The sequence below is a fragment of the Pipistrellus hanaki genome (assembly GCF_964339955.1).
Source record: "Pipistrellus hanaki genome assembly, chromosome: 2".
NCBI lineage: Eukaryota > Metazoa > Chordata > Mammalia > Chiroptera > Vespertilionidae > Pipistrellus > Pipistrellus hanaki.
In genome coordinates this window covers 50,939,076-51,010,766 of record NC_140504.1, presented here as the reverse complement: position 1 = coordinate 51,010,766, position 71,691 = coordinate 50,939,076, and the positions used below count along the sequence as shown (strand labels likewise).

Below are 71,691 nucleotides of genomic sequence, written 5' to 3'. Positions count from 1 at the left end.
AATTACTTAGCTGCCGACCCAATATTTGCTCCTGCCCTGTGTTAGGCCTGTGATCTCAGGATGTCTTTTTAAGGTCAGAGAGGTCCCTGCACTTAGAAACAAACAAACAAACAAAAACTCACACGCAAAAATCTGGAGATTTATCAAGTCAACTGGGTAGGAGGCCCAAATCTACCATGGTGTTCCCCCAAACCAATCATCAGTTCTCAGAAACCAGCAGGGTGTCCACGAATTCAACTCAGTTCAGACACTATCCACCTGGAGCTAGCATCAGATTCCACGGGTTAAGGATTCAGGTCTGCAAGACTGCCCGGCTCCCCACCTCCACCCGCTTCAGCCACCAGCTTCCCACTGTGCTCTGACCTACTGGCCACAGACTGGAGGTTCCAACGACCCCCTCCAACTCAGAATGCTAATCACAACTCGAGGTTGTCATCTGTACTCCTGACCAACTGGCCACAAATCAGAGGTTTCTACCACCCCTCCTAGGGTTCAATGAATTTGCTAGAAGTGCTCACAGAATTTAGAGAAACATTACTTACTAGATCACTGTGTTAAGCCCAGACTTCGTGATCCCCAAGGACCACCAGGGAGCCGAGTCCGATGCAATAAACAAAAGAGCCTTTTCCATGCTAGCATGGGCTCTGTCCCACTCACGCTGGCAGCATGGCAGAAGAGAGAGTGAATTTCGCCCAGTTCAGGGGTTTTACTTCGGTCGGTGGTGATGTCACTGCCTCAGCTGACCCTGATTGGTTGGGTGAGGGCTAGAGTTCAATTACAGAATGGAGGATAACTCCGCCCTGCCCTCTCAACTGGTTTAATGAAGGATTTAGCCCAGGAATAGCCAGACAGGAGAGATGCAAAGGGAAGGTAGGTGGGAAGGGGCAGACACATGTCCTCTAGGTATGCTACACTTCCTCAATCTTTACTGTCCACCCCCCCACTCCTACCCCTCCACCCCCACCCCCATGCTGTCCAAACCCTAGCCTAGTGGGTTCTTATGGGAGCTTCAGTTACCTAGTGATGATTGATCAAATCACTGGTCATTGGCGAGTTGATTTAGGGGTGGAACTGAAAGTTGATTGGTTCCATTGGCCCCTTAAGTGAGTGCTTTCCAAAAGTCACCTCATTAACATAACAAAAGACACGTGTGTCTTTGTTTTTCACTCTCAACACTTAAGAGTTTCAGAAACTGTGAAGCAGGAATTGTGAACAAGGCTAAATAGACTTACCTCGTTTTTTTTTCTTCACGTTAGTATATTACACTTCACAGACATTGCTTTTTTTTTTTTTTTTTTTTTTTTTACAAATTGAAAGCAAGAGCCTTCACCAGCAAAAAGGTTACATCTTGCTTTAATGCAGTGGTTTGGAACCGAACCCACAACATCTTCGAGGTACGCCTGTTCTCAACCTGGCCTCACAGGAGAATCCAGAGGCCTTAGGTATGTGTAATGCCCAAGTGTCATAAACCCCAAAGACTACCAGGGAGCTGAATCGGATGCAATTGCAGAAAGCCTGTATTTATTTCAGACTAGTCCGAGCTCAGTCCCACTTACACCAGCGAGGGCATGGCGAGAAAGAGAAAGAATTTAACATATCAATGGGTTTTATAGGGAGGGTGGTGCCACTACCTTGGCTGACCTGATTGGTTGGGTTAGGGCTAGGGTCCAGTTACCGGGAGCTGGCCCCGCCCCACCCTGCCCTCTCACCCCGCCCTGCCCTCTCATTCCCCCCTTGTCTTGAGACTTAACAGAATCAATCATGGAACCATTTGCACTTCTGAAGGGTGCATAAAGTTCCTCCTTCCCGGTGCCCTGATCTGACATTTTGGGGGAGTCCACGAGATGTGCCCAGTGGAGACACAAGACTACACAGCAGGGTCAGGAGTGTCCAGGGCAGAAGTGAGTCATGTGTCTCCCCCCCCCCACCCCACCCCCGCCCCAGGATCAGTGTATGGGGTGTGGGGACTCCTGCAGCTGGAGTGGCCGCAAACAAAATTTCCAGTATCAGGCAGGTTGAGTACGCCATAACTTGAGCTTGAGGGCGTTGTCTTGGTCTAGGTCGATGCTCCATCGGTTGGATCGTAGAAGAATCAGCTGGCTGAACATGGGTGTGGTGGACCCAGATCACAAGGCTGTCCATTTTGAGGGTAGTGGCGTAGTCAGCATCCCACGATGTATGGTCCTTCCCAATGTGGTTCAAGCATCTCCTGGCGGTGTCTTTTGACAAAGACCCAGTCTCCCGGCTGGTACTGGTGGGGCGTCGGGATCGGTCCAGCCTCGTAGATGGCCTGTAGGCATGGCCAAATGTCCTCACACTCCCTCTGGAGCCTTCTTAAAGAAAAAGATATTTCTTGGTTGTCAAATTCAGTTAGCAGTTCTGCCTTAAGATTGGGAATGATAGGCGGAGGCCTACCAAACATAATTTCATAGGGAGTGAAGCTTAGTGTATAGAGTGAATTCCTCACCCGGTAAAGAGCATAGGGAAGGAGAGCCACCCAGTCCCCGCCAGTCTCCATGGTTAGTTTAGAAAGGGTCTCTTTTAATGTTCTATTCATTCTTTCTACCTGTCCTGAGCTCTGGGGCCTATACACACAATGTAATTTCCAATTTGCCCCTATAGCCTTGGCTACTGCCTGTGAGATGAAAGCCGGGCCGTTGTCCGATCCTATCACAGCTGGGAAAACCTGGGTAGAATGTCCTCCAGTAGCTTCTTAGCAACCATCTGGGCTGTTTTATGCTTAATTGGGTATGCTTCTACCCATCCAGAAAAGGTGTCTACAAAAACTAGAAGATATTTATAGCCATACTTTCCAGGCCTTACCTCAGTGAAGTCAATCTCCCAGTGCACCCCGGGCTTTGTTCCTCTGAGCCGGGTTCCTTTTCCACTTGACCCGGCCCTTGAATTTGTAAGCTGGCAAGTTTTACAGGCTGATACAATTTGATCTATTCTGGAGTCCAGTTGGTGAATTTTGATCTTAGCATGCCAGACCAAATCCTTTAGTTTCCGGGACCTTAGGTGAGTCGATTGGTGTATGTGTTTCAACATCGGGATCCCAAACTGGTCTGGTAGCAGGAGCTTCCTGTCTGGAGCATACCACCAGCCTCTGACTTCCTTGTTTGTGGGGTGGCTTTTGATTTGCTCTAATTCTTCCTGGGAGTATCTGGGCTGATCCGGCAGAACTGGGTTCCCTGGGTCTGGCAATTGCAGGGCCAGTGCAGGGACTACAGTGAGGGTTACTTCTTTGGCCACCTGATCAGCCTTCTGGTTGCCCCTGGCTACAGGATTGTTGGCTTTCTGATGTCCTGGGCAGTGGATGATGGCTAAGTTGGCTGGGAGCCATAAGGCAGCTAGCAAGTCGAGTATTTCTTGTTTATTTTTTATAGTCTTTCCTTCTGCAGTCAACAGCCCTCTCTCCTGATAGATTGCCCCATGGATGTGAGCTGTGGCAAATGCATATCGGCTATCTGTAAAGACATTGAGTCATTTCCCAGCCCCTAGTGTCAATGCCTTTGTCAGAGCAATGAGTTCTTCCCACTGGGCTGACGTTCCAGATGGCAGAGCCTCTGCCCATAAGGTGTCAGTCTCAGTTACTACTGCCATGCCCGCGTACCTGTGCCCGTTTCTCATGAAGCTGCTTCCATCGGTGAACCATGTGGCCTCTGCATCTGAGAGGGGCTGGTCTGTCAGGTCCTTCCGGAGTCCATGCACCTGTTCCAAGATCTCGGCGCAGTCATGTAGCGGGGCATCTAGGTCGGGGTCAGGCAGGAGAGTTGCGGGGTTGAGGGCTGCACTGGGGCGGAACTGCACTCTGGGAGGATTTAGGAGGAGGCACTGGTAGTGAGTCATGTGTGCATTACTCATCCATCTATCAGGTAGATGTTTTAGAACTCCCTCAGCCGCATGGGGGGTTGTAATCCAGATATCTTGCCCTAGAGTTAGCTTGTCAGCATCCTTCACTAGGAGTGCTGTTGCCGCAATAATCCTCAAACACAGTGGCCAGCCGGCAGCCACTGGGTCTAGTTTCTTAGACAAGTAAGCTACTGGATGGCTCCAGGGGCCCAAGGCTTGAGTTAAAACCCCCTTCGCTACCCCTTTGTGCTCATCTACAAAGAGGTGAAAGGGCTTTGTAATGTCTGGCAGCCCCAGAGCCGGGGCATGTAGGAGGGCCTTTTTCAACTGATTAAAGGCAGCCTCCTCTTTCTCTGTCCATTCAAATGTCTTTTCCTCTCTGGTAGCTTCGTACAGGGGCCTGGCAATCTCAGCAAAACCCAGAATCCAGAGACGGTAGTAGCCGGCCGACCCTAAGAATTCTCTCACTTCTCTTCGAGAGGTGGGTGTGGGGATCTTTAGGACAGTTTTTTTTTTCTGGCATCTGATAATCGCCGCTGTCCGCCCTCCAAGATGTACCCCAGATAACTTACCCTCCCTCTGTATATCTGTGCCTTCTTCATGGATGCCCGATACCCCAAGGCCCCCAGGGTGACCAGCAAATCCTGGGTTCCTTGTTCACAGTCCTTGGCCGTGTCGGCAGCAATCAGGATGTCATCTACGTACTGTAGGAGGGTGAGGCCAGGGTGCTCCCTTCTGTACTCACCCAGGTCTTCATGCAGTGCCTCATTAAAGATGGTGGGCGAATTCTTGAACCCCTGAGGCAGTCGTGTCCATGTGAGTTGTCCTCTGTAGCCCTCCTCTGGATCATGCCATTCGAAGGCAAACAAGGGTTGGCTTCTGGGTGCTAGCGGCAGACTGAAGAAGGCGTCCTTAAAATCTAATACAGTATACCAGATTCTGGTGGGCACCAGGGAGCTCAAGAGAGTGTATGGATTGGGGACAGTTGCGTGTATGTCCATGACTCTTTTATTTACTTCCCGGAGGTCTTGCACCGGTCGGTAGTCATTTGTGTGAGGCTTCTTGACCGGCAGTAGGGGGGTGTTCCAGGCAGATTGGCAGGAAACCAGCACCCTAGACTCCGCAGTCTCTGGATGTGTAGCTGAATTCCCTCCCGGGCATCCTGAGACATGGGGTACTGTTTAATCATTACCGGACCTTCTCCTGGCTTTAGCTCCACTGGGACTGGGGTCCTGTGAGCAGCTAGTCCTACCCCTCCTGTCTCTTCCCAGGCTGTGGGGAATTCTCGTAGCAATCTATCCATGTTATCCCCCCTTGGGAGCACCTCCTGGTGGAGGCGGTACTCATTCTCTGGCCTCAGAGTCAGAACGTGGATGGGGTGGCCCTCACCATCGGTGACCTGAGGCCCCCCCTTGTCTGAAAGTTATCTGAGCTCCAATCTTGGTCAGTAAGTCCCGTCCTAACCATGGATAGGAGCATTCTGGTATTACCATGAAGGAGTGGGTTACCCTGCCCATCCCTAAATCCACTGTTCTTCGGGTAGTCCATGAATACTGATTCATACCAGTTGCCCCTTGCACCCAGGACTTTTTGCTACTAGTTAGTTTTCCTTGTGGAGTGCAGAGGACCGAATGCTGTGGTCCGGTGTCAACAAGGAAGTCAACAGGGGTCCCCTCCATTCTAAGAGTTACCCTGGGCTCGGGGAGGGGGTCCGAACCCTGAATCCCCTAATCACTTAGTTCATCAAGCCTCAAGACCTTTACTCGGTCTGTCTTGCTCCCCTTCCCACTGCCTCTCTTAGGACATTCTTGAGCCCAATGCCCTATCTTCTTGCAGTATGCACATTGATCCTTCTGCAGTTTCCACTTCCCTTCCCCAGAGGTCTCCTTACCCTTTTTTCGGTCGTTTGCAAGATGTCAGTGGCAGAGGTCCCGTTTCTCAGGGGAGTCCGTAGTGGTGGCCCACAGGATACTAGCCAGGTCTTGAGTCTGCCTGCGAGCCTGTTTATCTTCATGGGGCTCCCGGTTATTGTACACCGTTTTAGCCACCACCAACAAGTCCTGCAGACTCTTCTCTCCAGTCTATCTATTCTTTGCAATTTTCTCCTAATATCTGCAGCAGACTGGTTTACAAAGGCTACAATAACAGCTGCCTTACTCTCAGGAGCCTCTGAATTCATGGGGGTATAGGTGCAGAATGCCTCCATGATCCTCTCTAAAAAGGCTGCTGGAGATTCATCTTTCTCCTGCTGTACGCTCCCTACCTTAGCCAGATTAGTCGGCTTTCTGGCAGCCGCTCGGAGACCCCCCATTAGTGCCTGGCGGTAGATCCGGAGTCTCTCCTTATCTTCTGCTGTGTTGAAATCCCATTCAGGCCTAGTCAGAGGAAAGGAGGTATCTATCTGAGCCTGGTTGGTGGTAGGATTCCCATCCACGCCTGGAACCAGCTTCCGGGCCTCATTAAGGATCCTCTCCCTCTCCTCGGTGGTGAACAGGACCTGCAAGAGCTGCTGGCAGTCGTCCCAGGTTGGCTGATGGGTAAAAATGATAGAATCCAACAGATTAATAAGTCCTGCTGGCTTCTCAGAAAACTCAGGATTTTGAGCTTTCCAATGATAACGGTCGCTAGTGGAGAAAGGCCAGTAGTGATGGGGCTGATCACCCATCTCATCTGGGGGACCAGTGGCTCACAGGGGTAAAATCTTAACAGTGGAGTCGGCAGCGAAGGCAGATTGTTCCCTCTGGGCTCTTTGTCTGGTATACGGCAGGCTTCCCGCTCTCCTCGTGGCGTCTGCTTCCCTTAATGGGGGAAGGTCAGGTCCCTCCTCTGGCACCCTAGGGAACTGATACGGGGGAGGAAAAATTAATTCTTCTTCAGTTCCCCCCCCCCTGCAAGACAGAGTAGGGGGGAGCTGATGGCAGGGTGATTTTCTTCTCTGTCCTCTTCGTTCCCTGTGAGGCAAAAATAGGTTCTGCCTCCGAGGGGCGTGGAGCCACGAAGGGCTTAAGCCAAAAGGGTGGGTTCTCCACAAGTTCCTGCCACATTATAATGTATGGGAGCTGATCGGGGTAACCTGTCTTGGGTTGAGAGACGACACTCCGAACCCAGTGAATGGTAGGGAGATCGAATGTTCCCGGTGGTGGCCATCCGACATTGAAAGCTGGCCACTCACTTGAACAAGTCTGCCATTCATTCTTCCAGACCTCCATACTAAAATCGTTAGCTCTTTCCTCTACTTCCTGAAAATGATTAATCACAATGCTCAAAGGAGTAATCTGAGTCTGTCCCATAACATCCATACAGTGAGTCCATAAAATAACACATAAAATTACAACAGCCACCAGGAGAAGAACTCCCCACATCAACATTTTCAGTATTATAACAATTTAATACATTCAGATTTAAGTTTTTGTAGCAAATTTACAAACAAGAGCAAACTGAAACCTTTCCCTTACTTATACAAACAAACAAACAAACAAACAAAGAACACAGAAACAGATGGGGGGCCCCAAGAACAGCTTTCCAACTCCGTGGAAGCTGCGCCTAAAACTAAACGACGGCCTCAGGCCGACTACCTCGTCCTGAGAGGGAATTCTATGTCTCTCCTAAAGGAGGATCAAAACGTCTTTTGATCTCTTCGGTCCGAGGCCTTCAATAGCGTGTCCACTAGACCTTTCAGGCACTTCCCACAGGGATCCCTTCACACACTTCTACGGCAGCCAGACAGGCTCTCCGGATTCAGTGTCCCTCAGTCTTGGAGATCCCGGATGAGCCCCCATATGTAATGCCCAAGTGTCATAAACCCCAAAGACTGCCAGGGAGACGAATTGGATGCAATTGCAGAAAGCCTGTATTTATTTCGGACTAGTCCGAGCCCAGTCCCACTTACACCAGCGAGGGCATGGCAAGAAAGAGAAAGAATTTAACATATCAATGGGTTTTATAGGGAGGCTGGTGCCACTACCTTGGCTGACCTGATTGGTTGGGTTAGGGCTAGGGTCCAGTTACCCTGCCCTCTCACCCCACCCTGCCCTCTCACCCCGTCCTGCCCTCTCAGTATAGCCTGGTTATATACTCCGGCTCCATATTCCCATGGTTTCCTCAGCTCTGTCTTCCTCTTCGTCAACTCAGCAAAACGGGAGCAGTTCGAGGCTTCACCTTCTCTAGCCCATTCTCCAAACGTGTTTCTCTTCCTCCAAACCTCCTGCCCCAGTCTGGTCTTCATTCTAATTACATCCATTTATGTCATGTAATTCCCTCTTCAGTCAGTCACTCTAGCAAGGGGGAATGGGATTCTGCTGATTGGCTCAGGCTAACAAAAGCCCGCCCCTAGGAGCTGAGGCCCCAATCATTCCCACTGGAAGGGCTTGGCTGTTTCCTAATTGGAGGGGAGTGGGATGTGCACCAGGAAGCAGCTGAAAGCATCTACTATCAGTTTAAAAACACCTTGGGTCATCCCACAGCCCCTGAGGAGGACAGCAGGTGTCAGGCTGGCGTGCCATGTGTCATGGTTGCTAGTGAAAGTGAGACTGACTGCTGCTTGTGCAGCACCAAAAGCTCCCAACACAAGAGTCACAAAGAAGGATGCCATCTAACAAAGACACTTTATTTGTTACCTTTCACATGAACAGTCAACCACAAACAATAGTAACAACAAATAAAAATAACTTGCAAGGGGACCAGACATCAGACATACACAAAGACGCTGCTGACATTAAAGAAAGGCCATGCTAGGGGTGGCTTCTCAGGTCTGTGGCAGCCACAGCTAGGCCTCTGTCACCAGGGAAGGCGGAGGCCTCAGTGAAGGGCCTCTGGAACCCGCATCACAAGGCTGGATATCCGGATCCAGAGCACAAGCTCTCCCACCATCAGCCAGTCAGGATGCCTGCAATGTCAATGTGTCTTCAAGCTCTTTCCCCTGGGGTTTTTGCCTTCACACCTCCCCCTGGGCTCTGGGCCTTGAATAGTGACTAGAGGAAGTGCCCATTTGCTCACTGACAGGGGGAAGCTGAGGACGAAGGCAACCTGGGCACCTTGCCCTCACTCATCTCCCAGTCCAGCTTCCTTCTGCCGCTGTCCCTCCTGCTCCTGTTCATGACTTTTCTCCCTGCCGCTCTCACCTACTGGCATTTCAAAAACTCTACAATGCACCCCTTGATGGACACTGCTAGACCAAGCCTTCCAATTCACAAAAAGGTCCTGTGTTCCATCGCTCCTCCAGACATCTGAGACACATCTGTTTTCTGTCTTCTTGGTGTGAGGCCATGTCACAGGCACTGGCAATTCAAGAGCAATACAATCCCTACAGCTGAGAGATAGAAGAACCTTACAGGTGCTGTCTTCCAACGGCACCCCCACAGCTGCTGTGTGAGCATCTCCCAGAATTGGGTCACTCATCCACAGGCTATCAACTCAAGAGCAACATTCCCCCAGGAGTAAACAATCTTGGGAACTTTCCTCTAGATTGGAAATGGTTATTGTTGTCCACCAGGAAAAAAAATAAATATACCAAACAACAAAACGCTAACCATTGTACTGATGAAAGAAAATCAACTGTCTTACAAGTGCTAATAGCATCTGAGTGTCTTTAATTTCATAGGGACTTAGATAGCAAACAAGCTGTCGTCATTGCCAACTTCCCAACTTCCACTCAGAGGCTGGAGGTCAGGTGGGAGAACAATACCAGGCCAGGTCTTCACTGCTCCTCACGGCTCCACCAGTCTCTTAGTCAAAGAAAAGCTCAGACACTGAGTTATGGGCCCTGGATGGTTCCAACTGTTTTACCTTCCTAGACAAAAAGAGAGAAAGAAAAACTCTTAGAAAGGTAGTGTCCCAACAGAAACATGAGGAAATTTAGATGCATAAATTATTAACATTATTCTGATGAACATTCTTTGAATACTATTTTTAAACGAGAACCTGTCACTGTGTGAGATCTTTGTCCTGTGAGCTAGGATGGGTTTTGCCCATTTCATAGGTGAGAAAACTAATGAACTTGTCTGAGATCACAGAACCAGTAATGGGAAGGGCGAGGCTTTGAACCCAGGTCTGGCTGACTCTTAATCCCACACTTATTCTACCACGAAAGGACTCTCTTTAGAGGTTATACTTAAAGTGAGGGCTCCACTGATAAGGAGGAGAGGAGGTCTCTAATGAGTTTGATGTTTTGTGTTCACCTTAGGTAGGGCCAACAGGCACTCCCCAAGGACATCTGTTTGTGGCTATTGCTGGCTAGCCCGCATCTGACCCAACATGGTTCCTATGGTTCAAGTCATCACATTAATCACTTGGATTTCCTTGGTAAGGAAAGGTGATGCACAACATAAATCACAGGATTTCAAAATAAAAATGTATGTTTCCCCAGCATGCTGAGATCCTCAAAGGGCAGTGTGCTCCCCTGGGCAGCCGCAGAGGTGAAATGTCCCCACAGAGATCTCGGAGCCTATGCCTGCCCATCTCAGCCCCTCCACCCCCTCTGGATCCTCCTCCTTTATCCTCTATTTATCTACTCCTCTGGGTATGCCTCACCCTAACCCTTTCTTCTTTCCCTTGCTCCCCTTGCCATTCCTTTTTAGCAAAAAGCAAAGTATAATTTTTTTCCTTGCCTTCATTTTTCTGACTCTTCTCTGCCCTCCCCTCCCCTACTCCCGTGTCCTCCTCCTTCACCATCTCTCCTCTGTCCATCTCAGTCCCTTGGTCACTCTCTCCATGAGAATCGCCTCTTACAGGCTTCCTTCTTTCAGCATTTGCTTTGGATCAATTACACTGAGCAACACCAGCTACAAATCGAATGAGTACAAGCCATTCATTCTCCTTGACAGACCTTCCCTGGGAAATACAGGACCACCAGCCAAAAGCGCCTTTTCTCTTTAGAAAGTGATCAGCTCAGTTGGATGAGCTGGTCCCATGCCCTGAAAGTGGTCAGGTTGCCTTGAAGTCAGGTGGGGGCAGGAAGGGGGGGAGGTCACATGGTCTGATTGGAAAGGAGCCACAGAACCATGTTTACCTCCAACAGTCCTCCTCAGGCCTGGCCTGTGTCCTGGGTCCTTAAACAGCCTGGGAATTGTAACACCCCCACAAAACCATAGGGGTCATAACCACAGAAGCTTGCAATTTCAAGGGACCTTAAGGGAATCTAAATTAAGATGATTATTATTATTATTATTATTATTTTGTTGTTGAGGAAATAGTTGGTGAAGGAATTAAGGGATGTAGCTAAAGTCACAAAGTTGGTCAGTGTTAGGGACCAAATGGCTGCCATTTACAACAGCAGAGAGCTTCTTCTGCTCTTTTTCTTTTGATAAAAAAATAAATAAATAAAAGGCCCTTGAGGCAGCCAGCGCTTGGTGAACATACACCAGCCAAATCCCTACTCTGCTCTGGGGCCTTACACTCAGGGAGGCCAAACCAAGCCCAGGGACTCACCTAGTAGTCGGGGCGGGGCATGCTTCTGGGTAAGTAGGGATCCTGCCAGTAGGAATTCTGCGAGGGGCTGTCCTCCTTGAGGGTGGTTTGGACTTTAGGGAAGATGCTCCCTTCTGCTCCGAGATTTGTGAAGCCTGTTGTCCTCATCCTCAGAAAGTTGTTCTCAATCAGGTTCTGTTCTTCAACATCCTTATTCTTCTTCGATCTGTAACTAATAACAGGAATTAGGATCTGACAATAGCAGAAAGTTCCTGAAAGCAAATGTTAATGCCAATACTCTTTTTTTTTAATGTTTTAAAATTTGCAAATATTTTAAAATTTACATGTGAATTACCAAAAAAAAGAAATTATATTGCAGTTCTTATACATCACCGCCCAGATTCCCCACTTGTTAACATTTCTGAACCATTTAGGCATAAGTCGCAGACCTGATGTCCTATTACCTATAATATTTCAGTGTAGAGTCAGTAGGAAGTCTGAGGACTGTCTCCTCATAAGCTTCGCGTGACCATCAAAACCAGAGGGCTAACACGGATCAGACATTACCATCTAATTCCACCACGCCATGTAGATTTTGCTAAAGTTAGTATTCTTAAGTGTCCTTTTGAATTATTTATGGAAATAACAATAGAAGTCAAAGAGGAAAGATGGTTTGTGATACATTTTTCCGTTCAAGCAAAGTCTATGTCTATAGAAGCACCTCAGTGAAGGGAACACGTTCAAGGTATACAGGTCTCACTACCTTTCCGTATTGGCCTCTCGGGGATAAGCATTTCAAGCCAAGCGAAGCGCTTGCAGGTGAAGGAGGCATCTGCCCCAATTCACCCTGATCGTGACCCTATTCTTCCTTCTGTCCCTCGGGCCACAGACCTGTCCCTGCAGTGCCCTGGACCAGTGGTCGGCAAACCTCGGCTTGTGAGCCACTGTTTGCCGCTCTGTTGACTAATGAGTTTGCCGACCACTGTCATATACTACCCTTTACCTCTTTGCACACAATATGCCACAATTGCCTAATCCTCACAGCTTCCAACTACACGGTAACATTGAGAATAGTCTCAGTGGTCGGCAAACTCATTAGTCAACAGAGCGACAAACCGTGACTCTTGAGCAGCGGTTTGCCCACCATTGCCCTACACTAGGGGTGTCGAACTCAATCAGAGAAGGGGCCAAAATCTAAAATCCAGCCTAAATCACGGGCCGAATGGTTTACTGAACAGTCATAAACTGACAATGTCATAAACTGACAGCGGAGTGCAGTGATGACAGCGCGGTGCGGGCCACATTGCAAGGCCTGGCGGGCTGGATTTGGCCCGCGGGCCTTGTGTTTGACACATGTGCCCTAGACGATAGAAGTAGGATTTGGGGAGAGCTGCATCCATGACGCCCACAGGGCCCTCCCAGGGTGACAGTCACTCTTCCTCCAACACTGAGAATGTCCTAAGGGTAGACCCACTCACTCTGGACCCTAAAGGCCAGCCCAGCCCACGATAGAGCTCCTGCCCTCTGACAACTCCTGTCTCAGGGGCCTGAGGAGAGGCTGCCTTCCCTTCAAAATGGCCAAGAAGTACCCCCTGTGGTGTGTTCCCAAGAACCAGGAATCTGAGGCTGAGTGAAGAGCACACAGGAAGAAGGGGGCATGGCTGTCCCGGGCCACAAGGTTCCACAGCAGCCCCAGCGGGCCCTGGAGGCCCAGCACAGAGAGCTGGTCTTCTCTTAAGAAAGGAGGAGACAGCTGTGGGCCGTGATGGGAATGTTCCGGCTCTCTGCCTGGAAAAGGGACGGATCCAGTCCCAGTTCCCAGCTTTTTGTCCTTATAATGGTCTCTGGGGGAGAGGTAATATCAAAGTGAAATTTTTAAAAAGGGAAAAAACAAAATATTCTAGGAACCTATGAATCTACGTATCCTCACACGTTAGAGTGCAAAAATACTTTGCCAAAATGTAAGTTATGAGCTAAATGTTCTTTTTAAAAAGTAGATTGTTTCCTGTTTAAGTGGCTCACCACTTGGCACATTTAGAATGGACTGGATGGCCCTCGCTGGTTTGGCTCAGTGGCTAGAGTGTCAGCTCTCAGACTGAAGGGTCTCAAGTTTGATTCCAGTCAAGGGCATGTACGTTGGTTGCAGGTTCCCTGGCTCTGGTTGCGGTGAAGCAGAAGACAACCAGTCGATGTGTCTCTCTCATAACATGTTTCTCTCTGTCTCTCCCTCTCCCTTTTGCTCTCTCTAAAAAAATCAATGAAAGAAAAATATCCTTAGGTGAGGATTAACCAAAAGCACAAAAACCAAACAAACAAGAATGGAATGGTTAATAGCATTCTCTCTCCCTGTTAAAGAAGGGTATTTAGGGTATCTAATTACTTGTAGAATAAATGAATGGACCATACTTAAGTTCTTAAGAAGAGCACATAAGACCTCTAGCTGAGAAAAAACTTTTCTACCCAAAACCTATGGGCTTCAGTTGAGGCTATTTTCCATTCTCTGCAGCAAAGCCCTGGCTGGGGACTGACTTCATAGAAATGACATTTGACAACATCAATGGAGTTAAATACTGTTCACAAAGAGTTTTTACGACACAAGAAAATGGCTGTTATGCCACATTACAGTGTTAAGCAAAAATAACTTCAACAAGTACTTTTTTAAACACAAAGGACACAAAATTATATAATAATAAGAGTATAATATGCTAATTAGACCGGACTGCGGAAAGACCTTCCAGATGTCCTTTTGGACAAACTTCTAGATGAAGCCAGGGCTGCGAGGGCTGAGCCCCTTGCATGAATTTTATACATCGGGCCTCTAGTATGTATATAACATCCTTTAAAAACTCAGAAGGGTATATGCCAAAATGCTAGTTGCCTCAGAGTGGTGGGATTTGCGGGTGGTTTTATTCTGCTCCTTTAGACCAGTCTCTGTTTTCCAGACTTCCTGCAATGATCATGTAGAGCTTATGTAATCAGAAGGTAAGAAAAAACATCCCATGGTTTTAGAGAAGCCTCGCTCATGTCCGTCCCTGCTCTTGCCTGGGAAAGGCTGTGTGTGTTTTGCAAACCAGAGTGTGATGCCAGTGGCGCTGTGCCCCAGGACAGGGACACTTCCATTCCATACCTCAGGATGATAAGTGCAATCGCCATGCCAAGGATGAGGATGCCAGCAATGGTGCCCACGATAGTGAGAATCAGCTGAAGTTCTGGAAGGGAAAAGAGAAGATTAGAGCAGTATCCTACAAGCAAGCCCCCACTGTCTGTCTCCTGCACAGGTGCATGTGCTCTGAGGGCTCACCCAAGCAGGCTGTCAGCTTGGACCCCTCTGGGATCAGTTTGGATGGGTCCCTCACCTCTCCCCCCACCTCCAAACCCAAACCATATCTGCAGAATTCAATCAGAAGAGGCAGTTTTGCCAGATAAAAGACCAGAAACGCAAAGGTGGCCATGGAGGCCAAAGGCTTTGTGGGGTCCTCAACCGAGGACCACACTGAGCTCTGCTGCCTTTGGCTGCCCACCACACCTGATCTGGACGATAAGCGGGGGACCCAGTAGGTTGGAATTAAGTTGTCACTCATAGAGGAGATAGGCAATGGCCTGGGAGAACCAGTGAGGGGAGAGACTGCAGGTTCATTACCACTCCTCCCTCTCCAGCTCCGTTGTCTAGCTGAGCACTTGCAATACGGCTATGTGGTGGCCGGTAAGTGTAGCATGCACAGCGGATTTTAAACACACTTGAAAATACTGTGAACTATCCCGTGAATAATTTTTATGTTTGACTACATGTTGAAGTGATAACATCTTTGGTATATGGAGTGAAATAAAATGTCATTAAGATCCATTTCTCTTTACTTTTAAAAATTTGCTCAGAATTTTACAATTTGAAATTAAATAGGATGCTCACGTTATGTTTCTATTAGATAGTGCTGCCCTGGACCCTTTCTCTCTTTGCAATGTGACTGTCATGTACGCCTCTGCCTGGGTTCATGGGGCCATAGACCATTACACCTCCGAGGTCACCCAGCCTGACCTTCTCACTGCATAGCTGTGGACACCAAAAGCTCAGCAGGAAGAAATGACTTAATATATCCAGTTCTGCCAGCAAATATGTAGAAACTGAGAGCAGTGCTCATCACTAACTTTGGATCTCATCTTGGATCCTTTTGTAAAAATTTAAATATAAAGTAATTTAAAATATACTAGTGAAGTTAGTATTGTCCCAACCTGGTGGGTGGGAGGGGTGGTAGGAAATGAAACCATTGAATTTGCAACAACAGATCCCAAACTACTAAGCAGCTCTGGAAACTAGCTCAGCATTGAAATGTCTGGCGTCTAGTTCTCCTCTCCCACAACCACAAGTGTGTGTGGAACACACTGGTCTTTTGTCCTTTCTGGTAGCAGAAAACGCATCATCGTTAAGCGACTGTGGAAAATGGAGAGGACTGTAGGGTGCTTGTGGCTGACTGTGAACTGGTCCAGAGGTGCCTGCCTACCTCTGGGGCCCAGCTCTGTGGTTTCCCACAGCAGAGGGGCTGCTGCCTGGGACCTGCGGGGGGATGGGCTGGCACCACCCTGAGGACATGCTGTAGGCAGGTCCCTCCCTCTCTGTGGTGGAGCCAGAGGCTGTGGGGGGCCAGGCTGAGTTCTGACTGGGATTAATGTGTGTTTTTCAGGTGCTTAGCAACAAAACAAGACTTTTCTACTCACTGTCTTCACAGTTGACTCCACTGTAGCCAAATGGACACCTAAGATACAACACATGACAGGAGACCATGGTAAAGAGCGTGTGGGAGCATGTCAGAGTTCCCTTCCCGCCCCACATCTTACTTTCCACCGTTCTCTCGTCTTCCCCTCCCTTGTTCTTTCTCCTCTTTCTCCTTCCTGACACTCCCATTCTCCCAATGAGCATCCTCCATGGAGCTCTAGAAGGTTTTTGGGGGAGGTCACATAATCTCAGGTGGTCTCATTTTCTACTGAACGAATACTCCATCCCTGGATCTCCGGGATTATTCAGCAATCCCGGGGGAGCGGAATCCCAGAGGCATGGAGCAGAGTGGGACCCCCTAGGGCTGGGAGAACATGGGTCTCTGCACGTATTTGCTGCCCCTTGAGCTGATGAAAAGGATGGATATCCTCTGAGCTTCACTTTCCTCATCTGCAAATGGGGGACTGGCATGTTCCTGATGGTGCTGTTGTATGAGAAGTTCCCAGCACATGGCTCATCAGTCAACAGAGTAGCATCTACTGACTAACATAAGGATTCCAGCTCCCTGACCCTAAGCCATGTTGCAAGCCCTGTCCTTATCCCCTACCCCATACATCAGCTCCAGCCATGGCAGGATAGAAAGGGGATGGTTTCTCTTACGCTTGGCAGCTCCCCTGGGCATCCTTCTGGTAGCCGGAGAGGCACAGGCATTCAGGGCTCTCACCACTCCGCACCAGGCACTGCATGTTGTGCTCTGCGTTGCAGTTATCGGGACACTTTGGACCCAAAGCTTCAAAACAGAGTGAATTCCAGGTCACCTTCAGAACCAACTTCTTTAACCCCAAAGTGATATGTCAAGCAATGCAATTTTTTTCACATTTCATTTTCTAGGCAAAATGAGGTGTACTAGATGGGTACTAGACTTATAGGGTGCTCCTGGGCTGTGCACAGGGTGTGCCCTGAGAAGCTGCCCGCAGGCCACCGCACCAGCACTCGGCCAAGCCCCCACTTCAGACTTGTGTCTGGAGCCAAATGTCACAGCCCTCGCACTTGAGCTGCATCTGGACACGTAAGCAGGAGAGTCTGTGTTTTGCAGATGGGACAGGAGAGCGGGCAGGGCTGTGCAGAACATTTAGAAGCACAGGGGACACTTACGAAGACACAAAGCGGTCTGTGGGTTGGGCCTTGATAGCCCATCTTTGCACTTGCACTGTAAGATGTCCCTGCAGTCGTCTTGGTCATTCGCCTTCTTACAGCCGTAGAAACCACATCGATCTTGTGCTGAGGGGCACAGGTAATTCCAAAATAAGTGTTGTTATAACTATCTTTTAATAGTTTTGGGATCTAACAAATGAAAATCTGGGACTCCCCAATCCTCTCTTCCACGACGATTTCCTTACATTATGCAATTCTAATTAATTGCATCGAAAGCAGTGCAATTGTGTTCCAGTTCGAGATACCTTCGGTACCTCGCTCAATGCTGGGTTCCACAAGGGAACTTTTGGGTCCCATCTTTGTAGAATGACACGCTTGAACCCATAGAGAGTTGTTCCAAGCAACTCATAATCCAGACTTTAAGTCCAATGGAACGTTAGGGGCTCAAGTTGCTAAAGGTAACATCATGGAGGAGATGGGAATTGGGCTGCCTTGAAAGAGAGGGAAGATTTGAACAGACAGAGGAGAGGCAAAGTCTTTCTAAGTAGAGAAAACGAGGCATGAGCAGAAGCAAAGAATTCTTGTTTGGGAGTAGTGCTGTTGTATGTGGGTAGGAGAAGGGCAGTGTGGTAAAAGGGGAAAAGAATAGAAAATTCTTGGCTATGCCATTTAGGATCTTGGCTATCGGCTCTCTCTGTTCAATCATTTGATTTTGGGAGGGTCCAAGTTCCCTCAATCTATAAGATGGGGTGAGTAATTCTTACTTCACATGATTGTTGTGAGAACTGAGTGAGCTAATGTAAGTGCACGTCCACTGTTGGAGTCTCAACAAATCATCATTCTTTTGTTCATTCACAGATGTAGCAGGGTTTGAATGCCAGGCTAAGGACGAGGACTTTTATCCCATAAGTCTGGGAATCCACTGGTAGATTCTGAGTAGGAGCATGGCGTGAAAAAGAAATCTTTGACAAATGTTTGTCTAGAATGGATAAATAGGTGACATACATATACACAGGGGAATATTACTCAGCCATAAGAAGAATGAAATCTTGCCAAGTGTGACAACATGGGTGGACCTAGTGGATATTTCCTCAAGTGAGATAAATCAGAAAGAGAAGAAGAAATACCATATAATTTCATGTATATGTGGAATCTAAAAAACAAAATAAACTAACAGAAACAAGCTCATAGATACAGAGAACAAATTGATGATTACCAGATGGGAGGGAAAATGAGTGACTGGATGAAAAAGACAAAGGGATTAAGAAATGCAAATTGCCAGTTATAAAAATATTCACAGGGATGTACAGTGCAGCACAGGGAACATAGACAATAATACTGTAATAACTCTATGGTGGTAGATGGGTACTAGACTTATACGGTGATCAATTTGTAAGACATATAAATGTCTAATCATTATGCTGCACGTTTGAAACTAATATAATATCGTATATCAACTGTAGCTGAAAAATAAATTTGAAAAGATTATTACTCTAGCCCTAACCGGTTTTGCTCAGTGGATAGAGCATTGACCTGTGGACTGAAGGGTCCCAGGTTCGATTCTGGTCGAGGGCATGGACCTTCGTTGTGGGCACATCCTCAGTAGAGGGAGTGCAGGAGGCAGCTGATCAATGTTTCTCTCATCGATGTTTTTTTCTCATTGACATTTCTAACTCTCTATCCCTCTCCCTTTCTCTCTGTAAAAAATCAATAAAAGAATGTTACTCTAGAAGCAGGTTGGAAGGCATTCGGAATGAAAAGATGAATCTGAGACTAGAAGAGGAGGAGAGAACAGGAGGTAGAACAGTTATGTGGCTACTCTCTTCTAAACACCCCAGACCTGTCACAAAGCTTCCTTCGTGCTATTTAAAAATGCCTCCGATTAAAAGTCTAGAGAAAAGGATTCTACAACTTTTGACACAGAAGGCAGGCCCTGTCTTTGCAGCAGAGCAGGAAGCAGAAAAAGGTGTTTTCCCCTAAAAGTTCCAAGCCTCTCACTTCCCTTTCCTGGGCGTGCAGGCTGCTGTGGCCATGTCTAACTGGCGTCCTTCGGTAATTTGTTAATGTATGTAAGAGCGCATGCCTGGCCTCCGAATGGAGAGATGTTGAGAGGAGCTGTCAAGAGAGAGCAATTCCCGAGCCGAGGTCAAATGGTTTTAAGTGTGCCAGGGCTTCAAGCCAAGGCGGTTACAGAGGAGAGCCCAAAGGAGAGAATTCCACAGGGAACACCGACTTTATCTTGAAGAAGGCACTGGTTATTTTCAGCTGGCAACCACTCTGAGAGGTTAGTCTCCATGCTGCTGGGGCCCCTCGGCTTCCTCGCACTTGCTAGCAGTCTCATCTAGCCAAAAGCAGAGTGTATGCTAAGGTTCATCTTGCCTTGCTGACAGTTTCACCTCCCAGGGAGCAGGGATTGGCATGGCATGAGTTGCTGCTCTGCAGCAAATTCTGGCCGCAGGAGAAATCGATGGGCAGGTAGCAGTGATGGGTCCCTTGGAACATGAGAACTAAGTGATAGCCAGAGAGAGAGGAGTATGACTTTGACAGAGTAAAAAATTGGAATGTTCAGAAGAGAAAAGGTGTAACTCTGTGGCACGAGACTTGGAAGATGAATGCAACTCGAGAATGTTAGAAGCTCTGAATATGTCACTCTAACTGTGCAGTTGCTAAATGAGCTGTAAAAAGGAAATGTGTGTCAGGGAATAGAAACTGGCATGGTTTGCAGAGGAAGCTGTCACATGAGACATAAAACAAAAACAAAACAAACAAACGTGGAAAGAAGGTCCCAAAACTGAAGACAAAATATTAAAAGTGTGAGAGGAAGGCTAGGGCCCCCAAAGAGCTCTATAAGCCAAACCCAAAACTACAACAAAATCCAGTAGCAAAGAGCAAAGGGATGAAGTGGGAAAATGGGTAAACGAATGGAGGGTTGTGTGTGTGTGTGCATGTGCATGCGTGTGTGTACACATGTGTTTTCCATGCTATAGGGACTCAAGGAGAGGCCAGACCTGCTTGGTATAATGTTGATGGAAAACATAAGACAAACAGAATGACTCCCCAACTACTATTCACTCCAGTCTTCCTGCCAGAAAATGACACTTAGACGGAAAGAGTTGAATGGACATGGCTGGCGGGACTGCAGCCCAAGGAGAGCGGACAGCAGGAGGAGCGCCCATCCCTTCTGGTGGGATTTAAATGTCTCTTCATAGAGCATTTACACTCCAGGTCCTGAGAGAATAGTCAGGGTCTTTGTGAAATCTTGAAGAAAGAGCAGAGGTGCTGGAAAGCCATACATGAACAGGACTTATTTATATTTTCAGAAAGAGAAGTTTGGGACCCTAGGTCAAGGAGGTTACAACCATTAAAAAGTAAACATTTTAAGAGACTAAAGAGTTTTAGAAACATCAAAGAAAAGTACCAGGGAGGCAGGAAGGGAACCAGGAGTATGATTGGGGGGAGGGGTGCAGGGGGAAGAGGACGGGAAAGTACCCGTGTCAAATGCTGCAGACAAACCAACTATGTCTTGGCAGACGCCTTTGGACTTGGCAGCCAGGACTGAGAATCAGCTGCACAATGCTTCCACCATGGCTGGCATCTCTGAGATGGGGAACTTCTGATGACTGCTGTCATGGGGTCAGTTTGCTCATGCCTTCCTGGACCCATGCCCTTTGCTAGGGCCTGACACACTGCTCTTGGTCATGTGAATTGCTTTGGCCACCACGACAGCTACACAGCAATCTGAGAAATACCTATGCATTGAAACTTACCCTCTCACTGCCTTTGGAACTCTTTAGGACTAGTCTGCTGAAGGGTGAGAGACCATGTGGAGCAGAGACAAACCATCCCTCCAAACCACCTTAGATCAGTCAGCCCCCAGCTCACCCACCCAGCAATAATAGCAATTGTTTATGTGAGCCCAGCAGAGATCAGCCACGGCTAGCCTAGATCAGCAGAACTGGCCAGCTGGGCCCCGTCCAAGTTCGGTCCCACAGAATGATGGCATTGCAATAAGTAAATAAGCCACTAAGTTTTGGGGTGGTTTGTAACACAGCAAAAGTGAATTGTTACAGCAAAGCTATGAGTTTGTGTATCCGCCTAAAGGGGAAGCAGTGTAGGTAAAATCGCTCTAATCTCTTGGAAAGCTATAACTTGGGATAAAGTCCTCTTGTTTCACCTTGCTTCCTCTTTCCCTGTCCTGAGACTATTTGTGCAAGACTACCTTCCGAAAAGAGAAACAAACTGGTCAGTTTGAGGACTTGAGAGAGAGTTAGAAAAGAGTAGAAAGCAAGTGAGAGGAGAAAGGGAGTAAGAAAGGACATGTAAAAAGCCCATTCTTGGAGATCTGTAGATTCAGTTATTCAATTCCTCTTGCCCCCTTCTTACATATAACGGGAAAGTTTACAAAATGGTAGGTAGGTGTTCAGGTAAACTTCGAATAAAATTATTTCATACTTACAAGCATAGTCCGTAAAGTTATCACGGTTGTTTTCAATTGCTTTCTTAATTGCGCTAGATACGGTCATCTCATTTTCTTTTGAATTTTCTGCAAAAAGGTTTACTACTGTTACATCCACAAGCTTGTACCCAGCACGCATTTCAGATCTTGCTGAAGCAGGTATCCTAAAAATGAAATGAATTCGTCACTTAAGGAACTTTACACAAGCATCAACAAATTGGTCTTTGAGCTTCCTATCCTCTCAAATCTCCCAGTTCCAATCCCAGTGCACAGATACAGCCATAATTAGGGGCCTAATAAGGAGGCCTGGGGTTGTAATAAGATAGCAATGTATAGGCCCAGATTTCTCTGCTCAATGAGTGTTCAGAGGAAACCTATAGCTAAAGCAATATCCCACTGGAGGATCCTTAGACAAATTGTGGACAATCGTTTTTTAGAATCTAGGAGCATGGAACTAAACAGAAGTAGGACAAGTAACATCTGAAGTAGTAACTTGTCACTGTCTGTAGAAAATTAAGAGTGAGTCTAGTGCTGAGCTGTTAAACCTCTAACTGGACTTGGAGAGAGACAGAGGGGAATGTGTCCCTCGCGAGAGCAGTCATCAAACAAGGTCTGGTCACTCCCTGGGGCTGTGGGAAACATTAGCATATAATACCGGACCTTTTCACTAAATATGCAGTGTCCGCTATGGACAGGACCTTGCAAGAGCCTCTCTCTCTCTAATCAGCATTTTGGAGCCCTAAGAACAGCTGTGCCAAGTTCTAATTCTTTCATTGCCCCAAAGGAATCAAGTGATACAACCACTGAGAAAAAAATATAAGGACATAAAAAAAAAAAAAAAAAAACCAACTCCCTTCATTGAACTGTGGCTGTGTATTTTTAACTCAGGATACATTTTTTCCTGCTCATCTTTTTTTCTCTCTACCCCATTATGACTTGAATAAATACAGAAGCTGGAAAACATAGCCAACCTTCTTAGGAAAGGTTTATAGCCATGTTGGTTCTTCAGAACAACCAGCATAATCCAAAACAGTTACCAAATTCTGTTTCTAGAAACAATGACCTCAAAAGTGAGTCAAAAAACAAACAAAAACAAATGGCTTCAGAATTCTCATTTTAACTTGTCTCCCAGGATTCATTTATGATTTGGAGCTGGCAAAGAAGGTAGATGACAATGGAAAGGGCTCTTTGATACAGCTAATCTTTGTCAGTTAGAAGGTGTCCAGAAATCTATGGTATAAATTTAACAAAATGGGGCCAGGGAACAAACACCATCCGTACGTCACCCCTTCAAAGAATCTGAGCTCACACTCCAGTTTGGGAGGAAAGACTTCACACTCTGAGGGATGTGCATTTAAGTGACACCAAAAGGTAGAGGGCAAAAGACGAGAGTGCTGGGCTTGGAGCTAAGAGAGCTGAGATCTAGACCCAAAATAGCCTCAGTCTTCTGCGGCCCAAGACCAGTCACAGCTTCCCTGAGCCTGAGTTCCTGCCTCTGTCCAAAGACAGATTTGAGAGTTAGCAAAATTCAGAGGAGCCTTCCATTTCCAACATTTGTACCATAGATACAGTTCTTGGGGGGTTAAAGGAGATAGCATGAGCTGGACCCCAAGAAATATCTTCCACCCTGGCTGGGTGGCTCATTTGGTTGTAACATCATCCCATGTACCAAAAGGTTATGAGTTCAATCCCTAGTCAGGGCACATAACTAGGTTGTGGGTTCAATCCCTGGTCAGGACCTGTATAGGAGACAACCAATTGATGTTTCCCTCTCACATCAATGTGCCTCTCTCTCTCTCTCTCTCTCTCTCTCTCTCTCTCTCTCTCACACACACACACACACACACACACACACACACACACACAAAACACACGTCTTCAAGTTAAAATCAGACTAGGATAAATTCCCCTGGCCACAGTCCCTGTGGAGGAGGTAGCTCCTGGCCAGGACCCTGAGCTCACAGGTGAAAGGTTGCCTCTGAACACTGCTGGCTCCCTTTCAGTAACTCCATAAGGACAAATGCAGTTCGATTTCAGGGAACCCTCCCCCCAAGTGCTTGTGGAACCAGACCTCCATCGCACTTGCAGGGCCCCATGTGCTGGAAGGGAAGCTAACACATGCTGAAATCATCCATGTGTGGGGCACATTGTGCACGGCAGCTTTCAAATGCTACCTCATATATTCCTCCCTCGGTTTTCGGAAAGTCCATCAGGCGATCCCAGGTATACCAATGAGGTAACCAAAGTTCAGAGAGGTTAAAACAACTGCCCATCCTCGCAGCCAGGAAGCGCTAAGACCAGGATTCAGGTTTGTCTGAAGCCATCCCACCTCATTTATCCAGTCATGCTGAAAGCATGCCCTCCCTGTTGTCCACTAAACCAAAGCAAACGCCCCGAAACGGTGGGTGCCAGCCCTCCAGCAGCTGTCCCCTGTGAACCTCCAGCTTCAGAGCCTCTGTGTCAGGGCCCTGCCTCTCTGCCTGGTGCCCGCCCCTCACCATGTGGCACTGTGCCCCGCCATTAGACTGCCTGCTGGTCTCCTGGCTGCCAATAACACTTGCCCCTCATTCACCATCCGCTCAAAACTCACCAAGGTCAGGAGGCTTTCTCTGAATTGTATGCATAAATATACACTGTACTGTATTCTGCCAAGACTGTGACAAAGCTTAGAGAGATAGATGCAATAGTCAAACCATAAAATATGAACTCATTAGGGCTGCTATTCCTGCACAACTTCATTCATCTTAGAGCACCCTTTCCTAGGGCTGCAGCACCTGTGTGTGAATGTGCTTCCGAGAAGGCTGATATGGAACCGCTAACTTCTTGAGAACCCTTCGCCTCCTTGTGGCCCTGAATAGCCCTCTACAGTGGTCACTGCAGATTGGTGTGCTCAACAAGTGCTTGTCTTTGCTGCAGGAACAGCTCACTCCTGGTTCTTCAGTAGCCGCAGGTGGGATGTGGGTGCTGTCTCCCTCACACCCCCATCCGAGGGAAGAGATGACCATGAGCCACTCGTCCTTTGCCTGGCCCCCCTGGACTGCACATCCCGGGGATTGACCAGGAGCGGTTTGTTGGCCAAGGGGTCAAGCCAAACCAGCGTTTCCAGGTGATGCCCTGGACCATGCATGCACATTGCTGACTTGCCAATCACAGACAGCATCTTGCTGTCCCCATTGCTACCCTCTGCCCGTCCACACCAAGGCCAGTGTGACATCAGGCTGACCACCTCTTCCTGACCTGTGACTCCCCGCTGGCGGCCTTAGTGCGGCACAGGGAACTCAAGAGAGGATGAGAAGTCAAGCAAATGCACACCCGCCTCCAAAGTACCCCACTGGTCCATAGCAGCCTTACCTTACTTTATGAATCACAGTCTGTCCAAAATCCGAATTTGCAAATGCACCTTTAAACTGTGGCAGAGAAGAACAAATTTAGTAACAACTACACAGAGGCAGGGAAAGTGATACTGAATCTAGGTTTTAACACAAATATTTAACACAAATTTCTAAACTCCTGTATATAAATACACATGGTTCATCAGAGGAAATTATTTACTCTTGATATGCTCTCTAACACCTTTCAGTAATGTTTGCTGTAAAATGGTAAGAATTTAATGTAAGTCAGGTTTCAAGCTTTTTTTATTCAAGAAAAAGCAGGAAACCTAAAAAAGCAAAATCAATGATTGTACTTTTAAAAATTAAGGTGACTAACTTATTAGGTTTGTCTGTTTAAAGTCATGGGAAACTTTTGCGTATTTATTAGACTTATCTATACACCTGCTTCCTGCACGCATCAATTCATCTAAGGGACACTTCTTCAAGTTGCCTGAAAGGCAATTACACCAGGGGTGAGAAGGCAGGCGCTATCCCATCAGGCTTGCCTGGCCGCCACTGCACAAGTGAGCCAGCAAGAGCAGAGAAGGCAAGTGTGAGGTCAGGCAGATCTGGTTTCAAATCCCAACCTTCTCCCTCATCAGCCTGGTGACCTTCAGTGGGCCACTTCACTTTCCTGGCCCTTGACTGCCTAATCCACAAAATAGGCAGCACAGTATTCTCTCCCCCAGGGGGCTCTTTTGTGAATTAGAAATATTACACATGCAACGCCAGGTCCCACATGCAACAGGGCAACTCCACATCAGGGACTATCCATTTGTTGTCCAGCTGGGTAAAGCAATGGATCCTGGGAAACTTCTCAAGGTCTGAGCTGGGACTGCCTCAGCTACCAAGTCTGCTGAGAGGACCCTGCAGGAAGTAAATTGTCTCTATGTTCCTATCTCTCGGAGTTGCAAGGGAGTTCTGGCACATCCCCTTTGGATTAACAGCCTCTTGGAAATGATAAGAACGCTCTCTCCCCTTCCTGTGTCCCTGGGGCCATCGAGACCTGACTGAGACCGAGTCCCTAAGCTGGAGGGCCTTTTGGTGGCCACAATGGCCAGTACTCAGTAAAATCCAGGCACACGAGAAAATCCAGGGCTCTCCAGATAGAGGAGCCCCTTGACGTTGCCTTCTTCCACGTGCTGACTCTCATCCAAGCTGACAAATGGGAACGTGGACCAGAATAAGAGGAGACGTCACGGGCAGCTGGCCCACCAGGCTCAGGGGGCATGACCGGGACCAGGGCAGCCAGGGGTTTTATCCTAGCAGCGCCCAGCACCAGCTATTCCATCCTGGGCACTACTTCTCTCTGTACAATCTGTTAAGTTGTTTGGATACTCTTTCTTTATATGTTATCAATTCTAATAGCAAAACTCTTTCGTAACGTGTAATTCCAAATGGAAGTATATCGTCATAGAATAAGGCCTTAGTATTTATGGTAAAATCTGGCTACACTTAGAGAGACACTGGCGGGATGCCCCCCGCAAGCCCCTCCAGGACCCACGCTGTGGCCCTGACGTGGAGATCTCACGTGACGCAGTCGCTCACGATAACCACAACGGAAAGGAGCAATTGTGCGCCCTGGCGTTTTGAACAATAGGGAAAAAAAGGACCATATGTCCTTCAGATGGAGTTCCTCTTCCAGTTGTTAAAAAACTCACGCTAACCGAAACCGGTTTGGCTCAGTGGATAGAGAGTCTTGCCTGCGGACTGAAGGGTCCCAAGTTCGATTCCGGTCAAGGGCATGTACCTTGGTTGCGGGCACATCCCCAGTAGGGGGTGTGTAAGAGGCAGCTGATCGATGTCTCTCTCTCATCAATGTTTCTAACTCTCTATCTCTCTCTCTTCCTTTCTGTAAAAAATCAATAAAAAATATATTTAAAAAACAAACAAACAAACAAAAAAAACCTCACGCTAGTTCAGAAAAGTATGCAAATTGGAATTGGGGGGGAAAAAAGGCAACATCTTTAAAAGGTTTTCTCTTCAATACTGTGGAAATAAGGCATTTTAAAACATCATTATAAACATTCTAAGAGCTTATGTAACGACCGGTGTGGCAGGGCTGGAGCAAGGACCTTGGGGAGGCCCAGTGTCCGAGGAAGGGATGAGGGACTCAGGACAGCTGCTGTTCACCAACCAGTGAGAGTGCATTTCACTACCTGAACAACCACTGGAACAGCTGTACCACCTGAGTATCAGCGCTATGCTCTGCGACTCAGTGTTACACAGGAAGGAAGGTTGGAAAATACTTACAAATGTCATAGCATCCATATATAACTTTTCATAGGCCACCGACTTTTCATCTTGCAAGCCAGATGTTTCTGACACTTTTACTTTAATTGTTCCGGGAAAAACCTTTCCTGAAATTCAAGCAGAATCTCTCTGTGATGTTTAATGTAAAGAGGGTCGTTTCCACTTTTTTAAAAAACATACTTTAAAAAAATTCTAAGCAGTATGATGCTGTGGCAGGAAGCCTGGAAATGCGATCAATGCTACCCCAAATCCTACCCAACCTAACACAACCATTTTTCACTTTGGTATAAGGTATCCCCGACTTTTCAGAAGTTCGCTCTAGCCGAAACCGGTTTGGCTCAGTGGATCGAGCATCGGCCTGCGGACTGAAAGGTCCCAGGATAGATTCCGGTCAACGGCATGTGCCTTGGTTGCGGGCACATCTCCAGTAGGGGGTGTGCAAGAGGCAGCTAATGGATGATTCTCTCTCATCGATGTTTCTAACTCTCCTTCTCTCTTCCTCTCTGTAAAAATTCAATCATAATAATAATTAAAAAGTTCACTTTATGACACTTCACTTTGACGAAAGGCCTAACTACATCAAGACCTGTTTTGTGAACCAAAAGAAACCCTAAGAGGATTTTTGCTTTTATAAAAAAAAAAAAGGTGAAAATGAAAAATAGTGTTCAGCATTTTAAGTAATGAATTAATTTGTTAATCCTCATTCGAGGGTATTTCTTTTCCATTGATTCTTAGAGAGAGTGGAAAGGTGGGGGAGTGATACGGAGAGAGAAACATCGGTGTGATAGAAAAAACACATCAGTTCAGAGCTGGGGATCAAGCCTGCGACCATAGTATGTGGCCTTGATCTGAAATAAACCTGTGTCCCTTCAGTCCGCGGGCCAATGCTCTAACCCCTGAGCAAACCAGCAGCGGTCAGCATTTTGCAGCAAGCTGCTATAGAGGCAGTGCACACCCTGAGCAGTGAGCGTGGCCCACCAACTCTTTCTCTAGAAACACCCCTCAGCATCCCGGCACCAAACTGCCAGAGCTCTGCATGGTGTCTGCGCTTCATCTCTATGTATTTTGTGCTTTGTTAGCAGGATGTCTCCTGAGGTAATTGCTTCTTCACGTTGCACCATTTCGGTGTACAAAAGGTTTCAGTGGCAAGCTCTGCTTTCAGATAACGGGGAATCTGTATTTCTCCCAGCTCCTTTTTTTCTTATGCATAGTTTATATCATTATAATTCCAAGTTTATAGCATGAATCTTCTCTACTTATATAGACTTATTTACATAATAAAAGGGTAATATGATGATCAGACTGGTGTACCAGACATCTTCAACTTCCTTCTGGATAAAGCCATGGTGGTGGGCCAAGGCAGGGGCAGTTAGGGGCGATCAGGCTGGCAGGGGAGCAAGCAATTAGGGGGCAACTAGGTCAGCAGAGGGGGGCAGTTAGGTGGTGACAAGGCCGGCTGGGGGAAGTTAGGGGGGGAACCAGGCCAGCAGGGGACCAGTGAGGGGGTAATCAGGCCAGCAGGAAACCTGCTAGGAAGAGATCAGGCTGGCAAGCAGAGGCAGTTAGGGGGTGATCAGGCTGGCAGGCAGAGGTGGTTAGGGGTGATCAGGAAGGCAGGCAGGCAGGCAAGCGGTTAGGAGCCAGCGGTTCTGGACTGTGATAGGGATGTCCAAGATTAGAGAGGATGCAGGCCAGGCTGAGGGACCCCCCATCCCATGCAAGAATTTCATGTGCCAGGCATCTAGTTATTAAATAAAAAGCATTTTAAACATTTTCCCAAATTATTACCTTGTCTTTATAGCTATTATTTTTTAAAGATGAATAATATTCTGTGAAATATATGTTTCCTTCATCGATGTAGTCATTTTTATTTTTTGCTTTTTAGCACTTCTAATCACTTAAAAGGGGGGAGGTTGCAATGAACATACTCATGCCCACGCCTTTCTATATTTGGGGTCATTGACTTAGAGAGAATCCCTAGAAATAAGATTATTAACACGGAAAACAACATCCTTTCAGCTTTTGAAATACCTCTAAATCCCCGTGGCCAATATACTATGCATTTGTTTTCTATACAATTCATCTGCTCTGGCAAGGGGGGGATTTCTCATTCATGAAACATAGAAGTTTATTCCAGGAAACAGCCTTGGAAACTTCATAGCACCCAGCTGACCTAACCAGAAAGGTGTACGTCAGGTTTATGGCCATTTGCTCCTAGTGTCCATTTCTAGACCTGAGAGGCTCTGACGTCTCTGAAAATGGGGTTTGCTTTATGGAGCCAGCGAACCCTAAGGCAGAGAACCAACCATGCCTTCTGACCACGTGGTCTTAGGCACTTGCCCTCATTCTGCCGCAGGGTCCCCACGTGACAGCACTACTTTGTGCCATTGCTGTACCTTCTCAGGGCCTTCGACCACCTGTCATTCCCATTTTGTCCTCATGGCACCATTCCCTTAGACAGGAAAAGTGAAGGGACACATCCACTCCCAGACCTCAGGACGAGCCCACAAACCTGACAGCCCATTTCCTCTCACACTTGGTTCCGCGGAGACAAAGGCAGGAGCCATCTTTCTAGTTTACTGGTCTTTGTTGCCTCCAAATCTTCCTCTATCTGTCCTATCCTGGAAGCTCTTTTGCCATTAAGGTTTCTATTTCCTTCCTTCCTTCCTCCCTTCCTTCCTTCCTTCCTTCCTTCCTTCCTTCCTTCCTTTATTTTTAAATATATTTTTATTGAGTTCAGAGAGGAAGGGAGAGGAAGAGAGGGAATGATGAGGGGAATCATTGATTGGCTGCTTCCTGCACTTTGGACCGAGCATGCAATCCAGGTATAGGCCCTTGACAGGAATCGAACCTGGGACCCTTGAGTTCACTCTATCCACTGAGCCAAACTGGCTAGGACCTATTCCACTTTAAGTATGAGATGCAGCTCTGCACGGTTCATCCTTTATAACTCACCTTTCTTGCATGTGGAAGAATTATAGTAATACCCATCAACACACAGGCAGAAGTACTTATTATTCAGTTCCACACACGAAGCATCACTGCTACAGGAATCGTTTTTGCAGAGACCTGGAGATGGAGGAGAAAGAGGTGAAAACTCCACAGAACAACAAATAACAACCAGAAACACACTTTTCAATGTTCATGCCTCCCTCCTGGGAGCCTTCTATCCCTTGGTTGTGTTATTCCAGGGCACACCCTGAGAGGAGCCAGAAACAAATACATATTTCCTTATGTGTCTAGGGAGCTTGTTGCTGAAATTCTGGATCTGTGAACAGTAAAGGTCGGAGCTTGGTGGCAAGGCTGTGCTCAGAGCAGTCTTCTAATTCCCAGGAGCCAGGAATCTCTGCACGTCAGGGGACCTCCAGAGCCTTGGTGTCTGACCCTCTAACCCCAGATAGGGGTCCCCCAACTATTTTGTAGAAATGTTCTCATTCACCCCCACCCCCACCCCCACCGGCAATCCCCACACTTTAGTCCATGTCCAGGAGTCAGTCTCTCTCTCTCTCTCTCTCTCTCTCTCTCTCTCTCTCTCTCTCTCTCTCTCTCTCTCTCTCTCTCTCATTTTTGCTCAATCCCTTCAACACTCTTCCTCCCTAGCTGTCTTCCTACTCTCTATCTATGAGTCTGGCTCTAGTCTGCTTCGTAGTTCAGCGTGTTAACTAAAGCCAAAATATGAGTGAAATCATGTGGTACTTGTCTTTCTCTGGCTGGCTTATCTCACTGAGCATAATGTCCTCCGAGTCCATCCCTGTTGTCGAAAATGGTGATGTTTTCTTCCTTTGTACAGCAGAGTAGTATTCCATTGTATAAATGTGCCACAGCTTTTTTATCCACTCATCTACTGGTGGGCACTTGAGCTGTTTCCAGATCTCAGCTATTGTAAATAAAGCCGCTATGAACATAGGGGTGCATATGTTCTTTCAAATTACAGAAAGAATATATTTTAAGGAAGGTATAAGTAACTGTCTTATAGGGATGAACAGGCAAGAAGCCCCAAAAAGAAACTAGATGTTATGTTGTGGTTAGCATGCACGATATGCAGATCCATAATGAAAGGAAGGAATGCTAAGGGGAGAATGTGGATTGAGTCAGTGCCAATTCTAAGAGGAATTGATGAAATGACACTCCACTCTCTGGCTTTCTGAGTGGATTACTTGAATAAATGGTTAGGATTAATATTGCAGTTGTTTTCTGCAATGCTGGCTGGGACCCCAGACCAGGCGGGGTGCAGTGTCTTTTATTTTTATTTTTTTAATCTCCAGAGATCAGATGGGATCCAAGTAAGAAAGTTAGGTCAGTGGCCAAATGATGATCTTGGCTGGCCATTTTACTCATCTCTTTCAAAATAAATGATTCTAAGATTTGATTTCTGAATAAATGAAGTGTCTGACAACCTTCAGAGCTGTCTGATTGCTTATGAACCCATAGGTAGATAAAACTTTTTTTAAAAATCTACATATAAGGTACAATGTGTATAGCATACTCTTTCTGTGATTAAAAGGGGCAATGCACACCCAGCCGGTGGCTCAGTGGTTGAGCATTGACCCATGAACTAAGAGGCCATGGGTTCGATGCCCTGGGGCAGGGTACATGCCCGGATTGCGGGCTCCATCCCCAGCATGGGGCACACGGGGGTCAGCCAATCGATGATTCCTTCTCATCATTGATGTTTCTCTCTCTCCCTCTCCCTTTCTTGCTCTCTAAAATCAATAAAAATATATGGGAAGAGGGGGGAATACACAAAACCACACAAATATGTATGTTTATATTTATATAGGTTATCTATGGAGGGAGACACAAGAACACAAGAAATTGGCCATACAACTGGCCTCTGAGGAAGGAAACTAGAAACCTGGAGCCTAAGGACAGGAGGCAGATTTAGTTTTCACTGACAATCCCTTTACCCTGTTTAAGCTTCTTTTTTTCATAACTAGTGGCCCCTCCAAACACAAAAGACTGGGAGCCAGGTCTTACATAAGGGCTCCATTTGTTTAAGCAACTTTTTTTTTTTTTTTTTTTTTTTTTTTAGATCTATCAGAGGACATTGGGGAAGTCGAAAGATGTAAGTGTAGGGAGACTCAACTTGATCTGTGACCTCAGGCAAGTGGCTGCCCTCTTAAGGCCTCTGTTCCCCTGTCTGAGAGCAACAGGGTTTTATCCAGAGACCCTTCAAGCCTAGGTTTGAGGATTCTTTTAGACCAGAGGTTGACAAATGATGACTCATGAGCCAAATCTGATCAATCTTCTGTTCTTATATAGTTTTATTGGTGCAGCACTGCCAGGCTCATTCATTTATAGATTGACTATAACTGCTTCTATGTCAAAATGGCAGAGTGGAACAGTTGCAAGAAAGTCCCTGTTGTGACACACAAAATCTAAAATATTTACTAGTCTGATTTATCGATACAGTCTGATGACCTGTATGCTGGACCAAGCTTTGGGAAATGAGTCAATTGGTTTGTTTAAACTCCTAGACAGTCCTTCCCGCACATCTGGCCTTTGGACAATGGACTGGTCATGTCTAGGACCGTCTGAGCCCTGCTGCTGCTTGGCTTTTTATCCCTCAGGCTCAAATCCCACCATCATAACTTGTCCTCTTTTTCAATAACACCTGAGAAGGAATAAGGGTAGAGCTGACTCATTCCTTAGGTAAAGGAGCTAGAACAGGTAGGGGAACTGAAGCAGGACTGAAGCTTTGGTGATATTTGGACCTGGCCTACACAGAGAAGCCGAGACCATTTTTGAAAACTCTTAGGGGTGGGGCAGTTAGAGAAATGCCTTTCATAAAGTCCAAGTTCATAAAAATATTCCACATCTGCCAAATAGCTTAAGGGAGGATGGATAGTAAGGAAAGGAGAAAAGAATGAAACGGTGGATAATTTTTTTAGAGCCTCGGCCATCACTACTAGCTAGCTGTTGTGACTCAGAATTTTGAATTCCAAGGGTTCATACCAAGGAAACCCTGAGTCTCTATAACCACTTCCCTATCCCAGCAGAACATGCTTGCCTGCCACCCTCCACAATGCTGACTGCTCAGTGAGGTGTCTTTGAGGTAGTTGCTCTTACTTGGTGAAATGACACTGCTGGAGGTGGGTGCTATCGAAGTGGTGGTGGTGGTGGTGGATTCTGGAGCCACTGCGGTGGTGGTGGTGGTTTCTTGAGCTGCTGTGGTGGTGGTGGTGGTTTCTGGAACCGCGGTGGTGGTGGTGGTTTCTGGAGCCACTGTGGTGGTAGAGGTGGTTTCTAGAGCCACAGTGGTGGTGGTGGTAGTTTCTGGAGCTGCGGGGGTGGTGGTGGTGGTGGTGGCGGTTTCTGGAGCCACTGTGGTGGTGGTGGTGGTGGTTTCTGGAGCCGCCGTGGTGGTGGTGGTTGTTTCTGGAGCCGCTGTGGTGGTGGTAGTTCCTGGAGCCACTGTGGTGGTGGTGGTGGTTTCTGGAGCCACTGTGGTGGTGGTGGTAGTTTCTGGAGCCGCCGTGGTGGTGGTGGTGGTTTCTGGAGCCGCCGTGGTGGTGGTAGTTTCTGGAGCCACTGTGGTGGTGGTGGTGGTTTCTGGAGCCACTGTGGTGGTGGTGCTTTCTGGAGCCACTGTGGTGGTGGTGGTGGTTTCTGGAGCGACTGTGGTGGTGGTGGTGGTTACTGGAGCCCCGGTTGTGGTGGTGGTTTCTGGAGCCGCTGTGGTTGTGGTGGTGGTTTCTGGAGCCACTGTGGTGGTGGTGGTGGTTTCTGGAGCCACTGTGGTGATGGTGGTGGTTTCTGGAGCCGCTGTGGTCGTGGTGGTTTCTGGAGCCGCTGTAGTGGTGGTGGTTTCTGGAGCCACTGTGGTGGTGGTGGTGGTGGTTTCTGGAGCCGCCGTAGTGGTGGTGGTGTAGGTTTCTGGAGCCACTGTGGTGGTGGTGGCGGTTTCTGGAGCCACTGTGGTGGTGGTGGTGGTTTCTGGAGCCGCCGTGGTGGTAGTGGTGGTGGTTTCTGGAGCCACTGTGGTGGTGGTTGTGGTTTCTGGAGCCGCGGTGGTGGTGGTGGTGGTTGTTTCTGGAGCCACTGTGGTGGTGGTGGTGGTGGTTTCTGGAGCCACTGTGGTGGTGGTGGTGGTGGTTTCTGGAGCCGCTGTGGTGGTGGTTTCTGGAGCTGCGGTGGTGGTGGTGGTGGTTTCTGGAGCCGCTGTGGTGGTTATGGTGGTGGTTTCTGGAGCCACTGTGGTGGTGGTGGTGGTTTCTGGAGCCACTGTGGTGGTGGTGGTGGTTTCTGGAGTCGTGGTGGTGGTGGTGGTGGTTTCTGGAGCCACTGTGGTGGTGGTGGTGGTTTCTGGAGCCACTGTGGTGGTGGTGGTAGTTTCTGGAGCCACTGTGGTGGTGGTGTCTGGAGCCGCGGTGGTGGTGGTGGTGGTGGTTTCTGGAGCTGCTGTGGTGGTGGTGGTGGTGGTTTCTGGAGCCACTGTAGTGGTGGTGGTGGTTTCTGGAGCCACTGTGGTGGTGGTGGTAGTTTCTAGAGCCACTGTGGTGGTGGTGGTTTCTGGAGCCACGGTGGTGGTGGTGGTGGTTTCTGGAGCTGCTGTGGTGGTGGTGGTGGTGGTTTCTGGAGCCACTGTGGTGGTGGTGGTTTCTGGAGCCACTGTGGTGGTGGTGGTAGTTTCTGGAGCCACTGTGGTGGTGGTGGTATCTGGAGCCACTGTGGTGGTGGTGGTTTCTGGAGCCACTGTGGTGGTGGTGGTGGTTTCTGGAGCCGCGGTGGTGGTGATGGTGGTGGTTTCTGGAGCCGTGGTGGTGGTGGTGGTTTCTGGAGCCACTGTGCTGGTGGTGGTGGTTTCTGGAGCCACTGTGGTGGTGGTGGTAGTTTCTGGAGCCACTGTGGTCGTGGTGGTGGTGTCTGGAGCCGCGGTGGTGGTGGTGGTGGTTTCTGGAGCTGCTGTGGTGGTGGTGGTGGTTTCTGGAGCCGCAGTGGTGGTGGTAGTGGTGGTGGTTTCTGGAGCCGTGGTGGTGGTGGTGGTTTCTGGAGCCACTGTGGTGGTGGTGGTGGTTTCTGGAGCCACTGTGGTGGTTGTGGTAGTTTCTGGAGCCACTGTGGTCGTGGTGGTGGTGTCTGGAGCCGCGGTGGTGGTGGTGGTGGTTTCTGGAGCTGCTGTGGTGGTGGTGGTGGTGGTTTCTGGAGCCACTGTGGTGGTGGTGGTGGTGGTTTCTGGAGCCGCCGTGGTGGTGGTAGTTCCTGGAGCCACTGTGGTGGTGGTGGTGGTGGTTTCTGGAGCCACTGTGGTGGTGGTGGTTTCTGGAGCCACTGTGGTGGTGGTTGTGGTTTCTGGAGCCGCGGTGGTGGTGGTGGTGGTTGTTTCTGGAGCCACTGTGGTGGTGGTGGTGGTGGTTTCTGGAGCCACTGTGGTGGTGGTGGTGGTGGTTTCTGGAGCCACTGTGGTGGTGGTTTCTGGAGCTGCGGTGGTGGTGGTGGTGGTTACTGGAGCAGCTGTGGTGGTTATGGTGGTGGTTTCTGGAGCCACTGTGGTGGTGGTGGTGGTTTCTGGAGCAGCGGTGGTGGTTGTGGTTGTGGTTTCTGGAGCCACTGTGGTGGTGGTGGTGGTTTCCGGAGCCGCCGTCGTGGTGGTGGTAGTTTCTGGAGCCACTGTGGTGGTGGTGTCTGGAGCCGCGGTGGTGGTGGTGGTGGTTTCTGGAGCTGCTGTGGTGGTGGTTTCTGGAGCCACTGTAGTGGTGGTGGTGGTTTCTGGAGCCACTGTGGTGGTGGTGGTAGTGTCTGGAGCCACTGTGGTGGTGGTGGTTTCTGCAGCTGCGGTGGTGGTGGTGGTGGTTTCTGGAGCCACTGTGGTGGTGGTGGTGGTTTCTGGAGCCACTGTGGTGGTGGTGGTTTCTGGAGCCACTGTGGTGGTGGTGGTAGTTTCTGGAGCCACTGTGGTGGTGGTGGTATCTGGAGCCACTGTGGTGGTGGTGGTTTCTGGAGCCACTGTGGTGGTGGTGGTGGTTTCTGGAGCCGCTGTGGTGGTGGTGGTGGTTTCTGGAGCAGCGGTGGTGGTGGTGGTTGTGGTTTCTGGAGCCACTGTGGTGGTGGTGGTGGTTTCCGGAGCCGCCGTCGTGGTGGTGGTTGTTTCTGGAGCCGCTGTGGTGGTGGTAGTTTCTGGAGCCATTGTGGTGGTGGTGGTGGTTTCTGGAGCCGCGGTGGTGGTGGTGGTGGTGGTTTCTGGAGCCACTGTGGTGGTGGTGGTGGTTTCTGGAGCCACTGTGGTGGTGGTGGTGGTTTCTGGAGCCGTGGTGGTTGTGGTGGTGGTGGTGGTTTCTGGGGCCACTGTGGTGGTGGTGGTGGTTTCTGGAGCCACCGTAGTGGTGGTGGTGGTGGTTTCTGGAGCCACTGTGGTGGTGGTGGTAGTTTCTGGAGCTGCGGTGGTGGTGGTGGTGGTTTCTGGAGCCGCTGTGGTGGTGGTGCTGGTGGTTTCTGGAGGCACTGTGGTTGTGGTGGTAGTTTCTGGAGCCACTGTGGTGGTGGTGGTGGTTTCTGGAGCCACTGTGGTGATGGTGGTGGTGGTTTCTGGAGCCACTGTGGTGGTGGTGGTGGTCGTTTCTGGAGCCACTGTGGTGGTGGTGGTGGTTTCTGGTGCAGCTGTGGTGGTGGTGGTTGTGGTTTCTGGAGCCACTGTGGTGGTGGTTGTGGTTTCTGGAGCCGCAGTGGTGGTGGTGGTGGTTGTTTCTGGAGCCACTGTGGTGGTGGTGGTGGTTTCTGGAGCCACTGTGGTGGTGGTGGTGGTGGTTTCTGGAGCCACTGTGGTGGTGGTGGTGGTTTCTGGAGCTGCGGTGGTGGTGGTGGTGGTTTCTGGAGCCGCTGTGGTGGTTATGGTGGTGGTTTCTGGAGCCACTGTGGTGGTGGTGGTTGTTTCTGGAGCAGCGGTGGTGGTTGTGGTTGTGGTTTCTGGAGCCACTGTGGTGGTGGTGGTGGTTTCCGGAGCCGCCGTCGTGGTGGTGGTTGTTTCTGGAACCGCTGTGGTGGTGGTAGTTTCTGGAGCCACTGTGGTGGTGGTGGTGGTTTCTGGAGCCGCGGTGGTGGTGGTGGTGGTGGTGGTGGTTTCTGGAGCCGTGGTGGTGGTGGTGGTTTCTGGAGCCACTGTGGTGGTGGTGGTGGTTTCTGGAGCCACTGTGGTGGTGGTGGTAGTTTCTGGAGCCACTGTGGTCGTAGTGGTGGTGTCTGGAGCCGCGGTGGTGGTGGTGGTGGTTTCTGGAGCTTCTGTGGTGGTGGTGGTGGTGGTTTCTGGAGCCGCGGTGGTGGTGGTGGTGGTGGTGGTTTCTGGAGCCGTGGTGGTGGTGGTGGTTTCTGGAGCCACTGTGGTGGTGGTGGTGGTTTCTGGAGCCACTGTGGTGGTGGTGGTAGTTTCTGGAGCCACTGTGGTCGTGGTGGTGGTGTCTGGAGCTGCGGTGGTGGTGGTGGTGGTTTCTGGAGCTGCTGTGGTGGTGGTGGTGGTGGTTTCTGGAGCCACTGTAGTGGTGGTGGTGGTTTCTGGAGCCACTGTGGTGGTGGTGGTAGTTTCTGGAGCCACTGTGGTGGTGGTGGCTTCTGGAGCCACGGTGGTGGTGGTGGTGGTTTCTGAAGCTGCTGTGGTGGTGGTGGTGGTGGTTTCTGGAGCCACTGTGGTGGTGGTGGTGGTTTCTGGAGCCACTGTGGTGGTGGTGATAGTTTCTGGAGCCACTGTGGTGGTGGTGGTATCTGGAGCCACTGTGGTGGTAGAGGTTTCTGGAGCCACTATGGTGGTGGTGGTGGTTTCTGGAGCTGCTGTGGTGGTGGTGGTGGTTTCTGGAGCAGCGGTGGTGGTTGTGGTTGTGGTTTCTGGAGCCACTGTGGTGGTGGTGGTGGTGGTTTCCGGAGCCGCCGTGGTGGTGGTGGTTGTTTCTGGAGCCGCTGTGGTGGTTGTAGTTTCTTGAGCCACTGTGGTGGTGGTGGTGGTTTCTGGAGCTGCGGTGGTGGTGGTGGTGGTGGTTTCTGGAGCCACTGTGGTGGTGGTGGTGGTTTCTGGAGCCGTGGTGGTGGTGGTGGTTTCTGGAGCCACTGTGGTGGTGGTGGTGGTGTCTGGAGCCGCGGTGGTGGTGGTGGTGGTTTCTGGAGCCACTGTGGTGGTGGTGGTGGTGGTTTCTGGAGCCACGGTGGTGGTTGTGGTTGTGGTTTCTTGAGCCACTGTGGTGGTGGTGGTAGTTTCAGGAGCCACTGTCGTGGTGGTGGTGGTTTCTGGAGCCTCGGTGGTGGTGGTGGTGGTTTCTGGAGCCGCTGTGGTGGTGGTGGTTTCTGGAGCCTCTGTGGTGGTGGTCGTGGTTTCTGGAGCCACTGTGGTGATGGTGGTAGTTTCAGGAGCCACTGTGGTGGTGGTGCTGGTGTCTGGTGCCACTGTGGTGGTGGTGGTTGTGGTTTCTGGAGCCACTGTGGTGGTGGTTGTGGTTTCTGGAGCCACGGTGGTGGTTGTGGTTGTGGTTTCTTGAGCCACTGTGGTGGTGGTGGTAGTTTCAGGAGCCACTGTCATGGTGGTGGTGGTTTCTGGAGCCTCGGTGGTGATGGTGGTGGTTTCTGGAGCCACTGTGGTGGTGGTGCTGGTGTCTGGTGCCACTGTGGTGGTGGTGGTTGTGGTTTCTGGAGCCACTGTGGTGGTGGTGGTGGTTTCTGGAGCCACGGTGGTGGTGGTGGTTGTGGTTTCTGGAGCCACTGTGGTGGTGGTGGTGGTGTCTGGAGCTGCCGTGCTGGTGGTTGTTGTTTCTGGAGCCACTGTGGTTGTGGTAGTTTCTGGAGCCACTGTTGTGGTGGTGGTGGTTTCTTGAGCCGCGGTGGTGGTGGTGGTGGTGGTTTCTGGAGCCGCTGTGGTGGTGGTGGTGGTTTCTAGAGCTGCCGTGGTGGTGGTGCTGGTGGTTTCTGGAGCCACTGTGGTGGTGGTGGTGGTTTCTGGAGCCACGGTGGTGGTGGTGGTTGTGGTTTCTGGAGCCACTGTGGTGGTGGTGGTGGTGTCTGGAGCTGCCGTGCTGGTGGTGGTTGTTTCTGGAGCCACTGTGGTTGTGGTAGTTTCTGGAGCCACTGTTGTGGTGGTGGTGGTTTCTTGAGCCGCGGTGGTGGTGGTGGTGGTGGTTTCTGGAGCCGCTGTGGTGGTGGTGGTGGTTTCTAGAGCTGCCGTGGTGGTGGTGCTGGTGGTTTCTGGAGCCACTGTGGTGGTGGTGGTAGTTTCTGGAGCCACTGTGGTGGTGGTGGTGGTTTCTGGAGCCTCTGTGGTTGTGGTGGTGGTGGTTTCTGGAGCCGTGTTGGTGGTGGTGGTTTCTGGAGTCACTGTGGTGGTAGTGGTGGTTTCTGGTGCTGCTGTGGTGGTGGTGGTTGTGGTTTCTGGAGCCACTGTGGTGGTGGTGGTGGTGGTTTCTGGAGCCGCTGTGGTGGTGGTGGTTTCTGGAGCCTCTGTGGTGGTGGTGGTGGTTTCTGGAGCCACTGTGTTGATGTTGGTAGTTTCAGGAGCCACTGTGGTGGTGGTGGTGGTTTCTGGAGCCACTGTGGTGGTGGTGGTAGTTTCAGGAGCCACTGTGATGGTGGTGGTGGTTTCTGGAGCCGCTTTGGTCCTGGTGGTGGTTTCTTGAGACACCATGGTGGTGGTGGTTTTTGGAGCCGCGGCGGTGGTGTTGATTCCAGGAGCCATGGTAATAGAGTTTGTTGGGGAAGACATGGGGGTCATGTTGTCTTCAGAAGTTACGATGGCTGGACGAACAAAGATTCCAAGTTTCAGAAGGCAGAACATTAACTGTACAATGACCATTTCCATCTATCTATCTATCTATCTATCTATCTACAGAGAGGACTGGTGCATGAAATTCATATACTTGGTGGCGTCCCTAGCCCATCCTGCCCCTTGTGACAGTCTGGGAGCTCTTAGTGGTGGGAGGCAACCCAGTAATCAGGAGAAGGTGATGCTGTCATCACACCTCTGCTGCTACCACTACCAGCAGCTCAAGCTTCGGCCGGCCCTGGTTACCTGAGCCTTGGGTGACCCTGGGAAGCTGGCGGGGTGAGAGGACTGGGGGACTCTCTGGAGGCAGGTACCCCGATGGGGCTGAGGGGACTGTGTGTCACCATCTTGTGACTGTGGGCACTGCCATCTTTGAGGGTGTGGCATTAAAATAGCATATTCCCAACTTATTGGCTATGGTGTCACCATCTTTGAGGATCTGACAGTCAATAGCATATTCCCTCCTTATTGGCTATCACCATCTTTGAGGACATGACAGTCAATTAGCATATTCCCTCCTTATTGGCTATGGGTATCACCATATTGGAGGTTGGGTGTAGCAGTCAATTAGCATATTCCCTCTCATTGCCTGTAGGTGCTGCCATCTTGGTGATGGTGTGAGGGTCAATTAGCATATTCCCTCTTTATTAGTTAGGATTAGTGAAGCCTAAGTGACTTTTTGACTGTTTGACAGTAACTGTATGCACACTTACCACCAGGGAGCAGATGTTCAACACACAGGCATGGAAACATGGAACAGACTGAATGAATTTCAAAGGGAAGAGAGAAGGGGGAGGGCAGGAAGAGATTGACCAAAGATCTTATATACATACTAGAGGCCCGGTGAACTGATTCATACACCAGTGCGGTCCCTCCGCCTGGCCTGTGGGAATTGGGCCGAATCTGTGCACCAGGCCTCCGACATCCCCGAGGGGTTCTGGATTGCGAGAGGGCACAGGCCAGGCCAAGGAACCCACTGGTACACAAATCTATGTACAGGGCTTCTAGTTAGTTAATACAACAGGTGACCCTTGAACAACACAGGTTTGCACTGCCTGAGTCCACTTTTACTCGGATTTTAAAAGTGAAACCTGTGTTGTTCACAAGTCAGCTGTAATTAGTACTCAATTAATTATTTTCTGAAAAATAAATGCAACAGGTTCTTTAATAACGTTGTTTGATTCAACATTTTTTTTCAATAATGTTGATGAGATGTAGGAACTTAACTCCTGTTTGCATCAATTAGTTTATGTAAAACTGGTTTCAATATATATCATTTTGCTTTAAGTTGCAGAACCTATTGACAAGGTGAGGACTTACTATTTAGTTGAGAACATTAGAAACGAAAATACATGACTCATTTAAACACACACACACACACACACACACACACACACACACACACACCTCACATTAAATTAAGTTAAATATTGAACAGACAAAACTGGGAAAATGTTATTAAAATATGACATAGAGTTCACGAATACAGAATTAATATCATTTATGTTGTTGAATTGTCAATCTGTCACCAGGTGGCGCTGATACAACCTGGAAATAGACTTCTTTGTCTTTTTACAGTTTAAGGCAATTGTCCCAATTTTTCATTACATGGCAAAGCTGTTGACAAGTATAAGGAAGATAAGGGAAAGGGTGTGTTTAAAGAATGATGAAATTAGAAAGTCTCATTAAATGTCTATTAAAACTCCAAAAAATGCAATCACATGAACTTTTTAAAGAGTAAGAAGAATAGAGATGATCTTTGCCCTAAGGCAGTGGTTCTCAATCTTTCTAATGCCACGACCCTTTAACAAAGTTCCTCATGTTGTGGTGACCCCAAACCATAAAATTATTTTCGTTGCTACTTCATAACTGTAATTTTGCTATTGTTATGAATCATAATGTAAATATCTGATATGCAGGATGTCTTAGGCAACCCCTGTGAAAGGGTCATTCAAGCCCCAAAGGGGTAACGACCCACAGGCTGAGAACTGCAGCCCTAAGGGCTATGGTGATCATCATATACATATTTTTTAAAACTCTTAGACACCTTTGGACGTAGCGGGTAGTAAATGTTTGTGATCCATTGATAAGTTTTCTAGGACCCTTAATTGTCTTTGGAACTCTGACATTGACAATCGGTTAAACACATGATTAAAAGAAAAAGCAATTTTTAGAGAGAAAGCAATTTCTAAACCCTCGAGTATGGAAAGCTGCTGAAAGTCTCCCTGATTCCCCCTGGGCCTGTGAATCTCTAGAGAGCAGAATCTGGCTCTGCACCCTGACGGGCCCAGCGTAGGCCTTCCTAGGTGGTGAGGAGAAAAGCAATTGCTCTTCCAGGGGCCAGAAAATGGTCCACCAGCCAGTCATGTTGACTGCTGCTCCTCCTGTTCCTACTGCTCTCATTTATCAAGGGCTTACCCTATGCCTGACAGGCCCTGGGACGGAGATACGAGAGACACATTTGATAGAAGGGTGCACCAATAGTCAGAGGCAGTAAGAAATTTACCGGCTAAACCCTTAATTCCCACATGTGAGGGGGCAAAAACTCTTGATGCCAGGAGCAGGGATTAAACCTGCTTCCTGGGACCCAGTGTTTTCCAAAGTGTGGTCCGCGTACCCCCAGGGGTACGGGAAGAGTTTGGTGGGGGTATGCGTTGCACAGGAGTTTGTTGGGAATATGCACTGCACCGTGCTTAGCTGCGCCTAATTCTACGTTCTCATGAGCATGAGGGGTACTCAGCGTTATGAAAATTATAGAAGGGGTACACATATTTCAAAAGTTTGGGAAACACTGCTGGGACTCAAATGACATCTGGGGGCCAAAGAAGGGCATTGGGCCCTTGGGTCCTACTAAGTCACTCTTCTCCGGCCTCGGGAATAGCTCTGGTTACTGAACCCCAAATCTTAGTCTGGGGGCCTCCTTACGACTGCTCTGTGCTCCTTCCTCACAGACTGAAATGCCTTGTGTCTGTGAGCCCCGTTGGAGGGAAAATTTCACCCCCAGAATAATCCATCTGTTGGGCACAGCTAAAGCCTGTTGGTTCAATCACAAAGACAACAAACACAATTAAAATAATTTTAAAATTTTAAATGTTTCTTACCAAAAAGGAGGATGAGAAGAGAGAGGTGAGTGAAGGCTTTCATTTTAGATCTTCTTGCTAGGTAGCCCAACGAGAAAATGGTATTCCCCCAGCTGCCTCCCGATTTAACTCTCTTTCAGGTACAAATTCCAGCCATTAACTGACGTCAAATCTGCCAAAAGCAATTACTTGTTAGAGTTTGGTCATATACCATAGGTCTCAGATGAACTTCTGAGATGAACCTGGCCCTATGAACTATTTTTCCATCTCATGGTCCAAAAATAGCTCAGGACAGTCCAAGCATCCTTAGGAGTTGGGGTGGTGGGGGCGGGGTTGGGGGTGGGGGGAGTGGCGGTTCCTCTCTTTATGTCCCAAATGTCCTCAAGCTACCACCTTTTAGGAGGTCACCATTTCTTAAAATACCCAGTGATACAGCCTGGGCTTTTACTCACCCCATTTGAATGGAGGAAATCCAATTTCTTCCCTTGGTAGTTTTGAGAATCCCCGAGGAGTACTTACATGTTTCCCCAGCCTGTTTTTTTTTTTTTTTTTTTTTTTTTTTTTTTTTTTAAATATATTTTATTGATTTTGTACAGAGAGGAAGGGAGAGAGATAGAGAGTTAGAAACATCGATGAGAGAGAGAGTCATCGACCAGCTGCCTCTTGCACACCCCCTACTGGGGATATGCCCACAACCAAGGTACATGCCCTTGACTGGAATCGAACCCGGGACCCGTCAGTCCCCAAGCCAACGCTCTATCCATTGAGCCAAACCGGTCCCGGCCCCAGCCTGTGTTTATTAGCCACTTCATCTCTTTTGTAAAATATTTATTCAAATCATTTGCCCATTTTTTTCTTTCTTTTTCTTTTTTTTAGAGAGGGGAGAGAGAGAGAGAGAGAGAGAGAGAGAGAGAGAGAGAGAGAGAGAGAGAGAGAGAGAGAGAGAGAGAGAGAGAGAGAGAGAGAAGCATTAATGTAAGAGTGACACATTGATTGGTAGCTTCCCACACACCCCCCACCTGGGGCTGGGATCAAACCTGCAACCAGGCATATGCCCTTGAATGGGAGGTGTTTGTCACCTTAGTTTTGAATTGTAAGAGTTCTTTATATGTGTGCTGTATAGATGGTCTCCCTTTGCCATTTTTACATGCATTTCAATCATTGGAAGCTTATACACGCACTTTATAAAAGGCTAACCAGGAACCTAGAAAAATCTAGAAATGGCCTGAGGTCACAGGATGAGCTGCAGGGTCTCCAAGGCAGGGTCCCCATTCCTGCCTCCTAAACCAGGAACAGCCCACGGCTCCTTCTTGTCTTGGGTCCTGGCAGTCAGGGAGCAGCGCCCACAGCGGGACTGCCAGCGACACCATATCACAGCCGGTCAACACGGACCCTGGCTGTCCATACCACTTCTCCACTGGGCAGACAACGCAGATGACCCGGCCCCGAGGGAGGCCTGCTAAACACCGGCCCTCCTGACTCACCCCAGGCCTCACCCGGGAAGCTCAGCCATGAAACAAATCAGGCAGTATCGATAGTGCGAACCAGCTGTCATCCCTTTCTGTGTCCCCTTCTAACAGACCACACCCGATGGCAACACCGAAGCATTGCAGAAAGGGGCGCACGGAGCTTCTCATTCCGGGAAAGGCTTCTTTGCTACTCATGGGTCCTTCCATGTAGAGGGGACTCAGTGAGGCCACGCTCCTGGCTCAGGGCGTTGCTTTTTTCACGGCCCTGAGAGAGGCGACGTGAGTTATTTCAGAAGAACACTTTGGGACTACTCACCTGTGACCCTGCCTTTTCCCTTCGGGGAGAGAACCTGGGTGCTCACAACTGCTGTGCCTGGGAGGGAAGGGGGTCAGCATTTGGAAGCCGGAGCCACGTTCTCCCAGGGGAGAGATATTTTGTCTCCGTCTGTCACATTCTTTGTTTTGTTTCTGACATGATTCAGACCCTGGGCGAGGAAAAGGGGTGACATTCATTAGCACAGCCCCTGCTGCATGCCAGAGCTGAGGCTGTAAGTCCAGAACACAGACTCCATTTTTCCATAGAAACAAGGTAGCGCACTCGAAGGCAATGGGGAGAAATGAACGTGGTTGGATCTGTTGGGAGGCAGTGGTGTGGTTGAGCTCTCTTCCTGGGTTTCTCTCTTCTCAAACACAAAGGGTGCAGAGGCTCAGGAGAAGTTCAAATGCCGCCCTGTGGGCTTCTAGTTAGTGGAGATGTATTCCATTTAAAAAGCACAGGGATTGCCCTAACTGGTTTGGCTCAGTAAATAGAGCATCAGCCTGCAGACTCAAGAGTCCCAGGTTCGATTCCAGCCAAGGGCATGTACCTTGGTTGTGGGCACAACCCCAGTACGAGGTGTGCAGGAGGTGGCTGATTGATATTTCTCTCTATTCCTCTCCCTTTCTCTCTGTAAAAATAAATAAATAAATAAATAAATAAATAAATAAATAAATAAATAAAATCAATAAAATATGTTTAAAAAAATTAAAAAGCTCAGGAATAGAATTTTGGAGTTTCGGCTTATAAAACTCTCCCATCATTTATCTAATCACTGCACTGACTTTAGTCAGCTCAAAACAAACAAACAAACAAACAAACGAAAAAAAAAAAAAAAAATCTCGTCACCATCTATCTTCTGGAATTCACATGCTCTTGGAGAAGTTATATGGATGGGGCTTTCCCCAGAAAGTAGTTTGACCTCTCACCTACTTCCTCCGCCACTCACCGGAAGGGAGGGTCCTGGGGAGGGTTGACTAAGGTCAGAAAGCTGTCCTCAGGCAGCTACAAATTATCATTCAGGTTCCCTCCCGGAGGAAGTGAGAGGTTCCAGGGGGTATAACTGCTCTCAGCGATGCTAGTGCTGGGCCTGGGTTTGTTGCTCTTTCGAGGAAAATTGCCAACCACAGATGGGAGCGGTTTGCCCCTGTTTGGGGTTTGCAATTGTTTCTGGTTTGCACCTGTCAGTTATTCCCAAAGTGAGAGAGGATGTGACACGGGAACTGTGTTCCCCAGACCAGCAGTGCCAGCGTGACTTGGAAACTCTTGGTAGATGCACATTTCAAATGTGCCCACTGAAGGGGCCGTCTGAGTTTTAACAAGACCCCGGGTGACTGTGATCTGCCAAGGATTTCAAGTGGTCCATGGACGCAGCATAGGCGACACGAATTCATTCCGTGGGGGTTGGGGGGTGGGAACCAATTGCCTTTCAAACTTATTGTAGCCGTTCTGATTACACCAGGAGGAAGTCTCATTCACTGCGGGTATATCTTTCCCTGGCTCTCACATGCGCCCACATTTTCCTTTTTGAGGAAGTGAGAGCAGGCCTTGCACGGAGCCTCTGGTAATCAAAGATCCACACCCAGAACCCAATACCACTTTACTTTTATTGTATTTATTTTATGGGGACTTCCTACTTATGGCAAAGAAAACTAGTGTTTTATATGAGGTGATGCTGTAAAGTTTATTTTAAAGTAAATTCACTTATCTTAAAGGAAAAGGATTATGGAAATAGAAGTAAAGACAATAGCGCAGTTCCCCCTCACCCACAGGGCACGTGGTCCAGGATCCCCAGGGGCCGCCTGAAACCTCCGGGAGTACCAAACCCTGCCCACCTGCAGCTCTGCCAGACCACAGCGGCAGGTCCTCAGGGGCAGACGCAGGCTCTCCAGCAATTTCTACATTGTTCAGGCCAAACCTGTTCCTGCATCTGTGTAACCATCCCTTCCCTGCACCAAATGGTTCACTGTCACTGCTCTAGGGATCCCGTGCTGACGTCCTCATCACAGTGCCATGCTTTCTGGTGCAACATGCTGGCGCCAGTCACACCATGTTTTCTGTCCATGTCTTCCCCTCCTGAGCACGTCCCGTGCATGGCGGCCGTAACCCTCACAGGTGGAGGTGAGGCAGCCAAACTAGCCTGAATTTTCCCCCTCCTTTTCACAACCTCATGGATAGAAGATTCTTTCTCACCGTACATCCTAGCAATCTCACATGTCACTTTTCTCCTCCTCAAGTTGAGAACTTTGACCTTTTCACTGAAAGGAAGCACTTTGCAGCCTGTGGTGGGCATAGGCGGTGGCCAAGCATCCCTCCTCTGGCCCCGGGGGTCATTATTAAGCAAACGGAGGGTGACTGGAACACGAGCGCTCGGATGCCGTGACAATCGCCCGCTCACATGGCCAGCTACTAGGTGACGAACAAGTGGGCTGCTGGTCCAGAGCAGATAAAAGGGCAATTCGTGTCCTGGGAGGCAAGGAGGGAGGGAGGGAGGGAGGGAGGGAGGGAGGGAGCAGGAGGCGGGAGATGTCCTCACTGCTCAGAACAGGGCGGGCCCCGCCCGGGTCGCTCAGGTGGACTGTGACCGGCCTCAGGTGCGTAAAACAGAGGAAAACGAAACCGTGAGCTAGGGGAATCTGAGGGCGACACAAAATGGGCTGAGGCCTGGAGAACACTGAGCGGGGACACATGGTTGAATGGCTGTTGAGGGAGAGGGCCTTTAAAAGTGTGGAGGCAGGGGAAGCAAACAGGTGAATGAAATAAAAAAGAAATACTCAATATCAACAACATGAAAAAATGCCACATCATACCAGTAAAAGAGAAAATGGGGTGGGCTGAGCTCTGAGTTATTTCCCGATTGGCTTTAATCAGATAAACACCTGTTCCTGGGAAAAACCCCCACCCCTGCCCCAAGCTGACTCAGTCTGGGGAGGGCACAGTGGCATTTAACTCAGTATTCACGGCTTGGACAACCATCCCCAAAAAACTTTACCAAATGTTCTGTTTGCTTGGTTGCTGCTCCTAGTCACCTATAAAATGCCCTTTCAAGAAGGAATCTTTGATTTGGCTTTCTCAGAAACTGTTTTCTTGATGGCAAATTTAAAAAAAAGAAACACCAAAACTTTGACATGTACTCAAAGCAATTCCCTGAGAGGTTGCTTAGCACTAGGAATAAATTAGATACCATGATTGTAAGAACTTCTGGCAAAGATGAAAAGAACGATGATGCCTGCTGTTGGCAATGGCGTGTGGGAAACAGACCGCCTGTACAGCCTTTGAGAAGGATCACGTACGGGTATGTATTACAGAACTTTAAAAATGGATGCAACCCTTGCCCCAGGAATTCTGTTATAGTAATTTATTTATCCTATGGAGATAGCCAGACATGTGCTCAAAGACACGTTTTACAAGAATGGATCACTATTATTTGGCATAGAAAAAAATTAAAAACTCTGCAAATGTCCAGCATGTGGGGCTTAGTCAGGACAAATTTGGTGAGTTCATGGGAGGAATATTACATAGTCATCATGACAAAGAAAATTTTCAACAATACCATATTTTTACTAACCGTGAATAAACTATTAAACAAAATATACATTGAGGTCCTTGGGTTCCAGCAGCCAGTGTTGAGTTTACATTCTTTCCTTCATTCATCAAATACACTAGAGTATTGACAAGCACTAGACACCAGTCCAGACTCTGGGGATATAGCAATGAACTGAAATTAGCATTTCTGCAATAACTCTGTGCAAAAGGCTAGGAAGGACAGGTTTGGGGTGAGAGCAGGTATAATGGGAAGATCTCACCTTGAAACTCTCCTGGCGAAGTACACTCAGTAAGCATAACACCCAGCAGAGGCCAGCACACAGTAGGGACACAATGAATAACCCTTGATTGGTTGACTTTCTCTAGTGGCAAATATACCAATCTCTGCTCCACCCTAGGCAGCAGTTGCCACCCAGGTCAGAACCAGAAATAATCCACCCCGTGGCCCTCCTGACCTCATGTGGGCCCGACTCCCCAGGGAGACCTCTCTCCCATTGGCCCTAGTTATTCTCCCAGAAGTCTCCTTAGTGTCTCTGCAAGTCACAGCATGGAGGGTGGAAGGTGGGCTGGGCAGTGGTGTCTGCGGAACTGTCTAGCAGCAATCTTGTCCTAGCTCTTGCTGAGTCAAGATGCCATGTGATAATCTGCCCTGGGAGTATTTGTAGTTCCTGGAAAAAATATTTTCCAGTGCCTTCTTAGAGGGTGGTGTAAATGCGTGGGTTTGTGAACCGAAAAGCTAATTACCAATAGGGCACAATCTCTGGAGTTAAATTTAGTAGCAATACCCAGACGGTCTTTCAGGGCTGGGTGCCCAGGGTGGTGTTCCCACATGGACCCAGCACAGAGGGGGAGGAGGGCAGTTTTGCCCAGTACTCCATCCCACAGAATTAAGAGTGAGTTGGTTGACACTTTATCATCCCTAGGATAGATATAAAAAATATAGATAATTGTAAATGTGGGTGAGGATGTGGAGAATTTGGAACCCTTATACATTCCTGGTGGAAATGTACTAAGGTAAAATGGTACAGCTGCTTTGGAAAACAGTCTGGCAGTTCCTCACAAAGCTAGACGTAGACTTACTATTTGACCCAGAAATTCCACTTCTAGATACTCCTAAGAGAAACAAAAGATGCCCCCACAAAAACTTGTACATGAACATTCATTATTTATAATATTTAATGTCCATAAACCAACGAATGGGTAAGCAAAATGGGCTATATCCATACAATGAAATATTATTCCGCCATAAAAAGGAATGAAGCACTGATACATGGTACAACATGGATGAATCTTGAAAACATTATGTTAAGTAAAACAAGCCAGTTTACAAAAGACTACCAATTGTATGATTCCATTTATATTAAACTAGAGGCCCAGTGCACAAAATTCATGCACTCAGGGTGGGGGTGGTCCCTTAGCCTGGCCTGTGCCCTCTTGTAATCTGGGAGCCCTTGGGGAACGTCTGACTGACAACTTGGGCCTGCTACCCATGGGGAGTGGGCCTAAGCCATCAGTTGGACATCTTTAACACTGCTGCTGAAGCAGGAGAGGCTTCCACCATCTCTGTTGCGCTTGCAAGCCGTGAGCTAGGCTTCTAGCTGAGCAGCACTCTTCCCGTGGGAGCGCACTGACTACCAAGGGGAAGCTCCTGCATTGAGTGGGATCTGGCTGAAACCGGCTCTTTGACATCCCCTTGAGGGTCCCAGATTGCAAGAGGGCACAAGCCAGGCCAATGGACCCCACTGGTCCATGATTGGAGGCAGGGAGGGATGTGGGAAGTTGGCCAAACTGGGAGGGATTGTGGGAGGGAGGGCTCCAGGGTGTGTCCGGCCCATCTTGCTCAGTCCAGATCAGCCGGACCCCAGCAGCAAGTTAACCTAAAGTCAAAGCATCCGCCTCTCGGTGGTCAGTGTATGTCATAGCGAGTGGTTGAGTGGCCTTAGCATATCATTAGCATATTACTCTTTGATTGGTTGAACAAATATCCAGACAACTGGACACTTAGCATATTGGGCTTTTATTATATAGAATGTCCAAAATTGGCAAATCTATAGATGCAGAAAGTGAATTGGTTGTTGCCTAGGGCTAATGGGAGGTGAGAGGATTGGGGGATGATAACTAAGAAGTACGGATTTCTTTCTGGGGTGATGGAAATCTTCTAAAATTGGTTGTGATTAAATTAAATTTAAATGAGTGGATTGTATGGTATGTGAATTACATTCCACTAAAGCTACTACCCCCCCAAAAAAATGAAAGAGCATTAAAAAAGTGAGCTGGGCCCAGCCAGTGTTGCTCAGTGGTTGAGTGTTGACCCATGAACCAGGAGGTCATGATTCTGATTCCTGGTCAGAGCACATGCTGGGTTGTGGGCTCGATCTCCAGTGGGGGTGTGCAAGAGGCAGCCGATTGATGTTTTTCTCACTATTGATGTGGGTTTTTTTTTTCTCTCTCCCCTTCTGTAAATCAATAAAAAAACATTTTTTTCCAAGTGAGCTGGATGGATTAGGTAGATACAACACCAGTGCAATTTCAGAGAGGACCATCTAAAAGGAAATTTGTATCACCAGAGATCTCCCTCTGCTTACACAGAACTTTTGCAATGACCATAACTCTGTAGAGTTGAGAAGAGCTATAGAGATGTAGTTATTAATAACAACTTATACCTGAAAAATCACCTACTATGTGTCACCATTCCCCATGCTTTAAATTTATTAACTCAAAGGCATGAACCGAAAGCACAGGTAGCACAGTGACTTAGAAAAGTCAGCAAACTTTTCCTTTGAAGAGTCTGATAATAAATATATTAGGCTCTGTGGGCTAAGAGGTGAAATTAAGGATATTAAGCAGACATTTATAAAACAAGAGAAAAAACGCATTTCCAAAAAATATTAAAATATAATAGTAATTGAGTACAAATTTTGGAAATACTGTTCTATTAATAGAAGAATAGACTTATTCCTGGATGGGGAAAATATATTGCTTAATTGAGGTTCAGAGTTAAGTTTCCTATTATCAAAATTGATCACAAATATTCCACTGTTAATGCTGGTTTATAATAAAATTTTATGTATTTCATCTTTGAAAATGCCTTTCACACAGATATGTATTGCCAAATGGTGATACAAATTTATGAGGATATAATTTTAAGTATATTTATTGCTTGGAAGGCAGTTATAGAATTCTATGGGATTCTTTTATTGGTAGTGCCCTTTAGCATGCTATTGTAGTGCAAATTAATCACTTCTAATTGAAAGTTAGGTAGATGCTTCTTAATTGCTTCATAAAATGGACTTTGAAATATAAAATTTGTTTTTGCACTTGCATTAAAGTCCAAAAAGTACTGCTAAAACCATAGTTTAAGTTCAGATTATATATCTGCTGCATATTTATGTGGGAAAGATCTTTTCATTTTAACCTTCTGACCAAACAGGAAGTATAGAAAGCAGCTTGTATTGCTTATGACTTACACAACATCAATTGATAAAATGACTTCACAGTATAAAATTTGCATGTAAACCATTTTTGCTTGATAAGAGTGATTCTTCTCACTAATATTTTAACTCAGCCCTGTACTTTAAAATTTGCAATAAAACTTTACTACTGCTAAGCCATCAAACTGCTTTATGGTAGGGTAAATCAGGATATTAGATTCTACATGTGACAAAAACCACAGAACAGTGTTGGTCAAGTTCACTGACAGTGAATAAAGTTCACCATTGACACTACTGGTTACATAACACATGATATATTCAAAACTTTTCAGCAAAATACTTACTCATAAGTAATACAAGGAATAGCCATCCATAAGCTTTAAATGCCTAGCATTTTCACAAGCTTTGTAAATGAATTACACTATAGTTTTTTCTGCTCCACATGTATTTCTACCACCTCCAGTTGTAACACATCTTAGCAGATTCTACTTCAGTTTATACTGAAATAATGTTTTCTCAACACCTTTGAAAATCACTTTTTAAAAAACAACTTTATTGAGGTTTAATTCACCTATCACACAACACACTCATTTAAAGTGTGTGATTTCGAAGAGCAACGAAGATGGCGGCGTAGGTAAACACTCCTCAACAGCTGCCGTGCACAACAAGTTAACCTGTTAACTGGGGAGTTCCCTTTTTAATTACGCAACGTACAACGGGAGCATACTCTTTCACTAGGACGTGTCAGTACGTCACGCACAGTGGATGTAATTTTATATTATTTTTTTTATTTATACTTAATTAAAATAAATGAAATATATATTTTTTCCTATATCGCTTTTCATTTGTTCTGGAAAATGCCTTTTAACTAAGCGTGATGGGATGTAGAGCTGCCTGTTGATGTCTTTGGGTGGGTTTTCACTATGTTGTTATCTACCAATTTCTCTACATACTATATCAAAAAGTGTAATCAGCCAAAACTGGTTTGGCTCAATGGATAGAGCGTTGGCTTGGGGACTGAAGGGACCCGGGTTCGATTCCGGTCAAGGGCATGTACCTTAGTTGCGGGCATATCCCTAGTAGGGGGTGTGCAAGAGGCAGCTGATTGATGACTCTCTCTCATCGATGTTTCTAGCTGTATATCTCTCTCCCTTCCTCTCTGTACAAAATTAATAAAATATATTATTATAAAAAAAAAAGAAAATGGATCAATCACTTTCTTAAAAAAAAAAAAAGTGTAATTGATCCAAATGACCTTTATCTTTTTTGTATATAATATATGCATTGAAGCAGCACATATCAATTAATCATAGAAAAAATTTTTATAAAATTTTTTTATCCTATTATGGGCAGCTGTGTAGGCCACCATAACTCATCTCCCAAATCTACGCCGCCCATTTTCTTGTTATAATCCAGGATAACATTCGGTTTTTCTTGCCTTCTTCCTCTCTTTTCAATCATTGTCTTTTCGTCATTATGAATAGAACTGAGCATCAATACGTCTTTTTTATCCTTCCATTTTAAAACCATAAGATTGTCTTTGATTCTTACTATATGTTCATTTTTTCTGTAATTTTTTTGTTTTTATTTCACTGGGGATTCCGACTCTGTTTATCTTCATTGTTCCCACAATGTCTGTATTGTTTTGACACAAGAGTTCAGCCAAATGAATTGACATATAGAAATTATCTAAGTAAATCCTATACCCTTTATTCAGTAAGTCATGTGTTAACTCCAAAACAATTCTTGTTGATTGTTTTTCTTGTGGGTAGTTCGAACCATAATTTGTGTCCTTTGCCTGTGTATAAAATTATATTTTATACGTATCCAGATTGGCTTTCACTCAAAATAAACAACTTCATTCCAAATCTAGCTCTTTTTGTAGATATATATTGTTTCCAAGACAAATTCCCTTTCCATAAAAAAAGAGATTCATCTATGCATATTTCTCGTTCACATACATAAAAACTTTTAAACTTTTCTGACAAATTATTGATGATTGGATCAATTTTATATGTTTTTCTATTATATAAAGGTTGGAGATATAAAAAATATAAGTAAATAATATATAATACGAAAATAGGTAGGTAAGTATAAGTACGTACCTGTCACTGCTCACCCAGAACACGTCCACCACTAGCGAAATTATACTGATTCCCTCCGTGTCTTAAATTCATATCAAGACATGAATGGATGACTAATACCTTTGTTGTTCGGAAATATACGTCCCGCCCATTTCAGGGCGCAACATATATTTCAAGGACGTATTCATATGTCCTACCTGTACCCGATATTGTTTACGTTTGACGTATTTATACGTCCCACTCAGTTAACAGGTTAAGAACAAACTATAAAACAAATGTCTATCTCCCAAACGAAAGCTGGCTGAGAGGAAGCCCTACATCTAGACTGAAAAAATGGAGAATCCAGGGCACAAGCGCTGAAAAACTGAGGTAGGGGGGCGAGGACGCCATAAGGGCTGGCGGTGGATCCAGGCTGGTGAAGGGCAGTGCTTTCTTCAACCCAAAGAGAGACAAGCGCCCCATCTCTCTGAAATCCAGTTTCTGAGGAGAGGCTAGACTGTCTGCCATCAGGTCAGAAAGTGAGACTGGCTTGCTTGCAGAGCTGAGGTTGTTTGCTGTGCTGTGGTGCCAGACGCAGGGAGACGAGGGGATGTCATCCGAGAGGCAGCGGAGGGCAGCCATTGCTGTTGGCCACACCCCAGACTAGTAACTCCCTGAGACTCCGCCCTGAGACTCCGCTCCTTACAACACGTTCAAGCTCCAAGCAGCGGACTTTGCATATGAACCGCCCTCTCTGTTGCAGTTTAGCAAAATTGCAACCTGGGGCAAACAGATCCAAGGAGGACAGGACTGTGGTTCACGCTGTAGCTTCTGTGACAGTACTGGCCTCAGACAGTAGCTGATCTGCACCTCATTGAGACCCAGAAACCAGAGTTCTAGTGATCAGTTTCAATCCCTCACACCCATAAGTGACACATTCAGGAGACGGTCTCAGTGAGCACCAAAGCCCCACTGAAACAAGGCGTGTCTCCAGCGCAGCAGTTCTTCCTTTATAGACAGAGCGGGTCCTCACAGACAATTGGCCTGGAGATCAATTCCTCCCAGTGTACCCACAGCAATCAAGGCTTAATTACACCAAGACTTTGCACTAAGCCCACAATGGGATATAGCAAAAGCGACCAAGTCAGATGATTGGGGAAGCTGAGCTACTGACCCCTATAGGTCACCAACCACCCAAAGCCACTCCATCAACACAGGGAGGCAGCCAAAATGAGGAGACATAGAAGCATGACACGAATGGGAGAGATGGAGAAGAGTAAACTACTGAATAACATACAATTCAGAATCACATTTATAAGATTACTCAAGAATCTTCTAAAAACCTTTGAGAAACTTAATGAGACCTCCATGAAGCTTTGTGAGACCTTCAAGAACCTTAATGAGAATACCAAAAAATGGAAAAAGACCAGCCAGAAATTAAGCAACAAAGTCTGAAATAAAGAATAAACAGAAACTAAACTATAGATCAACATGCCCCAGAATGAAACCAAAGATCTGGAATATAACAAAGCAAAAATCACCCAACCAGAGAGGCAAAAAGAAAGAAGAATCCAAAAGTGTGAGGATAGTGTAAGGAGCCTTTGGGACAACTTAAAGCGTACCAACATCTGGATTTTTGGGGTGCCAGAAGAAGAGAGCGAGCAGAATATTGAAAGCTTAATGGAAGAAATAATGACATAAAACTTTCCCTACCTGGTAAAAGAAATAGACTTACAAGTTCAGGAAGCATACAGAACCCCAAACAAGAGAAATCCAAAGAGGAACACACCAAGACACATCATAATTAAAATCCCAAAAGCAAAAGACAAAGAGAAAATCTTACAAGCAGCAAGAGAAAAACAACTACCCTGTTTCCCCGAAAATAAGACAGTCTTATATTAATTTTTGCTCCCAAAGATGTGGTAGGTCTTATTTTCAAGGGATGTCTTATTTTTCCATGAAGAAGAATACGGTACACATTTATTGTTAACTGAAAATAAAGGAAATTTATTACCTGTATACAGTACACTAGTATGGTAGTTGTCAACACAAACCAGACAAACTGTGAATCCTACAGTATCAAGAATTTGCTCATTTATTCAATGACAATCATGTCATCATCTTCTGGAACATCATCATAACAATCCAATTCCTGAATTTTCTGGTGAATTTCTTGACTCCATTTCTTTCAGAATCAGTGGACCAAATCTCTCATGTTTAGCCTGGGGGAGGGGGGACTTATTTTCATGGGGATGCCTTATATTTCACTCAGAAGGAAACCTGTAAGTAGGTCTTATTTTCGGAGGATGTCTTATTTTCAGGGAAACAAGGTAATTACCATACGACTGTCAGCTGATTTCTCAACAGAAACTATGCAGGCCAGAAGGGAGTGGCAAGAAATATTCAAAATGATGAACAACAAGAACCTACAACCAAGATTACTCTACTCAGCAAAGCTATCATTCAGAATTGAAGGTCAGATAAAGAGCTTCACAGACAAGAAAAAGTTAAAGGAGTTCATCAGCACCAAACCAGGATTACATGAAATGTTGAAGGGTATTCTTTAAGAAGAGGAAGAAGAAGAAAAAGGCAAAGGTAAAAAATTATGAACAACAAAAAGGGATCAAATACATACCTACCAACAAGTGAATCTAAAAATCAAGAGAATTAAAAAAAAAATCTGAAGAACAAAATGGATTGGTGAATATAATAGAATCAGGGACATAGAAAGGGATTGGACCAACAATTCACAGGGGAAAAGGGTCTGAGGGGTGCGGGAAGAGATTGGACAAAAATATTACACCTATGGATGAAGAAGAGAGCGAGCAGAATATTGAAAGCTTAATGGAAGGGGTAAGGGCGTGGGGTGGGGTTGGAAATCAGGTGGAGGGGAGCAAGGGGTGAGGGAGAGAAACACCTGTAATAATCTGAACAATAAAGATTTATTTTAAAAAATAATAAAAAATAAAATAAAAATAAAGTGTGTGATTTCATTTAAAAACATTTTTATAATTGTTTCACAGAGGCTATTCATAGAGGCCAATTCTTCAGTCGCTTCAAATTTGTCACTGACTCGTTGAATGAACAGCTGAATAGTATTGGTAACATCTGTCAACTCATCAAGAACTAAGGAAAACCACTCAAAGTTATTTGCCCTGTTTATTAATTAACTATTAGATACTATCCTCAATATTCTCAACTCTCTGATAGTATAAGGAGGATAGTGTAAGGAAGTGCCAGAAGAAATTGCAACTGTTCTTGCTACAGCAGTCTTTTTTTTTTTTTCCTGTTGAAGAACATCTTTATTAAAACAAACTATTCCTACATACAAACTATAAAGCACTAAGAAACGTAAATCTCTAGGTTTGGGGCGAAACCACCTGCAGGGACCTCCTCGTATCTCCATCCTTCATCACACCTGCGGAGACCCTCTCTCTCCTTAAGTGCCTCTTGTGTTGTACCTGGTAGTGTTGTATTTTGTACCTCAAAATCAACGCAGGAGAAGGAATACCACATAACCAGACATCCTGAAAAGAGAGGCCATGGGGAGACAAAAACATAGTCCGCACGTGAAAGAAAAGCAGGCATCACCAGAAAAGGAAGTAAACGAGCCAGAGGTAAGCAGCCTGCCAGAGCAAGAATTCAGAGTAATGATCATAGCATGGCTAAAAAGAATGGAAGAGAAATTTGACAAAAGCCAAGAAGAAATGAGAAAGAACCATGAGGAAATGAAGAAGAGCCATGAGGAACTGAAGAAGAACCAAGAAGAAATGAAAAGTGACATCGCTACCATGAAGAACTCAATAGAAAGCATCAAGAGTAGACTAGATGAAGCAGAGGACCGCATCAGTGAGCTAGAAGATAAGATGGAAAAAAATACCCAAGTAGAGCAACTTCTAGAAAAAAAGATTAAAAAGCAGGAGGAGAGCCTACGGGAGCTTTGGGACAAAACAAAACAAAATAATATTCGAATAATAGGGGTTCCAGAAGGAAAGGAAACTGAGGTAGACATGGAAAAAGCATTTCAAGAAATAATGACAGAAAACTTTCCTGAAATAGAAAAGAAAAAACCCACACAAATCCAAGATGCCCACAGAGTCCCAAGCAAAATGAATCCCAGAAGACAGACTCCAAGGCACATTATAATTAAATTGGCAAACAACAACGACAAAGTAAGAATCTTAAAAGCAGCCAGAGAGAGACAGAAAGTTACATACAAAGGAACCCCCATCAGACTAGCAACTGATTTCTCAACAGAAACTTATCAGGCCAGAAGGGAATGGGATGAAATATACAAAGTCATGCAAAGGAAGGGTCTGAATCCAAGAATACTGTACCCAGCAAGGCTATCAATCAAAATTGAAGGGGAAATCAGGAGCTTCACAGACAAAAAAAGACTGAAGGAATTTATCTCCACCAAACCAGCAATGCAAGAAATGCTAAAGGGTCTACTGTAAAAATAAAGAAATAAGAAGTGAAGAAGGAACACGGGTATAGAATAAAAATGGCGTCAAATGAGTACCTATCAATAATAACCTTAAATGTAAATGGATTAAATGCTCCAATCAAAAGACATAGGGTAACAGATTGGATAAGAAAACAAGACCCATACATCTGTTGTCTAAAAGAAACCCACCTCAGAAAAAGAGATGCACACAGACTGAGGGTGAAGGGATGGAAAAAAGTTTTCCAGGCAAATGGAAATGAAAAAAAAGCTGGGGTAGCAATACTTATATCTGACAAATTAGATCTCAGAGTGAAGGACATAACAAGAGATAATGAAGGCCACTTCATAATACTAAAGGGAACAATCCAACAAGAATAAATAACCCTGGTAAATATATATGCACCCAATACAGGAGCAACCAAATACATTAAAAAACTCCTGGAGGACATTAAGGGAGAGATTAATAGCAATACAATCATAGTAGGAGATTTTAATACCCCACTCTCACCCTTGGACAAATCATCTAAACAAAAAATCAGCAAAGAAATATCAATCCTAAATGACTCACTAGACCAGATGGAATTAATTGACATCTTCAGGACACTCCACCCCAAAGCCACAGAATATACATTCTTCTCAAGTGCACATGGGACATTCTCAAAGATAGACCACATTTTGGGACATAGGCAAAGTCTCTTCAAATTCAAGAAGATAGAAATCATATCAAGTATCTTCTCAGACCATAATGGCATAAAACTGGAAATTAACTATAATAAAAATAATCCAAAGAAATCAAACACATGGAGACTAAACAGCTTGCTATTAAACAAGGACTGGGTTACCAGAGAAATCAAGGAAGAAATTAAAAACATCCTGGAAACAAATGACAATGAAAGCACAACAATCCAAAATCTTTGGGACACAGCAAAAGCAGTTTTGAGAGGGAAGTTCATATCCTTACAAGCCTATTGCAAAAAACTAGAAAAAATAGTAACAGATGATCTAACTCTACAACTCAAAGAGTTAGAAAAGGAGCAACAAGAAAAACCCAGTGTAAGCAGAAGGAAGGAAATAACAAAAATCAGAGCAGCGATAAACAACATAGAGACTAAAAAAACAATACATAAGATCAACAAAACCAAGAGCTGGTTCTTTGAAAGAATAAACAAGATAGATGGACCTCTAGCCAGGCTAACCAAGAAACAAAGAGAGAGGACCCAAATAAACAAAATCAGAAATGAAAGAGGTGAAATAACAACAGACCCCACCGAAATACAACGGATTGTTACAAAATACTACGAACAACTCTATTCCAACAAACTGAACAACCTGGAGGAAATGGACATATTCCTAGAAAAATACAAACTTCCAAAACTCAATCAGGAAGAATCCAAAAATCTCAATAGACCAGTGACTTGGGAAGAAATTGAAACAGTCATCAAAAAGCTTCCAGCAAACAAAAGCCCAGGGCCAGATGGCTTCACAGGAGAGTTTTACCAAACATTCAAGGAAGAACTAAAACCTATCCTCCTCAGACTATTCCAAAAAATTCAAGAGGAAGGAACACTTCCAAACTCCTTCAATGAAGCCAGCATCACCCTAATACCAAAACCCGATAAAGACAACTCAATGAAAGAGAATTACAGGCCAATATCCCTCATGAACATAGATGCCAAAATCCTCAACAAAATTCTAGCAAATCGGCTCCAGCAGAGCATCACAAAGATCATACACCATGACCAAGTAGGATTTATTCCAGGAATGCAAGGTTGGTACAATATCCGCAAATCAATAAACGTGATACATCACATAAACAAGTTGAAAGATAAAAATCATATAGTCATATCAATTGATGCAGAAAAAGCATTTGATAAAATCCAACACCCTTTCCTGATAAAAACTCTTAACAAGGTGGGAGTACAAGGATCATACCTCAACGTAATAAAAGCTATATATGATAAACCCACAGCCAACATCATACTCAATGGGCAAAAACTAAAACCATTCCCTCTAAGAACAGGAACAAGACAGGGATGCCCACTATCGCCACTCCTCTTTGACATAGTACTGGAAGTACTAGCCATTGCAATTAGACAAGAGGAGGAAATAAAAAGCATCCAAATTGGAAAAGAAGAAGTAAAGTTATCCTTATTTGCAGATGACATGATATTGTATATAAAAAACCCAAAAGACTCCATTAAAAAACTAATTGGCTTAATAAATGAATTTGGCAATGTAGCAGGATACAAAATTAACACCAAGAAATCTATGGCATTTCTATACACCAACAGTGAGTTTATAGAAACAGAGACTAAAAAAGCAATTCCATTTACGATCGCACCAAAAAAATTAAGATACCTAGGAATAAACTTAACTAAGGAAGTAAAGGACCTATACGCAGAAAACTACACGACACTGAAAAAAGAAATAGAGGAAGATGTAAACAGATGGAAGAACATACCATGTTCATGGATTGGTAGAATCAACATCATCAAAATGTCCATACTTCCTAAAGCAATCTATAAGTTCAATGCACTCCCCATTAAAATATCAACGGCATATTTCACTGACCTAGAAAGAACTCTCCAAAAGTTCATTTGGAACAATAAAAGACCCCGAATAGCCACAGCAATCCTGAGAAAGAAGAGTAAAGTAGGAGGTATCTCAATACCAGACTTCAAACTGTATTACAAAGCCACTGTTCTCAAAACAGCCTGGTACTGGCACAAAAACAGACATATAGATCAATGGAATCGAATCGAGAACCCAGATATCAACCCAAATCACTATGCTCAATTAATATTTGACAAAGGAGGCACTAATATACAATGGAGTCAAGACAGTCTCTTCAATAAATGGTGTTGGGAAAATTGGACAGATACATGCAAAAGAATGAAACTAGATCACCAACTTACACCATACACAAAAATAAACTCAAAATGGATACAGGACTTAAACATCAGACGGGAAACCATAAAAATACTTGAAGCATCCACAGGCAACAAAATCTCAGACGTATGCCAAAAAAACTTCTTCACTGATACTACCCCTAGTGCAATGGAAGCTAAAGAGAAAATAAACAAATGGGACTACATCAAAATAAAAAGCTTTTTTACAGCAAAAGAAACCATCAACAAAACAACAAGAAAGCCCACTGTGTGGGAGAACATATTTGCAAATGTTACCACTGATAAAGGTTTAATCTCCAACATCTACAAACAGCTTATACAACTAAATAAAAGGAAGATGAATGATCCAATTAAAAAATGGGCAATGGACCTAAATAGAATATTTTCAAAAGAAGACAGAAGGAAGGCCAAAAAGCACATGAAAACATGCTCAAAGTCACTAATTATCCGAGAGATGCAAATCAAAACAACAATGCGGTACCATCTCACACCTGTCAGAATGGCCAACATCAACAAATCAACAAACGACAAGTGTTGGCGAGGTTGTAGAGAAAAAGGAACCCTCGTGCACTGTTGGTGCGAATGTAGACTGGTGCAACCACTGTGGAGAACAGTGTGGAGTTTCCTCAAAAAACTGAAAATGGAACTCCCATTTGACCCAGTAATCCCACTTCTAGGAATATATCCCAAGAAACTAGAAACACCAATCAGAAAGGATATATGCACCCCTATGTTCATAGCAGCACAATCTATAATAGCCAGAATTTGGAAACAGCCTAAGTGTCCGTCAGCAGATGATTGGATCCAAAAACTATGGTACATCTACACAATGGAATACTATGCTGCCACAAAAAAAAAAAACAGAAGGACTTATCATTTGCAGCATCCTGGATGGAATTGGAGAACATCATGCTGAGTGAAATAAGCCAATCAATGAAAGAGAAACACCACATGACCTCACTCATTTGTGGATAATAAAGAACATTATAAACTGATGAAGCATAAGATAGATATAGAGACAGTATATCAACAAGTAGACTGTCAAGTTACAGCAGGGACAGGAGGAAGATCTGGGGGAGATAATAGATCAACCGAAAGACTTGTATACATGCATATAAGTGCAACCAATGGACACAAAACTCTGGGGAGGGAGGGGATGTGTGGGAGGGAGGGAGGGGGTCAAAAAAAATCAATAAAATATATTAAAAAAAATAAATAAATTATACTCTAAAAAAAATAAAATAAAATAAAATAAAATAATGCTCAGATAAAAAAAAAAAAAAAAAGAAAAAGAAACGTAAATCTCTAAAGTCATACCAAACAGGTGGCAGTTCAACATCCACGGGAGACTGGAACAGATCGGACTCCCATGGCAGAGAAGGCGCCTTCAGAGGTGAAGGGGGACCAGGTGTAACAGCTTTTCAAGTTTTCTCTCCTCATCAAGGATCATGAGAGGCACTCCACTCAAGGGGAGCTGTGTGATCGAGTTCTTCAGGCAGGTTGAAGCTCTCAAAATCAAGAGGATTGAAGGGAAATAATTTTTCTATTTCTGGATAGGCAGGAACAGAGCCTTTTGCTGTAAGAGTCTTCCTGGTCATCATTTTAGCAGAGAAGGTTGTCTGTTTCTCTTTGAAGGTGCATCACTCTTTACTGACTTTTCTGTAGCTCTGTGGACAGTTCCCAAAGCCTTTCTGGGAGCCTTACTCAAGGCTGGAGGAGCATCAACATGTGTTGAAACCTGAGATCTCCCATCTATCCTTTGAAGGGCAAGGCCAGGAGGGACCCCAGCTTCAGCTGCTCTTAGGAGTCGCTCGCGCCTAGTTCTTCATTTTCCTTATCCACAAAGATCAGTAGCCATTCTGAATTAAGTTGGGATCCACAGCCCACATTTCCCATGATTCAGCCTCGCTGCCACAGTCTTAAACGAGTTTCTTTCCTCTGGACACATTGCGTGGGATGCTTCGCTCAAACACAACTTAATTAACTCATTCCGAATGGCTTTCCTTGCTTGCCTAACAAACGAGCCACTTGGAAACTTGCTCTGATTGCAGCCTAATTTTTGTTATTTAATTTTAGGGAGAAATTCTGCTGTGATGAGACATTCCATTTAAAATTTTTTTTTTTTTCTGATGGCTGCTTTCCTTTGAGTTGGAAATATTGTGATATGTCTTTAGTCTGGAAATATTAACAGAATCTATTATTTCAGCCCACCTATAGTGTCATGGTCTAATGAGTAATGCTTTGCCATCTAATTGGATAACAAAATAATCCATATTTCAAAATAATCCATACTGTGACTTAAAAATGACACGGGAAGTCCACTTTGCTTTGCTTTTCCTGTTTTGACATGTTTAAAAAAAGTAAACAAAATGTCACAGCATGACTATTACATGGCATTTGAAACACTGTTAAGTTATAACTGCATCTCCGTGACACATAATGTGTGGAGCAGCCCTCATGTATAATATCCGATTGCTCTACTCTGCTATTATAGCACAACTAGAGTCTTGTTGCATGAATTCATGCATGGGTGGGGTTCCTGTCTCTCCCAGTCCCAATGGGGGCCCATTAGGGCTGGCTGGCTGGGGAGAGGGACTGCAGGAGGTTGGCCAGCCATAGGAGGTTGGCTGGCCATGGACGATTGGCTGTGGGAATGCACTGACCACCAGGGGGCAGCTTCTATGTTGAGCATCTGCTCCCTGGTGGTCAGTGCACATCATAGCAACCGGTAGACTGTTAGTTCAGTTGACTGGTCATAACAGTCGCTTGGGCTTTTATATATACTGAGTAGCCAGATTATTATGATCTCTGAATGCATAATAATCTGGCCACTCAGTATCTCTCTCTCTCTCTCTCTCTCTCTCTCTCTCTCTCTCTATATATATATATATATATATATATATATATATGCATCTCTCTCTCTCTCCTGGTCGAGCGGACAATTTGAATATTAGCCTTTTATTATATAGGATATACACTGAGTGGCCAGATTATTATGCATTCAAAGATCATAATAATCTGGCCACTCAGTGTATATACCATGTTTCCCCGAAAATAAGACATCCTCCGAAAATAAGACCTACTTACAGGTTTCCGTCTGAGTGAAATATAAGGCATCCCCCTGAAAATAAGGCCCCCCCTAGGCTAAACATGAGAGATTTGGTCCACTGATTCTGAAAGAAATGGAGTCACAAGAAATTCACCAGGAAATTCAGGAATTGGATTGTTATGATGATGTTCCAGAAGATGATGACATGATTGTCATTGAATAAATGAGTAAATTCTTGATACTGTAGGATTCACAGTTTGTCTGGTTTGTGTTGACAACTACCATACTAGTGTACCGTATACAGGTAATAAATTTCCTTTATTTTCATTTAACAATAAATGTGTACCGTATTCTTCTTCATGGAAAAATAAGACATCCCCTGAAAATAAGACCTACCGCATCTTTGGGAGCAAAAATTAAATTTTTTCTCCTGTCTTATTTTTGGGGAAACAGGGTAGATATGCAGGCAAATGCATGTAGGTGCATTCCAATAAGACTTCATTTGAGGACACTGAAATTTGAGTTCCACATAATTTTCACATCAAGCAAAATATGATTCTTATTTTGATATTTTTCAGTGATTTAAAAATGTGAAAATAACTCTTAGCTTATGGGTTCTACCAAAACAGACAGCTGGCTGACTTTGGTCCATGGGATGGGGTGTGCCAACACCAGCTCCAGTGTGCAGTCAGCCCAGTGGGGACAGGTCCTCACCAAGGTCAAAGCTCATCCCTGTCCGTAGCATCCTGAAGACTGACAGTCTTAAACAAGTTTCTTTCCTTCAATCCAACACAATTTAATGAACTCATCTCTAAATGGCTTTCTTTGGTTGGCAAACAATGAGCCACTTGGAAACTTGCTCTGATTGCAGTCTCATTTTCATTATTTAATTTTAGGAAGAAATTCTGCTGTTGGGTGTTCACTTTTAACCTCCTAGATTGAAGGACCACAAGACTTGACCCCCATGAAGATGTCACAAACCACATCTTCCGGAGCTCTTTCCCAGGGCTGTGTTGAATATCACTACCCATTCATTGTCTCCTTTTACTCCATTTAAGAGCAGTCAGTTCTACGGGCAAATTTTTATAGACTAAAACTGGGTCTTAGAGGTGTTCAGTAAAGGGGCTGTGTGGCAGCCCTGGAACTGAATTCCAGGTTTCAAAGGCCATGCTCTACTCACCATCCCACACTGCTTCTATTTCATAGACACTCGTCTATGCCTGCCCCACATCCTTTCCATGTCCTCCAACAGGCCTGCTTCCAGAATCACCATGACTTCTGTCTCCATTGTGGAGCCCGTCAGTAAACACAGCTGGGTGTGCTGGCCTTTCCCTCTCCCATACATAACTGGAAATATTAATAAACTGGATGCCTAGACTTTGGACTTTTATCCCAACCCTTCCAATGAACCAGAATTCAACTTTGGGAAAATTCCCCTTCTCTGATCGTCAGTTTCCTTATCTGTATAATCAGAGTGGAGGTTGCATAATGCCATCATTTCCTGAGCTTCTTTCTAGTTTTAACTTTCTATGAGTCAATTGACTCCTTACCATGTTTTATTACCCACATATCACCATGTTCTTTTATTAGTAAGAATTATATTGATAGGCTCAAAGAGGCATGGACTCTGAACCTTGCTTTAAGGTACATGACAAGAATCCATTAATAGACTTAACATCTAAATGGTTCATACACAAGAACATTTAAGAATAATTAACTGCCCCAGCTCAATGGTTGAGCATCAACCCATGAACCAGGAGTTTCAGTTGGATTCCTGGTCAGGGCATATTCCCAGGTTGTGGACTCCATCTCCAGTAGGGGATATGCAGAAGGCAATTGATTGATGATTCGCTCTCATCATTTATGTGTCATCCATCTTTCTCTCCCTTTCACTTCTCTCTGAAATCAATAAAAACATTAAAAAAAAAAAAAGAAGAAGAAAAGAAAAAGAAAAAATAATTAACTGAATAAACAGACCAACTTGATCTTCAGCCAATGCACAAACTAAAGCAGTTAGAGAAAGGGGCATTATGGAGTGAGAAACAGCTGGAATAACAGCCAATTCTACAAATATTTATTAGGCATCTATCATGTGAGTGCTAGCCAAAGGGAGTGGAGGTGAATACAAAACAAATAGATTTAAAAAACATGTAAAACTGAGGTCCCTGTCCCTGAAAGTTCACAGTAGTGGGTGATAACCAAAGAGCTAATAGAAACTTCAGAATTACAGAAATGTAGGAATCAATAGGGGCGGGGGGTTGACTTACCTGCCTTTGTAGAGAGGTAGATTGAGAGAGCTTGCTTTATTGTAATGCCCATCCATCATTGGATGGAGAGCCTCAGGGGACAAAAGATCAGGCCTCAAAGTTCCATCATTCCTGAAGGTTAACCTGACTTAGCTCTTTGTTTTTTTGTTTGTTGTTGTTGTTGTTTATATATATATTATTGATTTTTCACAGAGAAGAATGGAGAGAGAGAGAGAGTTAGAAACATCGATGAGAGTCATCGATCAGCTGCCTCTTGCACGCCCCCTACTGGGGATGTGCCCGCAACCCAGGTACATGCCCTTGACTGGAATCGAACCTGGGACCTTTCATCCGCAGGCCTACACTCTATCCAATGAGCCAAACCGGTTTCGACCTGACTTAGCTCTTTGGATACAAGCATAGTTCTTGCTGAGGGGCAAGGGAGTGGGAAGGGTGTGCTCCTCTCGCTTTTTGTTTGTTTGTTTGTTTGTTTTTTGTTTTGCATTATTTATTTAGCATAAAATCTAGGGCGTAAAATTACTAATTCAAAGGTTAAAGATTTTTAAAGCTTCTAGAAATTGTTGCCTAATTACCTACTCAAAGATTTATATTAATTTATACCCCTATAGTTGTCCTCTCATCCATCAGCATGAAGTATGTGCATTTATAAAGTAGGTAGGTAAAAAATGGACACCTTAGTGTTTAAATTATCATTAATTTGACCACTAATGAGATTAAACATTTCCCATGTATTTGTTAGGTTATTTGTAATTCCTATTCCTCATTTTTATCTATTGTTTTAAGGGGAGAGTTATTCATAATGTTCTAGTTAAGGTGCATGAGGTGCTTAGGTAAATGTTTGGATTAAAGATATTAACCTTTGTTGGCTCTTCATTTTTACCTAACCTTCCCCTCTTCTAAGTCCACAGGCTCAAGGTCAAGTCCTCCAGGCCCAGAGGCTTGTGGTCAAGTCCATTAGAACCCTCCCATTTTGGTGCCACCTTCCAAACAAAACCTCAATTTTGGGTGAATCCATTGACCCCTTCTCTGCTCTAATACCCACTGCTGAGCCCTGCTAGCGTAAAATGATTTAACTTGGGGACTGCTGCTACCACACCCCACTGTTTTCGGCCTGTGTCCAATATACTTCGTGTCCTGACCATCTTCTTCCTATATTCCTAACCAGCCATTTCAGATGTTCTCTCCTCCCCTCCTTACAACCCTTACCACCTGCTTTCTTCATCTTTCAGGAGACCTTTCCCCCACACCCCAATGATATGTAATCCTATATAATAAAAGTGTAATATGCAAATTGACCATACCTCTGCCCACCAGCCAATCAGGAGCAAAGCTGCAAATTAATCCAACCAAGATGGCTGCAGCCATGGAATGAGCAGGAGGCTTGGTTCTTTCTGGCAATGGAGGAAGCCAAACTTTCTGCACACCTTGGCCCACTTTGGACTCCACCCAAGGCTACAAAGTTTCAATTATAGAAGATAAATAAATCCCAGATACCAGGACCTCCTCTTGGGTCGTTGGGGTGTGTGGCTAGCCTGCAAACCACCACAGGCCCCTTATCCAGGCTACCCCATGCCCCAAGAAAACCCCTACCCTCATCCAGAACACCCTTCAGGGCAAACCAGCTGCCCCACCCACCCCCACCACCTGTGCACCAAGCCTCTATCCTATCTAATAAAAGAGTAATATGCAGATTGACCACCAATCCAACACACAAGATGGCTGCCCCCATATGGTCAAAGATCCTGCCCCTATGTGGACACAAGATGGCCACCACAAGATTGCCAGCAGGCGAAGGCAGTTGGGAGGGACCAGGCCTGCAAGGGAGGGCAGTTGTGGGTGATCAGGCCAACAGGGGAGGGCAGTTAGGGGGAACCAGGCCTACAGGGGAGGGCAGTTAGGGGTGACCAGGCCTGTAGGGGAGGGCAGTTAGGGGCAAAAAGGTTGGTAGGAGAAGAGTTAGCCATCAATCAGGCTGGCAGGAAAGTGGTTAGGGAGTGATCAGGTTGGCAGGCAGAAGTGGTTAGGGGCAATCAGGAAGGCAGGCAGGTGAGCAGTTGGGAGCCAGCAGTCTTGGATTGTGAGAGGGATGTCCAACTGCCCGTTTAGGCCCAATCGTACCAGGATCAGGCCTAAATGGGCAGTTGGACATCCCTGGAAGGGTCCCAGATTGGAGAGGGTGCAGGCTGGGCTGAGGGACAACCCTCTCTGTGCATGAATTTCGTGCACTGGGCCTCTAGTCTATATATATAAAAGGCTAAGTGGCCGTTCTACTGTCCGACTGGCCAGTAGGTATGATGTGCACTGACCACCAAGGGGTAGACGCTCAATGCAGGAGCTACTGAGCTGCAGTGACTTGTCAGCGGTGATTCTCAGGTAATGCACCCCAGAACCAGAGAGGAGGGATCCCGATTCCGGGGTGCATCACCTGAGAACCAACTTCTCATAATCTGGGACTCCTTGGGGGATGTCATAGAGCCAGCAGGGGAGGGACCGCCGAAGGTTGGCCACAGAGCATGTCTGGCCCATCTCGCTCAATCCCACCCCTCTGGCCACCTTCTAATTAATTTCCTTTCAATGTGCATGAATCCATGCACCAGGGCACCAGTTGACACATAACATCATATTAGTTTAAGGTATGCAACATAATAGTTTGATAGGTGTTTTTATAGTGAAACTAGTGGCCTGGTGCACAAAAATTCATGCACAGGAGGTGTGTGTGTCCATCAGCCCAGCCTGTACCCTCTCCAATCTGTGACTCCTCGGGGATCAGGCTTAAACCAGCAATCGGACATCCCTCTCACAATCTGGGACCACTGGCTCCTAACCACTCAACTGTATGCCTGATTGATCACCCCTAACCACTCTGCCTGGCAGCCTGCTCGCCCCAAACTCCCCCCCTCTCCCACTGACCTGATCACCCTTAACTGCCTCTTCCTCGGCCCCACCACCATGGCTTTGTCCGGAAGGATGTCTAATTAGCATATTACCCTTTTATTAGTATAGATGATTACTACAATAAGTTTAGTTAACATCCATCACTTCACATAACATTTGTTTTTTATGGTGAGAACTTTTAAGATTTACCCTTTTAGTAACTTTCATTATAATGCCTTTCATTATAATGTGCTTCTCAACTTGTTTCATGATTTAAGAGGTTGTCAGGAATATAATTAAAAAAGAAACATGACAGTATGTGAAATCATCTACAGAAATGTGAATCCCAAGTCTTTGTTCCTTTAGTTTGAACTCCAAAATGTTTTCCATTTAACAGACACACAGCACTTATTACATGTAAAGTACTGTTGTAAGTGTTGTGGAGACACTGATTCATTTAATTCTCATGACAACTCCAAGAGGTACATTCTTTATTATTACATCTGAGAAATTCAAAAGAGAGATAAAAAAAAAAAATTGCCCAGGGTCACAGAGCTAATAAGTGATATTATAAATGGGGATGTAAATCCAGAAAGCCTATGTGAGCAGCCAGGGTCATCTGTCCCATTCTACTCCACCTTGTCATGCCCATAGGATGGCTGGGAGAAGGTTGAAGAGGTGGGCAAGGACTTCTTTCCCCTCACACCTTTTTCAAGTGTCCCTGAGAAGCTGTTTGTGGCTCACCCAGAGCAGAAGAGCCTGTGTCCTTTATCACAGTGTGTCTCTGCATCTGGGCCCACTGCCCTCATATAGACCCTCCATCCCAGCTTCACCTCTTTTCTCTCCTGTTAGCTTCACTCAAATCTGTCCCCATATAGCCCTAAACTAAATCTAGTACTTCCATCCTCTTCAAGCGCTTTGATCCATCCCTCACAAGAGGACTTTTATCCAAGAAGGCGGAAATAACTGGATTGAAAGTAGGAATGAACTCTCTAGTAGCTGGAGTTATTAAGATAAGCAGAGAGCTTCCTCAAAGCAAATGAGCTCCCTGTTTCTGGGACAGCTACTCAGATGAGAGGGAATTTAAGTGCTTTTTAAGGGTGGTTGGAATAAATGATGGCGAAGATCTCTTCCCAGGATTCTATATTTTATAATGTTTTAATTGTATTTAATTCTAGAGGCCCTGTGCATGAAAATAGTGCAGGGGGTGGGGGTGGGGAAGTGTCCCTAGCCTGGCCTGCACCCTCTCCAATATGGGACCCCTTGGGGGATGTCCAACTGCCAGTTTAGGCCTGGTCCCTGTGGGATTGGACCTAAACCAGCAGTTGGACACCCCTCTTACAATCAGCAGTTGGACACCCCTCTTACAATCCAGGACTGCTTTACTGCCTACCTGCCTGATTGCCCCTAACTGCTTCTGTCTGCCTGCCTGATTGCCCCCTAACTGCTCCCCTGCTGGCCTGATTGATGCCTAACTGCTCTCCTGCCAGCCCAATTGCCCCCAACTGCCCTCCCCTGCAGGCCTGGTCGCCCCTAACTGCTCTCTCCTGTTGGCCTGATCTTGCTTCCAACTGCCTTTCCCTGCCAGCCATCTTGTGATGGCCATCTGGTGACGACATCATGTGACACCATCTAGGCTTTTATTATATAGGATTATTTAAAGCAAAAGGTCTCCTCTCTAATGTCCTGAAACACATCTCATCTCTACTTGTGTTAGTTCTACCTTTAGTACCGATGCTTACCACAGAGAAGGATGGTCCTGGAACACATCACTTCATTTGCACAGGTTTCCCTGAGCAAGCATGTCAAACTGGTGGCCCACAACGAATATTTTGGGGGCCCAGCCAATATAATTGTATGTGGGAAAGATTTTAATAAAAATTTCAAAACTTTACAGTATCCTGTTATACATAATTACTAGTAATGACCTACAACGTTTGCTAAGGACTGATTACTATAATTGTGTTGCATTCATTTCCCTTATGCTCCTTATGCGCAGGAGCACCATTTCTCTCCACTGACACTAGCAGTGAATATCTTAGCATCTGATTGCCATGTCATTAGTCTTGGACTGACTTGTTTGGTGTGTGCAACAGGAAATATTTTGCTTTTGGAGAATAAAAAAAATAGGTTAATGTGTTACGATTATTAATTTGTGCAGTTATTCAGTGTCTGGCAAGTTAATGTTCAAGAAAAAAATATTGATTTTTATTTAAATGTTCTATTATTGTATGTTAATGATTACTCATTTATTTCAGCCCTTTGTATTCAGCATCTCTATAGAAATAAACCCACATTTTTATGAAAATTG

The 71,691-nt window shown here is 46.0% G+C and overlaps 1 protein-coding gene and 1 pseudogene across 2 annotated transcripts; both read right to left on the bottom strand.

Annotated features, from left to right (window-relative positions):
• Positions 1-8,437: 8,437 nt before the first annotated feature.
• LOC311616391 (mucin-13-like) lies at positions 8,438-27,302 on the bottom strand. The gene is made up of 9 exons (XM_084871745.1): positions 27,200-27,302; positions 24,927-24,982; positions 21,576-21,739; positions 17,120-17,245; positions 16,625-16,754; positions 15,967-16,004; positions 14,384-14,465; positions 11,278-11,488; positions 8,438-9,640 (listed from the first exon to the last, which is right to left on the bottom strand). The coding sequence occupies exons 1-8, from the start codon at positions 27,215-27,217 to the stop codon at positions 11,278-11,280; spliced, it is 825 nt and encodes a 274-aa protein (XP_084727871.1). The 5' UTR covers positions 27,218-27,302; the 3' UTR covers positions 8,438-9,640.
• A 5,482-nt stretch (positions 27,303-32,784) lies between these two features.
• LOC311617368 (securin-like) lies at positions 32,785-65,273 on the bottom strand (annotated as a pseudogene). Its single transcript has 2 exons — positions 62,488-65,273; positions 32,785-32,813 (listed from the first exon to the last, which is right to left on the bottom strand). The product of its transcript is annotated as a securin-like (transcript).
• Between the last annotated feature and the right edge of the window lie 6,418 nt (positions 65,274-71,691).

Excerpts from the sequence above, each read along its gene's own strand:
- LOC311616391 (XM_084871745.1), bottom strand. Across the intron at positions 16,005-16,624 it reads GCCCAGGGGAGCTGCCAAGC|GTGTCCATTTGGCTACAGTG; the intron begins GTAAGAGAAACC and ends GTTGTATCTTAG. Across the intron at positions 11,489-14,383 it reads ATTGCACTTATCATCCTGAG|TTACAGATCGAAGAAGAATA; the intron begins GTATGGAATGGA and ends TCCTGTTATTAG.